The following is a 72,089-nucleotide window of genomic DNA, read 5'->3' as shown; positions in this document are numbered from 1 at the left end:
TTCGTTGCAGTTTTCATATAGCGCCAACTCGACCCGAAGGTGTCAGAGGGCTTTACATGAGCACTAGTTGCATTGCAGGCAAACACATTCATTTTTAGGCACTAGTAGATTAAGGGCCAGATGTAGGAGCCATTTACCGACCGGTAACGGCCGATTTCGGCCGTTACCGACCGGTAAATGGGTTTTCGGTATGTAGGGGCACATTTTTACAGAATGGGTAAATTTACTGATTCGGTAAATTTACCGATTCTGTAAAATACCGAATCGGTATTTTTACCGATTCGGTAAATCTAAGATGTAGGTGGGACTCTTCAGAGTCCCAAAGGCCCTACAAATTCGGTATTTTACCACCCAATCCAATTGGGTGTTAAAATACCGAATTCAGGTGTGCATACACATGTGTGCATGCACACCTATGCCATGTGACAGACAGACATGCCCTTAGGGCATGTCTGTGTGCCACATGGCGCACATGTCAATTTCTGGGGTGCCAGAGGGTGTCAAAGTGACACCCCCTGCACCCTTGCAGAATTCGGTATTTACCGATTCGGTAATTACCGAATCGGTATTTCCCATAGATTCCTATGGGCTGTGAAGCCCATAGGAATCAATAGGAAATGCCGATTCGGTATTTACCGAATCGGTAAATACCGAATATTACCGATTCGGTAATTCCACATCTGGAATTACCTACATCTCCTGCCTCTATTTTACCACTTCTTAAATACCGAATCGGTAAAATTCGGTATTTAAAAAGTGGTAAAATAGATTTACCTACATCTAGCCCTAAGTGATTTGACCAGAATCACAGGATTTGTAAGCCTCCTGCCAGACTCCAACCTGGTTCCCCAGCTTTAAAGTCGGCTGCGCTAGCCGTTAAGCCTCACCCTCTCTTCCCTGCTTCACCTCTGACTTTTTACACTCAAGGATTCTTATCACGGACCTTGTATGCCACATGCATCTGGATCAGTGCTCTCAATCATCTTTTTCGTGCAATTTTCAATCATTTTTTCGTGCAATTTGGAACACACACACATTCAAGCCTTGATAAAGTCCCATTCAAGGGATGAAACGTGTTTGCTGGGTGTAGTTTTCCTGCAGTTCAAGTAAACAGTTTTACAAAGGTACTGATGGTTAAGAGAACAGGGAGATAATACCAACTACCATATTGGACAACAAAGACTAAGGGGCCCATTAAGATGTTGGGCGGATTGCCTCCGCCAGGCTGGCGGTAGCCACCGCCGGCCTGTTGGAGGCAATCCGCCCGACATCCACACTAGTTTTCCCCCGCCATATTAGTATGGCGGGGGGGACCTCGGCGGACGGAAAGACCGTCCACCGCTTTTCCGCCCCGGTCGCCTTGCGGCCGGGGCGGAAAAGGAATAATATGGTGGCGGTGTCTGTCAGACACCGCCAGCCATATTATGATGGTTGTATTTAGGTGCCTTTCCGCGGCGGCGATGCCGCCATGGAAAGGCATGCGGTCTTCACTCTGGGGGTCCCATGTGGGCCCCCAGAGTGAAGGAGAGGTGAGGGGTGCACACGGGGGTACCTGTGGTACCCCCCTTCATTTGCATTTACAAAGCGGCAGGCACCGCGCTGTGCCTGCCGCTTTGTAAAAGCAAATGCTGAAATGCATTTTCAGCATTGTGGCGGGCGGTGCAGAGAGCACCGCCCGCCACAATGCTAACAATACAGGATGTGCCCGCCACTGTGGCGGGCACATCCTAATACGCACCACTGGACCCCCGCCCTTATGGCGGGCGGTCCCTATTACCACGAGGATGGCGGGCGGGCAAAGTCCACCCGCCATCCTAATGACCCCCAAAATGTTAAGAAACTAACAAAGAAACATACCTTTTGACCCATTGATTCTGGACATTTAACTTCTTGAATGTGCGGCGTTGACTAGTTATTCTGTGCCAGGTAGTCCATGTGAAGTCTCCCCTGCCTCATAATCTTTGGAATCTTTTTCGTGTCCAGATTTTTCAACAGTATTAACTACATTTCTGGGCCAATGTACAAACAATGCTTATATTTACTCCAGAATAGTATGATTGGATTAAACCATCGTAGAATAGTTGAATACGACATTATTGTATGCTAGAGAATCCAGAATCACAAAACTATATGGAACAGCCCATGCTGACATTTGGAGATCATAAAAATAGTGCTGCTAATGGCAAACACCGATCTATGATGTTAGCAGTTTGTTATTGGAAATAGTGAGTAGCAAATGGGTGCGTCCATGACAACACAACAACTAATAATAGATTGACAAGAGGACTTAGACTTGATGCATGAACAACAAGCATACCACAAATAGCACAGCAACTGATTTGAAGCAACAGTGGCAACAGCTGGTAATGAGCAGGAGCTAGAGATTAGCAGGGCTCACAGGCAGACACTGACACACAACAATATAGCAGACAGTATTCATCTATTGAGCCAGAGCTAGACATCTTGGTGGGGTTGGGCAAGGGTGTAATACACATTATTTCTCTCAGTGCCAAAATATATGTCTGGGTTCACAAAGAAAGACATTTGTTCACATATCAAAAGATATGAACATTTCCTAGGTGCACAACTCAGTAAGTGGTCTGTAAAAAGAGGTACATCGTTTGTCAAGAGGCAGATGAGAGATTCAGTGAAGAGAATATCAAGATATCTGCAAGAACTGAGGGAGTCAACAGAGGGCACACACCACGTGACTTGCTAATTGATAGCCTGTTGCCTCCCGAAGCTCTAGCAGGTTTTGAAAGACACCTTTGTACCTGAGGGTACTTACAAAGAAAGAGCATGGAAGGGAGTGCTTAATCTTTGTGTTTGTTATAAAGTGCCACAAACCTACAAAACGTGATAGGTTGCAGGTTTCAGGGCAGAGTAACAGTGTAACAGTGGTATATAGTGAAGGGCGGTTCACATGGTATTTAGATAGATAGACAGATAGATAGATAGATAGATAGATAGATAGATAGATAGATAGATAGATAGATAGATAGATAGATAGATAGATACTAGTGGTAAGACACATCATTTATGCAATTAGGGTAAAACCTAGAAGTCTGAAATAATGACAGAGTATGTCAATGTCATAAATCACATAGCTGTCTGCAGTGTTATGACCACGCTAATGAACGGAGCCATGGGCCATAATCAAAACACGTGTTCGTGAAAAATAAGGGCAGAGGATGGGTCAACTACAGTCCAGAATACCAATGTATACAATAAAAAAATTATAGTTAACGCAGGCCTGGAAAAATCATAACAATGGTACGAGACCTACAGGTTTGGTGATTTAAATATTCTGCACGACCTAACTGTAATGTACTTGTCCGGTAGACTGGTCTCAAATTGTGTAATCCTAAACTAATTTACAGAGTCCTTAAAATCCAGCATTTCTGCTGCACAAAAAACTCTTTTGTTGGGTTTAATGGACTAAACTTTATCTCCATGTCTGCCCCACATATAGGGTACACATCACCCCTGACTTACATCTTAGTTCACTGATAGCATTGTCATCAGGGTGGAGGCAGGAATGTTTCTCATTTCATGTTTAAAAACTCACTTTTAATTAATATATTACTAAAGCATGATGTAGAAGTGCACTGCTCTTTACAGAAATGGCCACAAACAGTCCAACTAAGATGCAGTTTAACTGATAAAACTATATCATGTGTAAACAATAATCTGGGTAAATTTCAGCAAACATATTTAACATTTCCACATCACCAAGTAAAGTGTGCTGATTTGTTTTCATCCTACTAAAATGTATAACAGAGTATTACAAAAATGTGCTTTCCTATCTACTGAAATATATTCTGAAATATCTGTACAGCTTGTTTACAAGCTATTTAAATGGTGTGTTAGAAAAAAAACACCTGACATCCTACAGCTTTTCATTTCCCGCTCTATGTACAGCACAATTGTCAGACAGATCACTTTACAAAATCGTCTAACTTTCCAGTCAGAGAAAGAAAAGTAAACACCCACCTCCAGGATAAAAGCAGCAAATTGTAAGAAGACATAAGCTGATATCTGACCTCTGTCTTTGAATGCAGAGTAAATGTGACAAAATAAAAACAGGATTTAAAGGCATATTTATTGCTCATTCACTTTCTGAGTGAGCAGACCACCTGTTCCGCACAAGGGGTCAGTAGGCCTTAAAAATAGCTTGGCCTGATAAAATCTGAGTCGCCGTGGAGAGTGGGCAAGTAGATTTCTCATGGCCTGGTTAATGACTTACTGGATTAAACCATTTGGGGGGGCAGAGTTACCCAATCATGTATGTGAATGAATCTGAAAAACAGTTGGCAATTACACGGAAAAGCGGGGTTCATTATACTTTAATATGCAATGGATGTTCACACAAAGGACTAACCTGAAAAAACTGGAATGATGGAGAGAACAACAGTTAATAAATGTTACTCTTTTTCTAGGTAAAAATGACTGTGGCGGAATGTTTGTGTCAAAAAAAGGTTACCTAGAGGTTGGGCGAAATACGCTATGGTTGGCAGGTATAGTAAAAAACTTCTAGAATATTCAAAACACTGCATGCTGGGTTGGTCAGTCAACAATCTAAAAACCTCCGATCATTTAAAATCTGTATTGTGGAGCTTAGATTGGGTGAAGCTCACACGCTTCATTTCAGGACCGCTGAGATCTGAATTCTGCGCTCTGTAGATAATACATATGGACAAATATCAAGGGTAAGTACATCCTAACAGGTCTATCTGTGGTTAGAACGTGTGCAAATCAAGGGAAGCACTCACCTAGCTTGATACTACAAACTGATCATCAGCAGTTGCTAAGGTGGCCATTTAACGCAGGGTCGAAAAAGAGAATGGTGCTTGGAATGGGGAAATCACAATTAGAATGGCAGCTTCCAGCCACAACACACAAACAATGAGGCACCTAAGCTAAAGTAGCAGGAGATTCATAGCAAGTACCAATAATAGATCGTCATTTGGATGGAATTTGAATATTAGGAAGGAAAGTGGGCCAAAACATTTTTGCATAGAAATGAAAAACAGACTAGATAAAAGAAAAAAGACTACTGCTTCCTGTTCAGCCAGGTCCTATGCTGATGACAGCACTAGGCTATTTTAACAAACCAGAAACCATTACTAGCAACCTACTGTTATATGATTTGGTCCAAACATTTATGATTTGTCAAAAAGATATGATTTGGTAAAATAAATATGTGCAGATAGACCAACTGGAATACTTCTATGCATAATCAGTAATGCAAACAAGACACTCCACAGGCTTTTTCTAGAACCTCTATTCAGGAGCATACAAATAGCCAACCATCAACTTCACCAGAAGGCAACAACAGCAGCTCTAGGAATCCTCCACCCACCACCCTTCCATCGGATGCATCCCTTCCATAACATTCTATTATAACACATCACATGCCCTTTTCCACAATAACAAAATGAAATACAATAACTGATATACATTAGAAAAACAAAGTAACAAACATTTTAATACATAAAATGGGATCACTGACATAATATCGATTACACTAATATAGAATTACAGAAATATCGAGGATAAAATATTAAATACATAAATATCGAATTCCTATCTACAAACAGGTAAGTACAAAAATATCGAATCACAAATATAGTTAAAAAATATATAGTTAGTCAACATATCGAAGTTTTTTAAATTTCTTTAAAATAATTTAAAATTAATGAAATATTAAAAATAATTAGCTAAAATATACTTGAATAACCTTAAAATTATTAAATAATTAATTTAAGTTATAAAAAAACATACAATTTTATTTTTCAAAACATATACATATATTAACATAATTTTAATAAAAAAATATACAATATTTTTACCGTAGGATAGCGGGAGGGTACAATGTACTATTACCACTCCAGTGAGTACAACAGTAGGGAAAGCGTTGGATAGCGGGAGGGTAAAATGTATTATTACCACTCCAGTGAGTACAACAGTAGGGAAAGCGTTGGATAGCGTAGGGGTAAACATTACTATTCCCACTCCAGGGAGTGCAACAGTAGGGAAAGCGTTGGATAGCGTCGGGGTAAAAATTACTATTCCCACTCCAGAGAGTGCAAAAGTAGGGAAAGCGCTGGATAGCGTAAGGGAAAAATTACTATTCCCACTCCAGTGAGTGCAACAGTAGGGAAAGCGTTGGATAGCGTAGGGGTAAAATTTACTAATCCCACTCCAGAGAGTGCAACAGTAGGGAAAGCGTTGGATAGCGTAGGGGTAAGAATTACTATTCCCACTCCAGAGAGTGCAACAGTAGTGAAAGCGTTGGATAGCGTAGGGGTAAACATTACTATTCCCACTCCAGGGAGTGCAACAGTAGGGAAAGCGTTGGATAGCGCAGGGGCAACAATTACTATTCCCACTCCAGTGAGTGCAACAGTAGGGAAAGCGTTGGATAGCATAGGGGTAAAAATGACTATTCCCTCTCCAGTGAGTGCAACAGTAGGGAAAGCGTTGGATAGCGTAGGGGTAAAATTTACTAATCCCACTCCAGAGAGTGCAACAGTAGGGAAAGCGTTGGATAGCGTAGGGGTAAGAATTACTATTCCCACTCCAGAGAGTGCAACAGTAGTGAAAGCGTTGGATAGCGTAGGGGTAAAAATTACTATTCCCACTCCAGTGAGTGCAACAGTAGGGAAAGCATTGGATAGCAGAGGGGTAAAAATTACTATTCCCACTCCAGTGAGTGCAACAGCAGGGAAAGCGTTGGATAGCGGAGGGGTAAAAATTACTATTCCCACTACAGTGAGTGCAACAGTAGGGAAAGCGTTGAATAACGTAGGGGTAAAAATTACTATTCCCACTCCAGAGAGTGCAACAGTAGGGAAAGCGTTGGATAGCGTAGGGGTAAAAATTACTAATCCCACTCCAGAGAGTGCAACCGTAGGGAAAGCGTTGGATAGCGTAGGGGTAAAAATCACTATTCCCACTCCAGAGAGGGCAACAGTAGGGAAAGCGTTAGATAGCATAGAGGTAAAAATTACTATTCCCACTGCAGAGAGTGCAACAGTAGGGAAAGCGTTGGATAGCTTAGGGGTAAAAATTACTATTCCCACTCCAGTGAGTGCAACAGTAGGGAAAATAAATACTTCATATACTAATAAAAATAAATTAAATATTAATACCAATAAAGAATTATTTAAAAGTAATTACCAATTTAATATAATATAATAATTAATCAATTAAAAATACAAATTAATTATTAAAATTCATTACCTATTAATACAAATTAATGACCAATTAACAATGAATTAATTAGCAATTGAAAATTAATTAACAATTAATTCAAAATATATACCAATAAATAAATTAAAATATTTAATTAATTACAATTAAATTATTTCCCACCCTATTCCCCTATAAACCCACAACCCGCTACGGGAAATAAATTTATAAAATTAACATAATTATCAATTAATCAATGAATAAAAATAAATTGCTGATTAACATTTAATTAACAAATTATTCAAGATAAATACCAATAAATAAATTAAAATATTTAATTAATTATAGTTAAATTACTTCCCACCCTATTCCCCTATAAACCCACAACCCGCTACGTAAAATAAATTAATAAAATTAACATAATTATCAATTGATCAATTAAGTAAAATTAATTGACAATTAAAATGTAATTAATTACCAATTAAAAATTAATTAACAATTCAAAATAAATACCAATAAATACATTTAAATATTTTATTAATTATAATTAAATTACTTCCTAGCCTATTCCCATATAAACCCACAAACCGCTACAGAATTAAATTACGCAAAAATGAAATAACATAAAATTCATTACTTAAAATAAATTATAAAATAAATATACACTTTTCACACATATACTAACATACAAAACACCTAAAAAAAATCGATATTATTAAAAATTCGATATATTTAATACCTATATTATATACTTCGATATTTTTACCTTCTATATTTATGAAAATCGATATTAACCCCTTCCTTGCTGCTGTCGGCCATTAGCCGACGGCAGCACTACCTCCCCAGTGCTGCCGTCGGCCAATGGCCGCCGCGACCCCGCCCGTTTTGCGGAAGTGCCGCACTGAGGGAAAATCGCGGCCGCAGGAAACGGGTTAAATTACTTACCTTAAATTCGATTTTTTTGTTGACTATATTCTGTCCATTCGATATTTTGTCCATTCTATATTTTGACTTCGATATTAGTGCAATTCTATATTTTTGATTCGATATTTTGTCTGTATACCCATAAAATGATATGACCCAATCACCAAAATGATCAAACATTCACCTCAATGTTTGAATCCTTGTGGGGAATAAACAGTGTTACATTGCACACATCCCAAACACCATGATATTCAGATATCACTGTATTCCCCTAAACCAGTACAATTCTTACGTTTCGACCACTTGAACTCCTGTTTGCCACGTGTGCCCAATTTGGTTCTTACCCATTCATTAATTTTGAAACTACTCAATTGACATCCATTTCTTTCCTTGTGTCTAAACTATATAATGTTGATGTACACTTTCCTTTCTATTATACAGATATAGTTCTTTCTGGTTCTTCTTGATCATCCATCTGGGGCACTCTTTCGAGCATGGCATTCTTCCATGCAACATAACAAATGGCGATAATCTTGTGGCACTGTATGGTGTTGTCCTGTAACTCCCCAAAATTTTGCAAACCCCATCCTCATCGCCACTAATGCAAACAAGATACTCTACTCCAGATGTAATTTCCTGAATGTGTTTATTCAGGAGCATACAAATAATTGACCAAAGCCTTCCCTGAATAGCAGCAATTGGCGCTTTCGGTAGCCTCCACCTATCACCATTCCACCAGATGGATCCCATCATATTTCATTATAACACAACATATTGAAACTAAAGTGAGATAGACTAGAAAGTGGTTACATTATGACAAAGCACATGTCCCAGTCTTATATGGTACTGTGTTTCTGGCAGCAGTGCAGCATTGGAAAAGGGTACGAATGAAAAAGTTCAAATATCCAATCAATAGGAGGTCTACCTCCGAAACGCGTCGAGTGTGACCTGTCTGTGAATAAACAACATGCTGGAAAGGATTAAGGGGCTCAGACATCGTTTTTTGGAAAATTGCATTTACGATTTGTTTGGAGATATATATATATATATATATATATATATATATATATACATATACAACACCAGAAAAGACCCGTTTTTCACGAAGTCCGTGGCCCATTAACAAATGGCGAGTCCAACCGAGCGGGACACTCGGTAATTTATCCACCACCAAAACTCTATACATAGAGAGAAGGACTCGCACTAGGGATAACCAGGGTTTATTCCAGGCCTGGAATAAACCCTGGTTATCCCTAGTGCGAGTCCTTCTCTCTATGTATAGAGTTTTGGTGGTGGATATATATATATATATATATATATATATATATATATATATATATATATATATATATATATATACAACACCGTGGACAATTCATATAAAGCATTTAGTAGCTTCCTCCTATCACCCCATATCGTTTTTAGGGCTCGGGCCTGCGCCTCCACGGAGGCGGAGCTTGCGAGCTCTTATGTGTTCAATGCAGAAAGGGGTCCAGGCTGGCACATTCCTTAGTTTTTTATGGCATCTGCCTAGTGATTCGTCTTCGCTGTGCTGTGTATTTAGTAGCGTTGACGTGATAGGCTATAAGTAATTTACGCGTGCCCGATGTGGCATATTCTGTGCGAGAACGAGCATGGCAGAGTGATTAATCTTAATTAGGAGCTGTCAGAGTGGCCATGTAATGCAATCCAGATGGTGCGAGCACTGCATAAAGTGTTCGGAAACGCGCAGAAGAATACATAAATCCTCAATTACCAGCTGTCCGAGGTGCCGGTAATTGAAGGCAGATGGTGGTGGGAGCGTGTGCACTGCTGTGTTTTTTTTCCCTTCAGCTCTGGGCACGCGCATGAACAGCCGGGCAGCAATGTAGAGAATCACATGCATCAGATCTGGTGCGTAGTGCAGAGGCGTAGTGCAGAGGCGTAGTGCGAAGTGCAGAGGCATAGTGCATAGTGCAGAGGCGTAGTGCGTAGTGCAGAGGCGTAGTGCGTAGTGCAGAGGCGTAGTGCGTAGTGCAGAGGCGTAGTGCGTAGTGCAGAGGTGTAGTGCGTAGTGCAGAGTGCAGAGGCGTAGTGTAGAGGCGTAGTGCGTAGTGCAGAGGCGTAGTGCGTAGTGCAGAGGCGTAGTGCAGAGGCGTAGTGCGTAGTGCAGAGGCGTAGTGCAGAGTGCAGAGGCGTAGTGCAGAGTGCAGAGGCGTAGTGCAGAGTGCAGAGGCGTAGTGCAGAGTGCAGAGGCGTAGTGCAGAGGCGTAGTGCGTAGTGCAGAGGCGTAGTGCAGAGTGCAGAGGCGTAGTGCGTAGTGCAGAGGCGTAGTGCGTAGTGTGTAGGGCAGAGTTGTAGTGCGTAGTGCAGAGGCGTAGTGCGTAGTGCAGAGGCGTAGTGCGTAGTGCAGAGGCGTAGTGCGTTGTGCAGAGGCGTAGTGCGTAGTGCAGAGGCGTAGTGTGTAGTGCAGAGGCATAGTGCGTAGTGCAGAGGCGTAGTGCGTAGTGCAGAGGCATGGTGCGTAGTGCAGAGGCGTAGTGCAGAGGCGTAGTGCGTAGGGCAGAGGCGTAGTGCGTAGTGCAGAGGCGTAGTGCAGAGGCGTAGTGCGTAGTGCAGAGGCGTAGTGCAGAGGCGTAGTGCAGAGGCGTAGTGCGTAGTGCAGAGGCGTAGTGCAGAGTGCAGAGGCGTAGTGCAGAGTGCAGAGGCATAGTGCGTAGTGCAGAGGCGTAGTGTGTAGTGCAGAGGCGTAGTGCGTAGTGCAGAGGCGTAGTGCAGAGGCGTAGTGCGTAGTGCAGAGGCGTAGTGCGTAGTGCAGAGGCATAGTGCAGAGGCGTAGTGCGTAGTGCAGAGATGTAGTGCGTAGTGCAGAGGCGTAGTGCATAGTGCAGAGGCGTAGTGCGTAGTGCAGAGGCGTAGTGCGTAGTGCGTAGTGCAGAGGCGTAGTGCGCAGTGCAGAGGCGTAGTGCGTAGTGCAGAGGCGTAGTGCGTAGTGCAGAGGCGTAGTGCATAGTGCAGAGGCGTAGTGCGTAGTGCAGAGGCATAGTGCAGAGGCGTAGTGCGTAGTGCAGAGGCGTAGTGCGTAGTGCAGAGGCGTAGTGCGTAGTGCAGAGGCGTGGTGCGTAGTGCAGAGGCGTAGTGCAGAGGCGTAGTGCGTAGTGCAGAGGCGTAGTGCAGAGGCAGAGGCGTAGTGCAGAGTGCGTAGTGCAGAGTGCGTAGTGCAGAGGCGTAGTGCGTAGTGCAGAGGCGTAGTGCAGAGGCGTAGTGCAGAGGCGTAGTGCAGAGGCGTAGTGCAGAGGCGTAGTGCGTAGTGCAGAGTGCAGAGGCTTAGTGCAGAGGCGAAGTGCGTAGTGCAGAGGCGTAGTGCGTAGTGCAGAGGCGTAGTGCGTAGTGCAGAGGCGTAGTGCGTAGTGCAGAGGCGTAGTGCGTAGTGCAGAGGTGTAGTGCGTAGTGCAGAGGCGTAGTGCAGAGGCGTAGGGCGTAGTGCGTAGTGTAGAGGCGTAGTGCATAGTGCAGAGGCGTAGTGCGTAGTGCAGAGGCGTAGTGCATAGTGCAGAGGCGTAGTGCGTAGTGCAGAGGCGTAGTGAGTAGTGCAGAGGCGTAGTGCGTAGTGCAGAGGCGTGGTGCATAGTGCAGAGGCGTGGTGCGTAGTGCAGAGGCGTAGTGCAGAGTGCAGAGGCGTAGTGCGTAGTGCAGAGGCGTAGTGCGTAGTGCAGAGGCGTAGTGCGTAGTGCAGAGGCGTAGTGCGTAGTGCAGAGGCGTAGTGCGTAGTGCAGAGGCTTTGTGCGTAGTGCAGAGGCATAGTGCGTAGTGCAGAGGCGTAGTGCGTAGTGCAGAGGCATGGTGTGTAGTGCAGAGGCGTAGTGCAGAGGCGTAGTGCGTAGTGCAGAGTGCGTAGTGCAGAGGCATAGTGCAGAGGCGTAGTGCGTAGTGCAGAGGCGTAGTGCGTAGTGCAGAGGCGTAGTGCAGAGGCGTAGTGCAGAGTGCAGAGGCGTAGTGTGTAGTGCAGAGGCATAGTGCAGAGGCGTAGTGCGTAGTGCAGAGGCTTAGTGCGTAGTGCAGAGGCGTAGTGCAGAGGTGTAGTGCAGAGGCGTAGTGCGTAGTGCAGAGGCGTAGTGCGTAGTGCAGAGTGCAGAGGCGTAGTGCAGAGGCGTAGTGCGTAGTGCAGAGTGCAGAGGCGTAGTGCAGAGGCGTAGTGCGTAGTGCAGAGGCGTAGTGCGTAGTGCAGAGGCGTAGTGCATAGTGCAGAGGCGTAGTGCGTAGTGCAGAGGCATAGTGCAGAGGCGTAGTGCGTAGTGCAGAGGCGTAGTGCATAGTGCAGAGGCGTAGTGCGTAGTGCAGCGGCGTAGTGCAGAGGCGTGGTGCGTAGTGCAGAGGCGTAGTGCAGAGGCGTAGTGCGTAGTGCAGAGGCGTAGTGCAGAGGCGTAGTGCAGAGTGCGTAGTGCAGAGGCATAGTGCGTAGTGCAGAGGCGTAGTGCAGAGGCGTAGTGCGTAGTGCAGAGGCGTAGTGCAGAGGCGTAGTGCAGAGTGCAGAGGCATAGTGTGTAGTGCAGAGGCGTAGTGCAGAGGCGTAGTGCGTAGTGCAGAGGCGTAGTGCGTAGTGCAGAGGCGTAGTGCGTAGTGCAGAGGCGTAGTGCAGAGGCGTAGTGCGTAGTGCAGAGGCGTAGTGTGTAGTGCAGAGGCGTAGTGCAGAGTGCAGAGGCGTAGTGCAGAGTGCAGAGGCATAGTGCGTAGAGCAGAGGCGTAGTGCAGAGGCGTAGTGCGTAGTGCAGAGGCGTAGTGCAGAGGCGTAGTGCGTAGTGCAGAGACGTAGTACATAGTGCAGAGGCATAGTGCGTAGTGCAGAGGCGTAGTGCGTAGTGCAGAGTGCAGAGGCGTAGTGCGTAGTGCAGAGGCGTAGTGCGTAGTGCAGAGTGCAGAGGCGTAGTGCGTAGTGCAGAGGCGTAGTGCGTAGTGCAGAGGCGTAGTGTCTAGTTCGTAGTGCAGAGGCGTAGTGTCTAGTGCGTAGTGCAGAGGCGTAGTGCAGAGTGCAGAGGCGTAGTGCGTAGTGCAGAGGTGTAGTGCGTAGTGCAGAGGCGTAGTGCGTAGTGCAGAGTGCGTAGTGCAGAGGCGTAGTGCGTAGTGCAGAGGCGTAGTGCGTAGTGCAGAGGCGTAGTGCGTAGTGCAGAGGCGTAGTGCAGAGGCGTAGTGCAGAGTGCAGAGGCGTAGTGTGTAGTGCAGAGGCGTAGTGCGTAGTGCAGAGGCGTAGTACGTAGTGCAGAGGCGTAGTGCGTAGTGCAGAGGCGTAGTGCGTAGTGCAGAGGCGTAGTGCGTAGTGCAGAGGCGTAGTGCGTAGTGCAGAGGCGTAGTGCAGAGGCGTAGTGCGTAGTGCAGAGTGCAGAGGCGTAGTGCGTAGTGCAGAGGCGTAGTGCAGAGGCGTAGTGCAGAGTGCAGAGGCGTAGTGCGTAGTGCAGAGGCGTGGTGCGTAGTGCAGAGGCGTAGTGCAGAGGCGTAGTGCAGAGGCGTAGTGCGTAGTGCAGAGGCGTAGTGCAGAGGCGTAGTGCAGAGTGCGTAGTGCAGAGTGCGTAGTGCAGAGTGCGTAGTGCGTAGTGCAGAGGTGTAGTGCGTAGTGCAGAGGCGTAGTGCGTAGTGCAGAGTGCGTAGTGCAGAGTGCAGAGGCGTAGTGCAGAGTGCAGAGGCGTAGTGCAGAGTGCAGAAGCGTAGTGCAGAATGCAGAGGCGTAGTGCAGAGGCGTAGTGCGTAGTGCAGAGGCGTAGTGCGTAGTGCAGAGTGCAGAGGCGTAGTGCAGAGTGCGGAGGTGTAGTGCGTAGTGCAGAGGCGTAGTGCAGAGTGCAGAGGCGTAGTGCGTAGTGCAGAGTGCAGAGGCGTAGTGCGTAGTGCAGAGGCGTAGTGCGTAGTGCAGAGGCGTAGTGCGTAGTGCAGAGGCGTAGTGCGTAGTGCAGAGGCGTAGTGCGTAGTGCAGAGCCGTAGTGCAGAGGCGTAGTGCAGAGGCGTAGTGCGTAGTGCAGAGGCGTAGTGTCTAGTGCGTAGTGCAGAGCCGTAGTGTCTAGTGCGTAGTGCAGAGGCGTAGTGCAGAGTGCAGAGGCGTAGTGCGTAGTGCAGAGGTGTAGTGCGTAGTGCAGAGGTGTAGTGCGTAGTGCAGAGTGCGTAGTGCAGAGGCGTAGTGCGTAGTGCAGAGGCGTAGTGCGTAGTGCAGAGGCGTAGTGCGTAGTGCAGAGGCGTAGTGCGTAGTGCAGAGGCGTAGTGCAGAGGCGTAGTGCAGAGTGCAGAGGCGTAGTGTGTAGTGCAGAGGCGTAGTGCGTAGTGCAGAGGCGTAGTGCGTAGTGCAGAGGCGTAGTGCGTAGTGCAGAGGCGTAGTGCGTAGTGCAGAGGCGTAGTGCGTAGTGCAGAGGCGTAGTGCGTAGTGCAGAGGCGTAGTGCAGAGGCGTAGTGCGTAGTGCAGAGTGCAGAGGCGTAGTGCAGAGGCGTAGTGCAGAGGCGTAGTGCAGAGGTGTAGTGCAGAGTGCAGAGGCGTAGTCCGTAGTGCAGAGGCGTGGTGCGTAGTGCAGAGGCGTAGTGCAGAGGCGTAGTGCAGAGGCGTAGTGCGTAGTGCAGAGGCGTAGTGCAGAGGCGTAGTGCAGAGTGCGTAGTGCAGAGTGCGTAGTGCAGAGTGCGTAGTGCGTAGTGCAGAGGTGTAGTGCGTAGTGCAGAGGCGTAGTGCGTAGTGCAGAGTGCGTAGTGCAGAGTGCAGAGGCGTAGTGCAGAGTGCAGAGGCGTAGTGCAGAGTGCAGAAGCGTAGTGCAGAATGCAGAGGCGTAGTGCAGAGGCGTAGTGCGTAGTGCAGAGGCGTAGTGCAGAGGCGTAGTGCAGAGGCGTAGTGCAGAGTGCAGAGGCATAGTGCGTAGTGCAGAGGCGTAGTGCAGAGGCGTAGTGCGTAGTGCAGAGGCGTAGTGCGTAGTGCAGAGGCGTAGTGCGTAGTGCAGAGGCATAGTGCGTAGTGCAGAGGCGTAGTGCAGAGGCGTAGTGCGTAGTGCAGAGGCGTAGTGCGTAGTGCAGAGGCGTAGTGCAGAGTGCAGAGGCGTAGTGCAGAGTGCAGAGGCATAGTGCGTAGAGCAGAGGCGTAGTGCAGAGGCGTAGTGCAGAGGCGTAGTGCGTAGTGCAGAGGCGTAGTGCAGAGGCTTTGTGCGTAGTGCAGAGGCGTAGTGCGTAGTGCAGAGGCGTAGTGCGTAGTGCAGAGGCATGGTGTGTAGTGCAGAGGCGTAGTGCAGAGGCGTAGTGCGTAGTGCAGAGTGCGTAGTGCAGAGGCATAGTGCAGAGGCGTAGTGCGTAGTGCAGAGGCGTAGTGCGTAGTGCAGAGGCGTAGTGCAGAGGCGTAGTGCAGAGTGCAGAGGCGTAGTGTGTAGTGCAGAGGCATAGTGCAGAGGCGTAGTGCGTAGTGCAGAGGCTTAGTGCGTAGTGCAGAGGCGTAGTGCAGAGGTGTAGTGCAGAGGCGTAGTGCGTAGTGCAGAGGCGTAGTGCGTAGTGCAGAGTGCAGAGGCGTAGTGCAGAGGCGTAGTGCGTAGTGCAGAGTGCAGAGGCGTAGTGCAGAGGCGTAGTGCGTAGTGCAGAGGCGTAGTGCGTAGTGCAGAGGCGTAGTGCATAGTGCAGAGGCGTAGTGCGTAGTGCAGAGGCATAGTGCAGAGGCGTAGTGCGTAGTGCAGAGGCGTAGTGCATAGTGCAGAGGCGTAGTGCGTAGTGCAGCGGCGTAGTGCAGAGGCGTGGTGCGTAGTGCAGAGGCGTAGTGCAGAGGCATAGTGCGTAGTGCAGAGGCGTAGTGCAGAGTGCGTAGTGCAGAGGCATAGTGCGTAGTGCAGAGGCGTAGTGCAGAGGCGTAGTGCGTAGTGCAGAGGCGTAGTGCAGAGGCGTAGTGCAGAGGCGTAGTGCAGAGTGCAGAGGCATAGTGCGTAGTGCAGAGGCGTAGTGCAGAGGCGTAGTGCGTAGTGCAGAGGCGTAGTGCGTAGTGCAGAGGCGTAGTGCGTAGTGCAGAGGCGTAGTGCAGAGGCGTAGTGCGTAGTGCAGAGGCGTAGTGCGTAGTGCAGAGGCGTAGTGCAGAGTGCAGAGGCGTAGTGCAGAGTGCAGAGGCATAGTGCGTAGAGCAGAGGCGTAGTGCAGAGGCGTAGTGCAGAGGCGTAGTGCGTAGTGCAGAGGCGTAGTGCAGAGGCGTAGTGCGTAGTGCAGAGACGTAGTACATAGTGCAGAGGCATAGTGCGTAGTGCAGAGGCGTAGTGCGTAGTGCAGAGTGCAGAGGCGTAGTGCGTAGTGCAGAGGCGTAGTGCGTAGTGCAGAGTGCAGAGGCGTAGTGCGTAGTGCAGAGGCGTAGTGCGTAGTGCAGAGGCGTAGTGCGTAGTGCAGAGCCGTAGTGCAGAGGCGTAGTGCAGAGGCGTAGTGCGTAGTGCAGAGGCGTAGTGTCTAGTTCGTAGTGCAGAGGCGTAGTGTCTAGTGCGTAGTGCAGAGGCGTAGTGCAGAGTGCAGAGGCGTAGTGCGTAGTGCAGAGGTGTAGTGCGTAGTGCAGAGGCGTAGTGCGTAGTGCAGAGTGCGTAGTGCAGAGGCGTAGTGCGTAGTGCAGAGGCGTAGTGCGTAGTGCAGAGGCGTAGTGCGTAGTGCAGAGGCGTAGTGCAGAGGCGTAGTGCAGAGTGCAGAGGCGTAGTGTGTAGTGCAGAGGCGTAGTGCGTAGTGCAGAGGCGTAGTGCGTAGTGCAGAGGCGTAGTGCGTAGTGCAGAGGCGTAGTGCGTAGTGCAGAGGCGTAGTGCGTAGTGCAGAGGCGTAGTGCGTAGTGCAGAGGCGTAGTGCAGAGGCGTAGTGCAGAGTGCAGAGTGCAGAGGCGTAGTGCGTAGTGCAGAGGCGTAGTGCAGAGGCGTAGTGCAGAGGCGTAGTGCAGAGTGCAGAGGCGTAGTGCGTAGTGCAGAGGCGTGGTGCGTAGTGCAGAGGCGTAGTGCAGAGGCGTAGTGCAGAGGCGTAGTGCGTAGTGCAGAGGCGTAGTGCAGAGGCGTAGTGCAGAGTGCGTAGTGCAGAGTGCGTAGTGCAGAGTGCGTAGTGCGTAGTGCAGAGGTGTAGTGCGTAGTGCAGAGGCGTAGTGCGTAGTGCAGAGTGCGTAGTGCAGAGTGCAGAGGCGTAGTGCAGAGTGCAGAGGCGTAGTGCAGAGTGCAGAAGCGTAGTGCAGAATGCAGAGGCGTAGTGCAGAGGCGTAGTGCGTAGTGCAGAGTGCAGAGGCGTAGTGCAGAGTGCGGAGGTGTAGTGCGTAGTGCAGAGGCGTAGTGCAGAGTGCAGAGGCGTAGTGCGTAGTGCAGAGTGCAGAGGCGTAGTGCGTAGTGCAGAGGCGTAGTGCGTAGTGCAGAGTGCAGAGGCGTAGTGCGTAGTGCAGAGGCGTAGTGCGTAGTGCAGAGGCGTAGTGCGTAGTGCAGAGCCGTAGTGCAGAGGCGTAGTGCAGAGGCGTAGTGCGTAGTGCAGAGGCGTAGTGTCTAGTGCGTAGTGCAGAGGCGTAGTGTCTAGTGCGTAGTGCAGAGGCGTAGTGCAGAGTGCAGAGGCGTAGTGCGTAGTGCAGAGGTGTAGTGCGTAGTGCAGAGGCGTAGTGCGTAGTGCAGAGTGCGTAGTGCAGAGGCGTAGTGCATAGTGCAGAGGCGTAGTGCGTAGTGCAGAGGCGTAGTGCGTAGTGCAGAGGCGTAGTGCGTAGTGCAGAGGCGTAGTGCAGAGGCGTAGTGCAGAGTGCAGAGGCGTAGTGTGTAGTGCAGAGGCGTAGTGCGTAGTGCAGAGGCGTAGTGCGTAGTGCAGAGGCGTAGTGCGTAGTGCAGAGGCGTAGTGCGTAGTGCAGAGGCGTAGTGCGTAGTGCAGAGGCGTAGTGCAGAGGCGTAGTGCAGAGTGCAGAGTGCAGAGGCGTAGTGCGTAGTGCAGAGGCGTAGTGCAGAGGCGTAGTGCAGAGGCGTAGTGCAGAGTGCAGAGGCGTAGTCCGTAGTGCAGAGGCGTGGTGCGTAGTGCAGAGGCGTAGTGCAGAGGCGTAGTGCAGAGGCGTAGTGCGTAGTGCAGAGGCGTAGTGCAGAGGCGTAGTGCAGAGTGCGTAGTGCAGAGTGCGTAGTGCAGAGTGCGTAGTGCAGAGGTGTAGTGCGTAGTGCAGAGGCGTAGTGCGTAGTGCAGAGTGCGTAGTGCAGAGTGCAGAGGCGTAGTGCAGAGTGCAGAGGCGTAGTGCAGAGTGCAGAAGCGTAGTGCAGAATGCAGAGGCGTAGTGCAGAGGCGTAGTGCGTAGTGCAGAGGCGTAGTGCGTAGTGCAGAGTGCAGAGGCGTAGTGCAGAGTGCGGAGGTGTAGTGCGTAGTGCAGAGGCGTAGTGCAGAGTGCAGAGGCGTAGTGCAGAGTGCAGAGGCGTAGTACGTAGTGCAGAGGCGTAGTGCGTAGTGCAGAGTGCGTAGTGCAGAGGCGTAGTGCAGAGGCGTAGTGCGTAGTGCAGAGGCGTAGTGCAGAGGCGTAGTGCGTAGTGCAGAGGCGTAGTGCGTAGTGCAGAGGCGTAGTGCGTAGTACGTAGTGCAGAGGCGTAGTGCGTAGTGCAGGGGCGTAGTGCGTAGTGCAGGGGTGTAGTGCAGAGGTGTAGTGCGTAGTGCGTAGTGCAGAGGCGTAGTGCATAGTGCAGAGGCGTAGTGCGTAGTGCAGAGGCGTAGTGCGTAGTGCAGAGGCGTAGTGCATAGTGCAGAGGCGTAGTGCGTAGTGCAGAGGCGTAGTGCAGAGGCGTAGGGCGTAGTGCGTAGTGCAGAGGCGTAGTGCGTAGTGCAGAGGCGTAGTGCGTAGTGCAGAGGTGTAGTGCGTAGTGCAGAGGCTTAGTGCGTAGTGCAGAGGCGTAGTGCGTAGTGCAGAGGCGTAGTGCGTAGTGCAGAGGCATAGTGCGTAGTGCAGAGGCATAGTGCGTAGTGCAGAGGCATAGTGCGTAGTGCAGAGGCATAGTGCGTAGTGCAGAGGCGTGGTGCGTAGTGCAGAGGCGTAGTGCAGAGGCATAGTGCGTAGTGCAGAGGCGTAGTGCGTAGTGCAGAGTGCGTAGTGCAGAGGCGTAGTGCATAGTGCAGAGGCGTAGTGCAGAGGCATAGTGCGTAGTGCAGAGGCATAGTGCGTAGTGCAGAGGCGTAGTGTGTAGTGCAGAGGTGTAGTGCAGAGGCATAGTGCGTAGTGCAGAGGCGTAGTGCAGAGTGCAGAGGTGTAGTGCGTAGTGCAGAGTGCAGAGGCGTAGTGCGTAGTGCAGAGTGCAGAGGCATAGTGCGTAGTGCAGAGGCGTAGTGCAGAGTGCAGAGGCGTAGTGCAGAGTGCAGAGTGCAGAGGCGTAGTGCAGAGTGCAGAGGTGTAGTGCGTAGTGCAGAGGCGTAGTGCATAGTGCAGAGGCATAGTGCGTAGTGCAGAGGCGTAGTGCGTAGTGCAGAGGCGTAGTGCGTAGTGCAGAGGCGTAGTGCAGAGGCGTAGTGCAGAGGCGTAGTGCAGAGGCGTAGTGCGTAGTGCAGAGGCGTAGTGTCTAGTGCATAGTGCAGAGGCGTAGTGTCTAGTGCGTAGTGCAGAGGTGTAGTGCATAGTGCAGAGGCGTAGTGCAGAGGCGTAGTGCGTAGTGCAGAGGCGTAGTGCGTAGTGCAGAGTGGTAGTGCGTAGTGCAGAGGCGTAGTGCGTAGTGCAGAGTGGTAGTGCAGAGGCGTAGTGCAGAGTGGTAGTGCGTAGTGCAGAGGCGTAGTGCGGAGTGGTAGTGCAGAGGCGTAGTGCAGAGGCGTAGTGCGTAGTGCAGAGGCGCAGTGCGTAGTGCAGAGGCGCAGTGCGTAGTGCAGAGGCGCAGTGCGTAGTGCAGAGGCGCAGTGCGTAGTGCAGAGGCGTAGTGCGTAGTGCAGAGGCGTAGTGCGTAGTGCAGAGGCGTAGTGCGTAGTGCAGAGGCGTAGTGCGTAGTGCAGAGGCGTAGTGCGTAGTGCAGAGGCGTAGTGCGTAGTGCAGAGGCGTAGTGCAGAGGCTTAGTGCATAGTGCAGAGGCGTGGGGCGTAGTGCAGAGGCATGGTGCGTGGTGCAGAGGTGTAGTGCAGAGGCGTAGTGCGTAGTGCAGAGGCGTAGTGCAGAGGCGTAGTGCGTAGTGCAGAGGCGTAGTGCGTAGTGCAGAGTGCGTAGTGCAGAGGCGTAGTGCAGAGGCGTAGTGTGTAGTGCAGAGGCGTAGTGCGTAGTGCAGAGGCGTAGTGCGTAGTGCGGAGGCGTAGTGCGTAGTGCAGAGGCGTAGTGCAGAGGCGTAGTGCAGAGTGGTAGTGCGTAGTGCAGAGTGGCAGTGCAGAGTGCAGAGTGGGAGTGCAGAGTGCAGAGTGGCAGTGCGTAGTGCAGAGTGGCAGTGCAGAGTGGCAGTGCGTAGTGCAGAGTGGCAGTGCCAATGCATATCTACAGGCTAGCGATAACAGTGCATATCTACAGGCTAGCGATGACAGTGCATATCTACATGCTAGCGATGACAGAGCATATCTACAGGCTAGCGATGACAGTGCATATCTACAGGCTAGCGATGATAATGCATATCTACAGGCTAGCGATGACAGTGCATATCTACAGGCTAGCGATGACAGAGCATATCTACAGGCTAGTGATGACAGCGCATATCTACAGGCTAGCGATGACAGTGCATAACTACAGGCTAGTGAAGCAAATGCATATCTACAGGTTAGCGATGACAGTGCATATCTACAGGCTAGCGATGACGGTGCATATCTACAGGCTAGTGAAGCCAATGCATATCTACAGGCTAGCGATGACAGTGCATATCTACATGCTAGCGATGACAGAGCATATCTACAGGCTAACGATGACAGTGCATATCTACAGGCTAGCGATGATAATGCATATCTACAGGATAGCAATGACAGCGCATATCTACAGGCTAGCGATGACAGTGCATATCTACAGGCTAGCGATGACGGTGCATACCTACAGGCTAGTGACGCCAATGCATATCTACAGGCTAGCGATGACAGTGCATATCTACAGGCTAGCGATGACAGTGCATACACTCACAAGGAGACCACAGGCAGCTGAGGTGCAATCTTCTCCCACTCACAAGAACGACATCACAGGCAGCAGCAGTGCAAGCTTCTTACACTCACAAGGAGACCACAGGCAGCAGAGGTGCAAGCTTCTCACACTCACAAGAAGGACATCACAGGCAAGTGGTGCAATATTCGCACACTCACAAGGAGATCACTGGCAGTACACACCACATGAACACACTCCATAACACATAGCAACAATTCATTGGCATTTACAATGCCATTAGCTCAAACTCAAATAAATCCGAGCCCGATTGCATTTCTAATGCTTGTTGAATATAGATGTCAAATTCCTTAGTAATATACTAGTGGCACACCTGCTCCCTCATCTTCCAACCCTAAGTCACCCAGACCAGTCGGGATTTATTCCTCGATGCAGTACCCTCCATAATCTAGGGTGACTTTTGCTGGTGTTCCATGCCTCACAGTTGCGACAAGACTCCAGTGTTGTAGCTCCCTAGGATATCAGACAAGCACTTGATTCATTAGAATCAAATACTTGTGGCAGGTGCTCTGGAAGATGGGCATGGGCCCTAAATAACCAGGGGGTCCAATTATTCTACACGGCCCCTCGCGCCATAGTGAGACACAGAAGGGAAGCCTTTTCGCTACATAGAGGAACGAGGCAGGAGTGTCCGTTGTCCCCGATCCTATTCTCACTGGTAATGAAGCACATGGCGGAGGGGCTGCGCAGGACTCTACACCCCTGGTGGATCACGACGGGAGTGGCCACCCATGTGGTTTATCTGTATACTGATGATGTTCTGGTTTACTTGAAGCAACCAGAATACTCTGTCCTGATACTTTTAAATGTGATGCAGGAATCTGGTGAATTGTCAGGCATCCGTGTTCATCCGACAAAATCCACTCTGTTTCCATTGGGAGTCATGACGGATATCCAATTGGAGGTTGTTCATAGGACAGGACTCCCCTATGAGTCTGGGGGTGTGTAATACTTGGCGATTAAACTAGCACATACTGCTCAAACCTTTCCTAGATCTCAACCTCAGGAGGGTAATTGAAGAACTATGGTCCTCAATTCGTTTTTGAAAGAACTTTCCCTTTCTTTAATAGGTAGGATGGCGATCTCCAAAATGATTCTCCTCCAGGGAACCCTCTGCCCGATTCCCCGGCATTACTTTATAACCCTAGACAGCCTATTGGTGGAGCTATTATGGGCCAACAAACGGAAACGTGTTTGCTTCTCAACTCTTAAATGAACCTGGGGGAGGGGAGCGGGGCTTGAGGTCCCCCAGATGGAACCGTATTATATGGCTGCACACTTGCAGCATGCATTCTACTGGTTGGACCCAGACGATAGTTGGGTGAAAAAACTCCTCCTTGGCACACACAGGGACAACACTCTCCCGTCCTATTGATGGGAGGTACGAAAGTGCCACTAGACACACCTTACCTGCTATGCTTGGTCTGCAAGGTATGGGAGCGCGCAGTCGTGCGAGTATTGCATAGAGCACCGTATGCCCCGGACATGTCATTGTGGTCCAGCCAACCCTTTTTAAAAATAGTGAATCCCAAATCCATCTAGAAATGGAAGGACCAGGGTTGTAACTCTTTAGGAGATCTTTATCCCACTGGACGATTTATCACATGGAATGATGCTATGGACTCTTTCGCACTAGGAACCGGACAATACCTGCAATACGCATGATCTCGGCAACTGCTCGTGACCTGTAGCCATCATTCCCAGATGCATCATGTCCCTTTGACACCCTAGTGACGCCATTGAAGATGGCAGGGGGCCCAGATCGATTTCTAACATTTACAAGGCCCTGCCTGCTGACATCCCAAATCAGACACTTCAAATTCAAACCAAATCGGAGGAAGCGCTGAATGACCCCAATGACTATGAAAGATTGGACGAAAGTGCATGAGGGTGTGAAGATGGTTAGTTGCAATAATAGATTTAAAGTAGTGTAATACATACATCAAACATACCTTTCCCTCAAGACACTACAATCCATTTAAACTACCCGTAGTGATAGTTGCCCACGTTACTTGAGAACAGAGGCCAATTTTATACACAAGGTATGATCCTGCAGGTAAACAGTGGCGAGAGACGTCAGTAGGGCCACTAGGTGAAAAATTCAGCTCATGATGAAATAGATACTACTAGGACTGATCCCTTCTCCCTCCCTGAAGGAACTTAACAGAAAGTTCATCTTACTCTGTCTATTGTTGGCAAAATGCCACATAGCTATTATGTGGTTAAGTTCTGATTCCCCGAAGCACTTGGACTGGCTCAGAGATGATACTGAATGAAACACGTCTGCAGGGATGACATACTAGAAGATGACCTAAGGGAGGTGAACAACACACACAACGCAACTTTTACATCGCAGAGCCTTTACAACGCAACCATTACAACGCAAACTATTACAACGCATTGCTCTGGGGGGCGCTCTAGGATAGGGAATAGGTTAATTTACTATCCAATAATCTTCCCTAGTGTCCACGGGGACTGGAGTTGGAATAGTAAATTAAACTATTCACTATCCAGCACCCCAAAGCACGATGTGTTGTAATGGACTGCGTTGTAATACTTACGTTGTAAAGGCATGCGATGTAAATGCATGCGTTGTAATGTCATACATCCCCTAAGGGAATGAGGGGTATGCTATCTGATTTGAAATAACCCCCAGGCGATGCCCTGCAGGGAAGTTAGCGGGGTGATGTTTCCTGGGACCTCACTAGAGCCACGGCAGGGAGCGATGACCTTGTGGCCAGTTGGTTTTTTCCCTAATACAACCTCACAATCCATCCTCTAACGATCATCCCTTATTGCTTATTATGTGACCTAATTCTAGAGCAGTGGGGGAGGGGGAAGGGGGGATTTGTTGGGGAATTGCAGATTAGTTGATATTGAAAACAACATTCTGCTGGTGGTTTGTACCTTATTGTTGGTTATACTGACATATTCTATCCTAAGACATCTCAATAAAGATCATAGAGTAAAAAACAAAAATGCTCAGAATGTGGGTGAGCAAGGAAATAATTACTTGTCAGCTGAACAAGAGTATTTACATGTGTTGTATCAGACTGTGTTGTCAAGCATTTATAAGCTAAAATATAATTGTCAAATTTAGATGCAATCGGAATCTCATTTATCAATGGCTTTGAGGCCATGTTTAATGGAATCAAGGCTCTCTTACTTTTGTGTGCATTTGAGATTTCATTTTGGTTACAACCTCTTATTCAGGGCTGTATGACACAACCACGCTTTCCTTTCCCGCGCGTTCCTTAACAACTCGGGTGGACCAACTAATGCGTCTGACCACTTATTCCCTTTTCAACACAAGTTGTGACAACGTAACGACTTGCCTTACGGGGGTGCTGGACTTTGGAATAGTATCTTTTACTATTCCAACTCCAGTCCCCACAACAGTAGAGAAAGCGTTGGACTTTAAAGCCAACGCCACTTTACCTAACCCATGTCATTGGAACGACTTAAATTGTAAATGGAATGCATGGTTCAGACGCATTTGTTGTTTCCCCCGCATTGCAAAGGCAAGTCGTTGTTCGGCAGTCATGGTATTTGCTATTTCCTCCTATTCTGATTGTGTGGGTCTCCATGACTTGCTACCTGTGCTATTTGTTTGAATCAGCCCACATAAGTAAAATCACAAAAACATCAAATTGCATATATGCCTCTACCGGTGATTAAATTCATGTGCCTTTTTGAATGACTGGCACATTGTTGTGTTCATACAGAACTCACAGAAAGCACAATGTTGCTGTTGCTGCATTTACATTGCTAGGAACTGGCTGCTGCTGTCAACAGCTTCCAATAGTCTGAGCAGCGTTGGTGGTTGGATATGCTTATAGTTTTTTCTAATCTCTTGAACACAACCATAGGTTTGTCAAAAACACCATCTTTAGTGGAGAGCACATGGCAATGCTGTCTTATGTATTTTCTAACCTTCTTTTTGCTGGCTAAGACTAAAACACAAATTGTTCTTACATTCACATTAGTTTTGGGAATTAAATGTGAGGAGGGGCTGCTTAATGGCTATGGCATGGGTCTGTTTCAAAGAGAGCAAGGTCAGTCGTTATTCTTTTACATTAAACTGAGGGTAAGCATTTGAGTGTTTTGAGTAAATTGAGTAAATTAAGTGGTTTTAATTTAGAAAAAAAGGGCAAGAAGATGTCTGTCTCGTAAGGTGATCTCTCCTCAAAGTGTAAAGACTGTGGCGAATAAGCATCATTCTCAAATAAGGGTCGCAAGTGGCGGTATCTACTACTGCTGGCATGCCATTTGGTAACCCTGGCACTGCCCTATGTACAGCTAGGCTCAGGGGTCATGAAGACAACAACTGGAACAGAAATCGAAAAGAGGTCTGGGAGCTAGATTTCTTTTTAGCGGTCTCCATTCCCAGCCCTTTTCTTAACAGTAGGCAGGGAATTGGATGTATGTGAGTGGCTGAGGGTGGGGCTAGGAGCCACCTTCTGTTGCAGATGGGTGTCAAGGGGTCCTTGATGATGCTTCTGCTAATCCTGGCATTTTGGTGAGTCAATGTTCAAGCCTGGCAGGAGATAATGCTATGTCTTTTCTGCGGTCAGATAGGCCAGCACAGGTTTTCTTTTAATAGGGCTGGGTGACAGAGGAAGAGGAATGTATCATAAGATTATGTCTACATGGGCAAAGTTACGGTCGTTGTGTATAATCACAGAAACCTGGATGGGCGGACGTGTATTTTACACTATTAAGCAATTCTGTGACTGTTTCCAACCAGATGATAAAAAAGAGTCTGGTTGAGTCTCAGCTGACTGCTTGGGAGAAGCAAAGGCTTAGTGGTAAATGGAACAGCTTGCAAGTTATCAATCACTGCCAGGTCACCCCCTTTCTTGGAAACCTTGTTGCAGACTAATTTAGAACATTTACTGCATAGTTGCGGGGAAGGGTTACATTCTTCCATGCACTGAATTGCGCAACAGGTTCTTCTACTATTGCGAAGAGACCTGGGGGTTTCTTTTTACTAGACATGATCTGGTAGGCGAGGAATCCTTGCTCTGTCGCGTGACTTCCTACTTTTTGGCGATGGGCTCCTTATTGGCTGTTCAGCGGCCACTTTGAACGGTGAAAAAAGTGGTCCATAGTTTCTTAGGTTGAGTAGTTAAATTAGTGCCAAGAAGCTAAAATGCCTTGAACATGTAGGAACTGAGAAGGTTCTTGCTAGGGTAAAGAAAGAGAGCTCGAGGTAAGGCAATTGTGTTTTAGAAGATAGTATTACTATGTGTTGCGTGCCTGCAAAAAATAATGCCTCTTACTTCTGGGTGCTGCTCTTTAGTAAGCACCTCTGATGTGCTGGAGTGTTTATCGGAAAAGGGAAATTGACAAAAAATATGTCTATGTCAAAGCAGGTCTTGGTTGACAGGAGGTCCAGGCCTGACAGGACTGGTGTGATGAGTCGCTCCTCTTATAAATATCCGTGCAGGATACAGGAAAATGAGATGTTTTTTCTACAATTATCGCCATCTCAATTTCTAATGAAATTTAGTTGGTAAGTCAGTTATTCATTCAAATAGCATGTTTAGCCACGTCACCTGTTTTGTAGAGCAGCTGATTTGCTCTGGATAAAGATATTAAGTCCAGCTTTGTTGAGTGTTTCCTGCACAGCTCATTCTACTATTCCCTATGTTAGCCTCACTGTGTACGTTGTAGACCTAATTTTCCTTTGGACACGTTACTATATAAACACGCTTGTCTTTGTGCCACATTGTACATTCTCATGGAACCTCCATGTGTTTCTGTGTTCTCTTCTGTTTTAGGGATTTAGTCTGAACACCATAGACAAGGTCAAACAACAATGTTCCTTGTTATTCTTTCTGGTCGGGCACTAGCACCTAAACATAACACAAGAATGCAGCTGTTGTTTATGTGTACACATGTCCTTTTATATAGATGAGTCTATGAGCCAAAAAAAACACACATGGAAAGAGAGTTCTGAGGCAAGGGCACTGCGTCTGCTGAGATGTAGAATGTCCATCTGTAAGTGCTAAGGTACGCTGTCTGCCAGTAATCCCAGAGATCCTTGATATATGATGATTTAGCTTCAGTAGCAAGGGAGGGGGGTTTAGGTACCTCCATCCTATAAAATGATCGGGCTTTTAATGGTTTATGGATTATTAACCATGCTAACAGTATTTTTTGTATGCATTTGTTTTCTAATTATGGCACGTATACTGCATTTCAGAGCATAATAGTTCAAATAAATATTCGAAACTTCCTATATGTCTCCTGGTTATTTTATTGTGGAGTACAGGCGAGAGAGCGAAAGAGTCTGTCCTGTTACTGCGATCCTTGAGAGGGTCGAGAGGATTGTGTTCTGGGATGCCAATTTACTTGTTTCTCTGGCAAGGTTAGGAGGGCAAGTGTGGCACTATAGCTAGTCGGACTTGCACTCATTGATACTGAGGTGGTATGTGACTCAGGGCCAGATGTACGATGTGCAAAATAGCGCCTCGCAAATTACGACTTGCAATTTGCGAGGCACTATTTGGCATGTACAACAGTGTGTTTAACACTGTTTGTGATTCCCAATGGGGTGGCAAATTGCGAGGCTCATGAATATTAATGAGCCTCTCTCAATTTGCGAACCCATTGGGAATGACAGGACCTACCAGGGATGGTGACCTGCTGGGCTCAGCAGACCACCATGTCTGGGACTGCTTTTAAATGAAGCAGAGTTTTTTTTAAATGCAGCCCAAAAATGAAACGTTTTAGCTTCATTTTTTAAGGGCAGGTAGTGGTCCCTGGGACCACTGCCTTCCCTTAAATTTTTTTTTACAGCCAGTCACAAAGTGGAAGGGGTCCTCTGGGGACCCCTTCCAAATTGCAACTGCATTACCACCCTCTTGAAGAGGGTGGTAATTTGCGAGTGTTTTGCGACCGCAATTGCAGTCGCAAAACATTCACACATGGGGTTATGGTTGCTATTAGGAAGGGAATGCCCCTTCCTAATAGCGACTCGCAATTCCTAAATAGCGAGTCGCAAATAAATGGTGACTCGCTATTTAGGAATTCTACATAGCCCTTTCAAATTTTGCATGCACAAACGGCTCACAAACCCGTTTGCGCATGCAAAATAGGGTCGTCCATCCGGCCCTCAGCCCCTACATACTGATGTTCTATGATTCTAAGCATAGTTCTGTTGTAGAGCAGAATCCCTGCAACAGCTTGACAGTTCTCTCTCGCTTCATGCAATTGGCAGTTAGGTGTATTATTCTGCCTACTGTGAAGGGCTTGTAATGAATGGGGCACTATTTTACATCTCAAACTTTCATTGACACATGTAACTCATTATCCCATAGATGCATTGTATTCAGAAAGCAATCATTTGTTGTTTTATTTTTTTTCACCGCAGCTAGTGTTTTTAAAATATTATACCCAGGGTTAAAAATGCAAAACAGGCCATTGCTTGTTTTTTTAGATTGGAGTGGTAATACATTAAGGGGTCGATTCCGATCCTGGAAAAAAAACGTCTGTACGATTCGTATCCGGAGTCCTCTCCGTACGAATCGTAAACATGCCGTACGACCAGACGACTAGGATCCGGCCCTGGGTATGAGGACGCGATTCATACGGTCCACGTCAGGTAAGGGCAATTCGTACGGAAAAGCACACAATCACATACACACCAAACGGTCCATACACCCCATGATCGCAGGGGTACGGTGTGTACCCCTGCGATCATGGGGTGTACGCACTGTACCCCGCGATCACAGGGTGTACGCACCGTACACCCAGCGAACATGGGTACGGTGCGTACACCCCATGATCGCAGGGGTACGGTGCATACACCCCATGATCACAGGGGTACGCACCGTAACCCTGCGATCCTGGGGTATACGAACCGTACCCGGGGGGGCCGTTCCGTACCTGTTTCGAGGCGAACTCTGCTTCTCCGGATGTTTTCGGCTCCCGTAGAAAAAGCGTTGTATGGTGCGTACCCGACACAAATCGTACTTGCTGGGTCGGAAAAACCAGATGCGAACCGTACGGATGTCGCGTACAGCGGGTTCCGAGGGAGATTCGTACGGGGATTTGATTCGTACGGTCTCTGTACGATTCGTACGGAGTTCAGCTCCTGGTACGAATCGTACTTCGTTGTACGTACGGGGGACGTTGCACGGTACGATTCGTTTGGGAAAAACACTCCGTACGGCTATTCGGAGCAGTTTTTCCCGAATCGGAATCGACCCCTAAATGAATAAATAAGCATTTTCAACAGCAGCTTGCAAGTAAGCACACCATTTTAACGAATTGCCACATAAAATTCAATAACATTGAAATATTCAAAATCAACTATATTATTCTACTTATTTGACGATGTAGAGCCTAATTCACAACGGTTTTTCTGTGAGGAGGAGTGACTTCATTTTGTAAAACAACTAGAATACAAGTGAATTCCACACTTCTGGAAATCACTAGTATGCCAGGAGGACTGTAAGAGTAAGTCAAAGCAAAGTCTTAATGAATTGATGAATTGTGACCTTCCTGATTTATTCAGCCTCAATGAGTCTGGTTTTGGCCCGGGCAAAAAAAACTTGTGCATTTGGATAATTCTGTACTTTATTGAGTATTATTTTATCATGAATAAAGCAAACATGATATGTGGAATATCCATAGTTATTTTGAAAGAGCTTATTATCCCTGTTGATGTGAAAGAGTTCCTTATAGATATCCTGTTGAGATGATTTAGGGTGTCCTGATTTAGGCTGAAAGATGTAAAAAACGACATGACCTTTTGAAGTTACATTGAGAGAAGTGGTTTATTGCCTTAAATGGAACTATGAAATCCCTTATATGGCACTCATTTAGATGTTGTCAGGAATGCATGAAACGTATGGATAATGTGCGATCAGCGGTTACCATACATTCAACAGGGCTTTTCTCATTGGAAGCAAAGTGGTATTACTGTTGTGGTAATATCACATTACAGAACGAGAAAGCTGTGTCTGTTACCATTAGCAACCACTAATGCCAACTTTACATTTCATTTGTGGATATTCACCCAGAAACACTGTTCCCGCATGTTATTCCCATATAAAGCTTAATTTGCAGTGCTGCCATGAATGTGGGGCATTAGTGCTATCACCATTTTGTGGTATTACTGCAAATTTCAAGACCACTCACAATGAGGCCCTTAATTATAATCAGGGACACTATTGGCCAAAATTGAGGAACTAAGCAGGGATGCAACCCCTTCATGCACAAATCAGAGACCCTGCTGCGCCTAGACCATGGGTACTCATAAACTTTCTCTCGGGGGCCAAATTTACAGTGTGGTTTGTGGCTGAGGGCCACAACCGTGGAGGCGCGGTCAGTGGGGGAGGGGGAAGGGGCTAGAGAAAAAAGAGCATGAGATTGAACACAGACCCCTGCAGCGGACGCCTTTGTCCTCTGAGCCACCAGACCCGGCATACACACACATCTCTCTCTCTCTCTCTCTCTCTCTCTCTCTCTCTCTCTCTCTCTCTCTCTCTCTATCTCTCCCTCCCTCTGTCTGTCTCCCTCCCTCTGTCTGTCTCCCTCCCTCTGTCTGTCACCCTCTGTCTCCCTCTCTCTCCTTCCATCTGTCTCCCTCCCTCTGTCCCTCTCTGTCTCCCTCTCTGTCTGCCTCTGTCTGTCAACCTCTGTCTCCTTCTCTCTGTCTCCCTCTGTCTCCCTCTCTCTCTCCCTCTATCTGTCTCCCTTTCTCTGTCTCCCTTTCTTTGTCTCCCTCCCTCTATCTCCCTCCCTCCCTCTATCTCCCTCTCTCCCTCTATCTCCCTCCCTCCCTCTATCTCTCTCTCCCTCCCTCTATCTCTCTCCTTCCCTCTATCTCCCTCCCTTCCTCTATCTCCCTCCCTCTGTCTCACTTCCCTCGGTCTCCCTCCCTCTATCTCCCTCCCTCTATAAGTCTCCCTCCCTCTGTCGGTCTCCCTCCCTCCAACTCCCTCTCTCTCCTTCCATCTGTCTCCCTCCCTCTGTCCCTCTCTGTCTCCCTCTCTGTTTCCCTCTGTCTGACTCTGTCTGTCAACCTCTGTCTCCCTCGCTTTGCCTCCCTCTGTCTCCGTCCCCCCCTCTCTCTCTCTGTCTGTCTCCCTTTCTCTGTCTCCCTTTATTTGTCTCCCTCCCTCTGTCTCCCTCCCTCTATCTCCCTCCCTCTGTCTCCCTCCCTCTATCTGCCTCCCTCCCTCTGTCTGTCTCCCTCCCTCCAACTCCCTCTCTCCCCCTCTGTCTTTTCCTGACTTGCTGCCTCTGCCTCCCTCCCTCCAACTCCCTCTGTCTCCCTCCCTCTGTTTTCCTCTTTCTGTCTCCCTCCCTCTATCTCCTTCCCTCCCTCTGTCTCCCTCCCTCTATCTCCTTCCCTCCCTCTGTCTCCCTCTCAGTCTCCCTCTCCGTCTCCCTCTCCGTCTCCCTCTCTCTGCCATTGCCTGTCTCGGTCTTTCTCTGCCACTATCTGTCTCTGTCTGTCCGTTTCTCTGTCTGTCTCTGTCTCTACCTCTCTTTGTCTCTATCTCTGTCTGTCTCTGAGTCTATCTGTCTCTGTCTGTCTCTGTCTCAAGCTGTCCCTGCCTCTATCTCTGTGCCTCTCTCTCTGTCTCTCTCTCTGTCTCTATCGCTGTCTGTCTCTACCTCTATCTGTCTCTGTCTGTCCCTGTCTCTGACCCTATCAAGCTCTGTCTGTCCCTGTCTCTATCTGTCTCTGCCTCTGTCTCGTTCTCAATATGTCTTTATCTGTCTCTATCTCTATCTGTCTCACCTCACCCGACTCTCACTCCCTGCTGCCCTCTTTCACCTCACCCGACTCTCACTCCCTGCTGCCCTCTTTCACCTCACCCGACTCTCACTCCCTGCTGCCCTCTTTCACCTCACCCGACTCTCACTCCCTGCTGCCCTCTTTCACCTCACCCGACTCTCACTCCCTGCTGCCCTCCCATCTCACCGGGCTCACTCCCATCTCACCGGGCTCACTCCCTACTGCCCTCCCACCTCACCCGACTCTCACTCCCTGCTGCCCTCTTTCACCTCACCCGACTCTCACTCCCTGCTGCCCTCCCATCTCACCGGGCTCACTCCCATCTCACCGGGCTCACTCCCTGCTGCCCTCCCACCTCACCGGGCTGTCACTCCCTACTGCCCTCCCACCTCACCCGGCTCTCACTCCCTGCTGCCCTCCCACCTCACCCGGCTCTCACTCCCTGCTGCCCTCCCACCTCACCGGGCTGTCACTCCCTACTGCCCTCCCACCTCACCCGGCTCTCACTCCCTGCTGCCCTCCCACCTCACCCGGCTCTCACTCCCTGCTGCCCTCCCACCTCACCCGGCTCTCACTCCCTGCTGCCCTCCCACCTTACCCGGCTCTCACTCCCTGCTGCCCTCCCACCTCACCGGGCTCTCATTCCCTGCTGCCCTCCCACCTCACCCGGCTCTCACTCCCTGCTGCCCTTCCACCTCACCCGGCTCTCACTCCCTGCTGCCCTCCCACCTTACCCGGCTCTCACTCCCTGCTGCCCTCCCATCTCACCGGGCTCACTCCCATCTCACCGGGCTCACTCCCTGCTGCCCTCCCACCTCACCGGGCTGTCACTCCCTACTGCCCTCCCACCTCACCCGGCTCTCACTCCCTGCTGCCCTCCCACCTCACCCGGCTCTCACTCCCTGCTGCCCTCCCACCTCACCCGGCTCTCATTCCCTGCTGCCCTCCCACCTTACCCGGCTCTCACTCCCTGCTGCCCTCCCACCTCACCGGGCTCTCATTCCCTGCTGCCCTCCCACCTCACCCGGCTCTCACTCCCTGCTGCCCTTCCACCTCACCCGGCTCTCACTCCCTGCTGCCCTCCCACCTTACCCGGCTCTCACTCCCTGCTGCCCTCCCACCTCACCCGGGCTCATTGGGCAGAGTCCACAGAAGTGAGGCTATGGTCGTGTAATTCATTCTAGGTAAAGTAGTACAGAGTGATGAGCAACACTGTTAGGTCTGAGAATTGGGAACAGCTGAAGTGAGCAGGAGAGGACACTTATTGTATGTGTGCACACATGGTGGACGTGTGCACACATGATGGAAAGTGTCTGGTGTCGGTGTGCAGTGTCCATCTTTCCATGTTGGACCTGTGCAGAGGGTAGTGTTCGTGTGCAGGCTACCGCTCTGTATGCACAAGTGCAGGGCGGTATACAAAGTCTGGATGACGGTTTGTGGAAAGTATTACAACCTGGGTGTACATGGTTCTAACTGCCGAGCATAGACAGCTGTGATATTGTTGGGGTGACTAGTGTTTAGTGTGCAATTAGTCTGGAAATCAGCATGACATATCAGGTATGCGCACACACAGAGTGCAAGCCCTCACCTACTTCGCAGAATCAGTTGCAGGCGCCTCTCGTTAGAATTTTATTATGCACATATACACATCATGTGCGAAATTCTTAAAGTGTGCAGGGAGTGAATGGGTGATACATGCTGCTGGAGTTGGTGTCCCTCGTGCAGGAGGTTAGTGTGTACCATGGCATGTCATATGTGCACACGTGGCGCGCAGCCCCTCACCTAGCTCGCAGGACTTGTCGCAGAGGTGCAGAGGGCGGCTGAGGTGGTGCATGCCACTGGTGTTAGTGCTCCGTGTGCAGGAGGTTAGTGTGCAGGAAGCCACGTGTGCACACGCCGCACGCAGCCCCTTATTCAGCTCGCATGACTTGTTGCAGAGTGTGCAGTGGGCGGCTGGGGTGGTGCATGCCGCTGGTGTAAGTGCCACGTGTGCAGGAGGCAGTGTGGGGCACACAACACGTGCTGCCCCTTACCTAGGTCGCAGAGCCAGCTGAGGTGGTGCGGATCCCCCAGAATAATTTAGCAGTTACAGTGCTCATTTGATTTCAGTGTTGTAATTCAAAGTTTTTCATCATCAGCTAATAGGCCGCAATAATCAAAACATTTGAGCACATGGCAATGCCTGCTATATCATGGCTTACTTAGAGTTATAGGACTGCTTTATAGATTCTACATTTAAATGCTCAATTTCAGATGAAAACAACATTTTTTAAAGAAAAGGTGTAAAGAAAAAGAACATGCATTTAAGTAGTTCTTACTTGTGTTTCAAACGTTAAAGAACCTAGAAGAGATTGAGTTTGAAGACCAGAAACATAAATGTACTCCATCCTTTCATTTTTGTATAATAATGGTTTACGCATGCAAGCTCTTCTAATCTTCAGAATTCGCTACTTCCTGGAACTAGCTGCCTATTGAATGCAGACACTCTATAAAGGTTTGAGGCCAAGCTCTCACTCCCTGCTGCCCTCCTCCATCCTCCCTCCCCCCCCCCCCTTCCAGATTACCAGGCACACACACAGTCACCCCAGTACTTCACAGGTCTTTAAAAGACCATTTAATGTTAATGATGTTTTCTTCACCTCTTCTTAGCGCCCCTGCAGCTCCACTCTGTGGCTGGAATCGCCCGGACCCAAGCTCTGTGGGTCCACGCTCTGTGGGTACCGGCAGTGTTTGCTGACACGAGAAAAAAAAAAAAAAAAAGAACACAGGTACGTCTGTAAGGTCCGTGGGCCGCCAAGGAAGGCATGCCGGGCCGCTGCCGGCCCGTGGGCCGTACTTTGAGTACCCGTGGCCTAGACCAAGAGGTCAATTTGGACCCTTGCGCAGACAGTAATAATGAGGAAATACCTGGGTAAATCTCATGTTAGTACATGTGCAGACAAAGGACCTCATTTACAAAAGGATTATGCAGCGGAGCGCCGCCAGCCATAATGCTGCGCTGAGCTGCAGCATTTTAAAAGCACAGGGATGCGTCATATTAACAACAATACAACGCATTCCTGTGCTTTCCCCTGCGCTGGCACACGATTGGCTGTCAGCGCAGGCACCCTTGCGTCATGTTGCAAGGGTGCCTACATTGCGGGGATGTTTGTTTTTGGGCACAAAAACAATAATTGATGGCATTTTCCTCTTTCTATGCATGCTACAGAATGCAGCACACATTGAAAGAGAAAAAAATGAGGAGAAATAAAAGTCAAAGAAAAGGGGTCACGGAGAGCACAATCCTGGGGCACGTGTGAATAGAGACTAGTAAGTCATGTAGTGTCCACAATATCTGAACTATGTATATCATACAATTTACATTTCAGGACAAAATAGAGGAGCAGATAAAGTTCATGTTCATATTTTCAATGTTCTTTATTTGAAGATCCCAAATTTTTTTCCACAGTTGATAAAACCAGCCTAAAAATAAAAGTATTTCTCCTCGTTGCGCCACTCCTACGCCTCCCCTGGTGAGGTGTAGGATTCTGACACATTCCCAGCTTTACAAAAATGTGTACATCTGGGAATGTGTCAGGTTCCATGGATGTTGCGTGGGAACACCCACAGCAACACCTATGGAATGTACCTTTCATGAAGAGTAATGCGTTAAAGGGGCCCATATTTGCAAGGCTATGAGAAGTCACGCAGTGTGACTTTACGTGGTCATCAATACATCTAAATAAAGTGACACGCTGGCAGCACAATAGCCTTGTAAATGAGGCCATGAATATTTGGTTGAAAACACTAGTTTTCCATATTTTTAACAGAGTACAATTACTCAAACAAGGCAAAAACCACCCCCATTTTCACTTGGCAATTGGGCGGGGAAAATAAGGAAAAATATTTAGTATCTCTGGTTTCACCCATTATGTTAATTTTTTCTCAGCAAAACCAAACCCGGTGGTAAATCCTTACACAAATGCAAATTCTGCCGCAGTTTTACCCCTGCTTTAGCATGGCCGGCGGGACCAGGCATTCTGAATTTGTTGGGGCAATCCTGGTTCTTCACCATTGTGCAGCAGATTTTGAGTAAATTTGGCACAAGTTCCATATTTCAGAGAAAGTCAGTTGAACCAGAAGGCAGGTTTTCATGTGTTCCAGTGCATAATTAATTAGGAACCAATTCAGTGCTTAATTTGAGCCGGTGGTTTCGGGTGCTCGGCACCAGCACTTAATTATCAACACCAGCGCATGTAACTGTCTGCCACAAAGTGGCGCTGCTTGGCTAGTTTAGAGATGACCACAACAGTTCATTATTAATTCAATACACATTAGAAATAACTATTACCTGTCGCCAAAGCCATTCTTATAGCTTTGGGGCCTGAACTTGTAGGAGTGTGATGGTTAGTATTTGTGCTATTACTATCATTAAACAACACAGAAAGAGAAGACCAGGTCCAAAGTGGTGTGCTGTCCTAAGTGGTGAACAAGGATCACACGGACACATGTGTGGAAAAATATATAGAGTCTCACTGGGCTTCAGAAAATCCCATCAAACCACCCTCGTGGCGGCATATCATCATGTGGGAATAGACAGTCGCTCCATGCACCGTCCATACCATCGAGTGACGGTGCGGAAATGAGGAGCGGCGCATTCAGCCACAGTCGTGCTCAAAGTATATTACAAAAGGGGTGCAGTGCTATAGAAAATGTGCTTGCTAAAATTGACTACCCAGACTAAAGAAATTGCTAATAGAGATTAGTGTAGGTGCCAAAATTAAAAACACACCTGGTAGTGGGTAAATGAGACTACAGTCATGGCGCTGTGCAGAGTGGTCAACTAGTTTCAGCTAGATGGAGTATTACTCCAGCTTTCGTCAGGACCTTAAAGATAATCGGCTACTGCAACACGGTGTAAAGGGTGTACAGATGTAAAAGAACATTTGTTACATCAATATCATACAATATACTTAAGGGAGTCATATATCTCCCCGGAACTTGGAACCCCAATGTCCACTGAAGACAGGAAAGGAATCTTCTTCCTGTCAAAAACAGAAAATTAAATTTAGGGGCATGAGTTGACAGGTCGATAAATTATTTCCCCTCTTGACCCTCCGCACATTTGTTTTTTAAGTATTTAGAGCAACTTCTTGTTGCGGGTCTATATTCCCAAGATGTAAACAGATCTGTTGGTTACATCATTAAGCTCACCCAATTTAATTGTGTGTGACTGCTACTGCCTGCCTGCCCCCCCCCCGTTACCATCATTTGTTTTGTCCTTATTGTTGGACTTTCTTTGGCCGGGCACTTGGACAATCTTGCAGTGCCGCGGCTCCTCTTAAATGCCCGTTTTTTGCACTCATACAGCATTCTTGTTATGAGCATCATTGTGCTACAGAGACCAGATGCTTTCTACATTCACAATGATTAATGTTTTGCGCGTCTCCAAACAGCTCGGTGCATGCGCGAGGGTATAGTGCTGCTTTAATTTCAGCCCTAAGCACTACTGCGCATGCGCGTCGGGTTCAGAACCAGGCTTGCAAGACCTGGCTTCCCCGGGTTTGTTATTGCTCGTTCCCTGATAATGCCGGTGAGCATACTGATATATTTTGACTCGCAATTAAATGGCCACAGTGGATGCCGTCATTGGCTGATCAGTCAGGAAGCCCCGATATTTAAACGGAGTAGTTAAATCCGTCGGTGCCTCCCCTTCCGCTCGGCTTTGAGCGACGGGCACCGACGGACAGGTTAGTTTGGAGAGGTTGCATAGACCGTCTTGTAGTAATCTTTATGTGTGTGGGCAGTGCTGTAAATTGATAGTCTCCACATTATTTGTGGTAATGCTTTGCGACTGCTTTCCTGTGCTGCTACCTACCACGGTATTTGTAGTGCTACTCAGGGCAACGCCTTCAGACTGGGGTCTTTTTCCGGTCTGCAGCACTCTTTTGCTGCTATATAACATAGTACTCAAAGTGCTATTCACAGCATCATCTACAGGGAAACATATGGTTGCTACTGGCATTGTCATCACCTTAGTTGTTCCAGGGTTATTGATTTATCTCCAGCGACCTGTGCTGGCCTATTGGGGGGTTCAGTCCTCGGCAGGGCAGTTGGTAGTCTATCACAGGTCCATTGGGTTATTTGTGTATAGCGATTGGGCTGGACACAGAGTAATTGTGCGCTAACTGTGTCCTTTTTTCTACACATCAGAGCGGGGCCTCAATTTCCCGAGCGGTTGCCGGGCGAGGTGAGGTTTTCACCCACACAAAGCTGGGTGAGTATCACTAGAAGGAAATGCCTCTCTGTGATGAAGCTTATATGCTTATTTGTTATGCGGAACGCAAATTGTTCTCGCAGGTGTGTTCTGTCTTGATGGTGTCTGTGGGGTTATTTGGACTCTTGTGTGTAAATGAATATATGTTATTTTCTGTTTTTTGACAGGAAGAAGATTCCTTTCCTGTCTTCAGTGGACATTGGGGTTCCAAGTTCCGGGGAGATATATGACTCCCTTAAGTATATTGTATGATATTGATGTAACTAATGTTCTTTTACATCTGTACACCCTTTACACTGTGTTGCAGTAGTCGATTATCTTTAAGGTCCTGACGAAAGCTGGAGTAATACTCCATCTAGCTGAAACTAGTTGACCACTCTGCACAGCGCCATGACTGTAGTCTCATTTACCCACTACCAGGCGTGTTTTTAATTTTGGCACCTACACTAATCTCTATTAGCAATTTCTTTAGTCTGGGTAGTCAATTTTAGCAAGCACATTTTCTATAGCACTGCACCCCTTTTGTAATATACTTTGAGCACGACTGTGGCTGAATGCGCCGCTCCTCATTTCCGCACCGTCACTCGATGGTATGGACGGTGCATGGAGCGACTGTTTATTCCCACATGATGATATGCCGCCATGAGGGTGGTTTGATGGGATTTTCTGAAGCCCAGTGAGACTCTATATATTTTTCCACACATGTGTCCGTGTGATCCTTGTTCACCACTTAGGACAGCACACCACTTTGGACCTGGTCTTCTCTTTCTGTGTTGTTTATCTTAAATTTAGGGGCATGAGTTGACAGGTCGATAAATTATTTCCCCTCTTGACCCTCCGCACATTTTTTTTTTCACTATTACTATCATTGCCAGCATGGCATGGCTGTCGTCAGGCAGCCACTGCATCTTGCACCACACATTGACCATGTGTGGCACAAGCTGCAGTGGCCTCCTGAAGCGAGCCCTAGCACTCATTTCTTTTTTTGCTTTTTTTGTTTACAAATTAAGCATCGGAAACCATTTTAAAAATGTGATGGAATTAACAGATGATACTGCATGTAAACGTTGCATCTAAGTACCCTTAGTGCCTCACTGTATGTTTTCTATGTTTATGAACGTTTTTAATTAAGTCGATTTAGGCACCTCGATCGATGCAGAATTACAAACCCACTTCTATGTTTGTGTTTTCAAAATCTGGACACCCAAAGCATGGATGACCTATTGATCTTTTAAAAAACAGCAGATACCAGTCATAAAAACTTGCACAAGATTAAAGATACGAATCCAGCATGTCCCAGCTTCTCCAACTCTGTGTTATTATCACAGTGCTGTAGCAGGAATATACGGATGTGTATGGAGGTGGGTAATTCTACAGCCCTGGTAAGAAGTGGTCCAGAGGCCTTCTGAAACAAGAGAATGGGCCCGGATATGTTAACGAAATAGATAGTGTACAGTGGCAACGGGAAAATATTACTTCCTGATTCGTCCACCTTTAAACATGGCCGCTATGTACTTCCAAATAGTTCTGGCACTACCCTCCAATAGCATTGGGTGGTGATGTGGTGCAAAGTAATGCTGCCTTTAAGGCGCTCAAAAAGGATGGTAAAACACCCCGGAAGTAGTCTCTAAGCCCACAGCCACATGATCAATGTGTACGTTAATTTGGCTGAGAGGTCCTTTTAACCCGGAATCAAAATCGAAAGGCTTTTCCACTGTGCAAATGAAAGAGAAGGCGCATGTATGGATGGATTCATACTGAATAACTCCCAGGGCGCATTAGTGAAAAAACTGGCCGCCTTCTTAGGTGTTTACGTATAAAAGTTACCGATAGTAAATTTTAGGCACGCGCCTGGATTAATGCCAGAGATCTAAGTCAGGTGGGCCAGTGTTTTCAGACACATAGGGACACGCGTCACGTGCTCCCTAGAGAAGCTTCACAAAGCAAACCTTGTGCCATTTTAAAATCTGTTTATAAGGCCCAGACCAATGGGAAAACATTCCACTTCCTGTCTGGGCGGAACTAGCCACTTAATAACGAGTCCTATGCCTAAGCCCCTGTATTCGCTCCACGCTCTCCCCTCTGCGGTGTCTGCTCATTCACTGGGACGTTTGTAAAACATAAGCCAGGACTTTATCATGGACACCAGGCTGTGGTGCTGGCCAAAATAACTAGACTGAAATCAAGCGAGCAGGTGGCCAGGCAGCCGCAGACAGGTAAGCACTGGTCAGCCTCTCAAACAGGAGGGCCTAATAAATAGGACAAGCCCCCTTCTCATAGGCAGTGGGTGTCCTTGAAACCACTTGCTTCAGGTAACCCTTTAGTTAAGGGGTGGCTGTTCCTAAAGAAAAACAGACTACAAGAGATGTATACTCCGCATATTACCATGTTCCTGTTAAATTTCTGAGACTGTGGGCCCGATTCACTGAACTAACTTAAGACAAAATCCTAAACTTACTACTTTTGGTATTCACAGAACGTACTTACTACTTTTGGTATTCACAGAATGCACTTACTACTTTTGGTATTCACAGAATGGATTTACGACTACTAACTTTACGTCCGCACTCGGGCCGGAGATTCCGGCCCGGTTGTGGAAATTTAAATCTCCACAACCGGGCCGGAATCTCCACCTCGGGGCCAGAATCTCCGGCCCAAGTGCGGGCGTAAAGTTAGTAGTCGTAAATCCATTCTGTGAATACCAAAAGTAGTGAGTGCATTCTGTGAATACCAAAAGTAGTAAGTTTAGGATTTTGTCTTAAGTTAGTTCTGTGAATCGGGCCCTGTAACTTTATTTTTATTGCACTCTCTTTGGTCACTGTGGCCAAAAGAGGAAGGAGGGTGCTGGGGAAGAGCGATGCAATTGGCCAATCTGTTTAAGTGTGCATACCCTTGCTGTGCATCTTTCCGTCTAAAGCTTACTTGCAGTGTGACTTCACTGCTACTCCTGGTGACCTTACATTGTCGTTGCATCCAATGAACTGCTCCATTACCGGCAAACTAGGAAGGGGCTCACCATCGAACTCTCCCCTCAAGCCTAGATCTTATACATCCTCTACACTGCCTCCACACCTCCTAGTAGGCCTTACTGTAGGGCGCACTCAAACTTAAAGCTTGATCTCGTAGTCTATTACTGGCATTCCTGTCATTACATAGCACTATGGAAACCTTCAAGAAGCATTTATTCATTTCCAGTGACTGGCAATGGTGTCATCATATAAAGTAGAATAAAATTATGTAAAGGTTTAACGCACCATTAGAAATCAATATTGTCTCGTCCTACAGCGAAGCGACGAAGCGAAGAAGCGACGAAGACACCTTGCCAGTCTCGCCCACATCGTACCTCCATGACGCGAGATCTCCCACCTAATTAACCTGTTCTGCGCCGCCCAACTTTCGTTCTCCCACTTCATCCCCTCTGACAGAAGGCTCAAATGGTCAGTCACAGTTCGTTTTCCTCCTCAACTCTCATCCCTTTAGTATTGCATATCAGTCCAGCAACCTACTGTCACTTGCTGATCCCATCAAGACTCCACCTGGCCTCGCTTTTCCTGCAAGAGTTCCATACAGATCCCTTTAGTTCTTATTCCACTCTTCCTTTCGCCCTCCATTGGCTAACGACTATCTTCCTCCTGTTTCCCACCAAGCTATTATTATTCACCTCTAGTAAGCCCTAGCATCCCCTGCTCCTATGGTTAATTTCTTTGAATTCATCTCCGCCTCCTTCTGACATGTGCAGACGTCATCTTTAACAACAGAAGTCATCTCCCTGAGTTTTGGCTTGTCCAGTTGACCACATCCTACCAATACTAATTCCTTGTCCACCACATCCACTTCTCTATCTCCATATACCACACATAGGCACTGTGAGAAGCTTGCAGTGCCTTCTCCCTGTCAGTGGGCCATAGACCACTTGCACATCCAATCCTTGGCCTCTTTGCACAGTGCACAGAGGAACGGTCTGCTATGTTCTAATGGTAATTGTGGGAAAGTGTCAGCTATGCAGATAAAAGTTTTCAGAAAGATGTGGGTAGAAAATGGAAGTAAATGTCTAAGTGATAGACTGCAGAAGAAATTGATGTAAAGGGGGGAACCAAAGTGTCTGAGCAGCGGTAGCTCCTCCGCCGAGGCAGAGGAGTGTCACCCCACTGCTCTTTGAGCAGTGGAAAAATTAAAAATAAAATGATAATAAAGCAACATTATTATATTTTTCCTTACTGAGGGAGGTTTGCAGGGCGTGGCAGGACTGGGCTGAGCTGTAGTTACAGCCAGTTGGGGAAGTGCTTGGGGCATTAAAGCACGAATGACGGTTTGGGCCAAACAGTCACGCACACTTTGCATGTTATCCACTGGCTGTATTGTACAGCCACTTGTGGAGAACATGCACAGGCTCATAGTCCCTGTCTGATCTCTGACCCACGGCGCTGCTGTCATGGTGATTGTCCTGTGTGTGCTTCCTGCTTCCAGAAGGAACAGAAGACGACGGAGCTCGATGGAGGCGGCAGCCGGCAGCCAGATAAGTATTTCTATTTATTTTTCTACTCACCATGCCTTTGCCCCACCCGTACTTTGCAGTGGCCGCCGCCACTATGTCTGCGACTCTCTTATGGCCGCTACCCCTTTCACAGACCTAATTATTGTTTAATATACAGTCTCATATTTTCATACTAGAACCATTGTTAATTCTAATTATTCACAACAATATAATTGGTGCTATTTATTTACCTGATACAGCTAACAAGCACTGGGAAAGCCCACATGTCTGGCTTGTTTCAGGTATAAGTGTCTGCTGTTTGATATGTTTGGATGCAATAACAGAAAACTCACAGGCCTCTAAATACTGGTTAGGTGGCATGCTGTGTGAAGCACGGGATGTTAGTTTATATGTTTTAAGCCACGCCCTTAATTCTATTATCCATGCCTCTTGGTAAGGATTCCTAGTTAAGCTTCTCTGGTCACACTTCTATTGGAGATCTCTCACCCCACCCATTTTTCATCCCAGTTAAACCCAGCCTGAATTGTACCATGCCTGTCAGACTGTGCCCTAGTTAGTCCCGCTGCACCCACCCAAATCGGCTGATGCAAGCTTGACTGACTTTGCCTTTGCTTGCAGATTTGCCAGCACCTTGCTTTGTATTCCATGACATTTTATAAAGCGCAAGGCTACCTCCGAAGAGGTGTCCTGGAGCAGTTCACTCCCACCTATTGGCTGTTAAAGGCCCCTTCTCCTGCAACATCTACCCTGTCCAACCACATTTGTACTTGTTGGATGGCTCTCGATTGGATGGATTGCATACATGCCAACAGCATCAATTCAGGCAGAAGACTGCCGATTGTTTACCTGTCTCCCACCTGAAATAGCCTCTGATTCAATGCATGTCAATAGGGAAAATGCATTCACCCGATTACATTTTCAGAATCTTTCACTTCCCACTTGAAAAATGTTGGCATGTATGGGACTGAGCTTCTAACACTTACCTCCATCCTCAGTGTCACACCATTAAATCTCCCCATCTGACGGAATAACCAAAGAAACCAAAACCTATTATTGACCTCTTGGTAGTTTTTACTGACTGCTTGTATCTGTGATTTCAGAGTTAAAACGGTCTTTTATAGCTGCCTTCCAGAAAGTTCTGGCTCAAATGACAAGCATCTGATCCTTTTTACTGCCTCTTTGGAAGGTCACATGTCCTGCAGTTTTAGAGTTTAACTTTTTGTATTCAGTTTTCTGTGTTTTCAAAATTGGCCTCAATTTGTTCCTTAGAACCAAGTGTTCTCAGAACGTGGACACTTAAGGTCCAATTGCATGAAATTGAGTCAGATGTGAAAACTCAATAAGGCAAAATAATTTTCGTCACTACAAATCACTAGTCAAAAACACAGCTATATCAAGATGAAGAAGTGCAAGCAGTGACATCCAGCGCACAAAAAAAGCGCCAGTAATCGCAGTATCAAAATGCACCCACCAACCTTCCCTATGGATATATTAATGAACAGTACGTCAGTTCACACAACACTAGCAATGGGCGTCAGCTCAGAAACATAATGACTTTCAATGACAACTAGAATATAACTACACAAGAATTACAACTTGCAAAACACAAAGCCCAGCAAACACACCAAAATACGGAACGTTCAAACTACTGAATTGAAAACAGTTCTAGCGCAGTCATCCACAGTGGATCAAACAAACACCAATTGTACATTGCACCAGGGCAAAACAGTTCCGTGTACCTGGGCAGGCCGAACACAACAGAGTACAAGTATAAATGTGAGCAGTAGAAATGGAAGGAAACGGTCAGCCACAGGCTTCTGTACTGAGGTGGGGGTCAGGGGGAAGGGGGTGAGGCATAAAAAAAAAGACTGTCTCCTCTGTCCTCGCTCTCCGCCACCTGAAGCACCCAGGATCCCGAATTCTGCCAGCCAATCACGACGCTTCAGGAACAACGTTGTGATTGGTCTGAGCGGCCTGTTTGTCTGATGATACCCTGTTATCAGAAGTGAACTAAAGAACAATGATGGATCCAAACCAGATCTGTGACTGTGGGTGAGTGTCTGAAAAGTTTCCGCACTCCATCCATCATCTCTTTGTGTTTGCTTTGTTCACCCTAAGTTGGCAGGATATGCCCAGACGTGGGTCCCTTGCTCACTTTGACACTGGATTCAAGCTAGCCTGGCTGATGAGGGGTGTTTCCCAGAAATCGGTCTTAGGATGCTTGTTTCCAGTCCAGGGAGGACTTGGCCTGGCAGTTCGAGCTGGACTGTTCCCATGAGGCACAGTGTCAAGACTGATTTGCATATGGCAGGTTCCAAACTGGGGTGGTGAATTGAATTACAGAATGATGATGGATTCAAACCAGACTTGTGACTGGAGGTGAGTGTCTGAAAAGTTTCAGCACTCCGTCCATCATCTCCTTGTGTTTGCTTTGTTTGCCCTAAGTTAGCAGTGTATGCCCAGACGTGAGTCCCTTGCTCACTTTGCCACTGGATTCAAGCTAGCCTGGCTGATGAGGGGTGTTATCCCAAAACCGGTCTCAGGATGCTTGTTTCCGGTCCAGGGAGAACCTGGTCTGGCAGTTTGGGCTGAACTGTTCCCATGAGGCACAAGGTCAAGACTGCTTTGCATATGGCTGGGTGACGGTCCAAACTGGGGTGGCGTATTGAACTAAAGAACGATGATGGATTCAACCCAGATCTGTGACTGGGGGTGAGTGTCTGAAAAGTGTAAGCACTCCGTCCATGATCTCCTCTTCAGCTAATAAGCCCTCATCCTCCCACGTTTCAATCAGACAATGGTAAATCGTTGATACCGCGGGACAGGTGGAAGAAATTCTTTGACTCTTATCTCTTGGCCTTATGGAGAGAGAGGTTTTCATATGCAAGGAAAGAGGCAGTCCTGTTCCACAACTCTGGGGTGGAAGGGCATAACATCTACGACAGTCTTGACGTTATTCAACAAGGAAACGCAGAAGATGAACTGAGAAATGACTATCAGATGTCCACATTAACGTTAGAAAAACATTTTGAAACAAAAAATAATGTGGAGTTACAATGACACAAATTTAACTCAAGAATACAAGAAAGAACATAGAGTGTAGGAAACTATGTGCCTTATCTGCGGACCTTGACACGTACTTGTGAATTTGACCTTTAAATAATTTTCTTATTAGAGATCAGTTAGTGCGCGGCACTAATAATGTCAGGGTCCAGGAAAAACTGTTAGCGAAGAATCCCAAACTTAGAGAGGCTATTGCTATTGGGGAGAGTGTGGAAAACATGAACACTTGGGTGCGGGAAATGCAAATCACACCTCCTGCACAGTGTGACTCCAGAAATGGGGGAGCCAGTGAGACTATTGAGGAGGTGGTATGCAAGGTCAAAACAGAAGGAAACAGAGCATGGGCAAAGGAAACAAAGTATGGTAAAAAGAAGTGCTATCTTTGTGACAATCCTGGACATATTGTAAAAAGTGTTCAGTGCTATGCCAAGAATTCCATTTGCAGGAAATGTGGGAGGAAGGGCCATTATGCCAGAGTAAGGAGAAGAAAAATCAAACAGTCCACAGTGTGTGTAAAGATGTAACAAGGATGGGTTAAATTATTAAGCTGAGCCCTAGTTTGATGTTGGTCCCCTGGTGATGCCTGAGTGCTATATCAACATTTATGACAAGAAAAATGTAATACTAGTCAATTCGGGTTCACCATGCACCATGGTCGGTAAAGGGAATTGGGAGAAAGAGCTTGAGCAGATCCCTCTTCTCATGCACGATAAAAAAGAAACGTGTGAGTTATGGGAAGTCCCAAACTGATATTTTAGGATATGCAGTATTAAGAAGTACTTACATGAACAAAGAAACAGTGGGAAAGGTGTATGTGGCCAAAATGGGGGATAATATTCTGGCTGGCGTCACCAGCATGACATGGGGATCATGTTAAATCCTAATGCGGAATGACCTCTCATGTCTGTGTCACCTGAGAAGGGTCATGAAGATATAGTCTCACAATTCTTCGAAGAATTCAGTGGTAAGTTCGGGCTTCTCAAGAGTTTCGAACTCAAGATAATCTTGAAGAAAAGTGCTATTCTTTTTGTTCACAGGGTTAGAAAAGTACATCTTCTTATGATGGAACCCTTACAGAAGGAAATCAACAGGTTGAAGGAGGATGGAATAATGGATGAGATTGAATCCTCCAAGTGGCTCGTTCCCATTGTGTTGTCACCCAAAGAGGGTGACAGGGAGATCAGTATGTGTGTGAATCCCAGGGGGTTTAAACAAACATATTTGGGTAGATCACCAGCCACTTCCCAACATTTATGAGGACTGTCACTTAACCTTGCTTGGTGGTGCCAAGATGTTCACTATTGTGGGTCTTTCATCTGCATACCATCACATCAAATAAATGATGAGTCCCGACATCCGACAGCTTTTGTTACGCCGTTGGGAGCATACTGGCTTGTAAGGATGTCCTTTGCACTAGCACCCGCAGCTGAATGTTCCAAAGGATTGTGAAAAAGGTTTTGGAAGGAATAGCAGGAGAACTATTCTTCTACGATGATATCCTGCTTTATGGGGAAATTGTTGAAGTATGTGAGAAAGAACTTGTGCGAGTGTTGGAGAAATTGGCAGAGGCTGGGTAGATGCTCAGGGAGGAGAAGTGTAAGTTCCAAGTTGGAGCTGTCTTCTATTTGGGTCATATCATTTCTGCAGAAGAAATCAAACCCAAATTTGAATTGGTTGACTTGCTTCTTAAAGTGCCAGCACTAAATGAGAACCTTTCTTGGAATGGTGGAGCAGTGCCCCAAGTTTATTACGTTACGTGTCTTTTCATGGCATTATAAATATGTTCCCCTTTCATGCAGAAAACTGCATGAAAGGGGCGTTCCATGGGTGTTTGCTGGGGGAGTTCCCAGCAACAACCATGGCTTTTTAGGTTTCGACCTGGCGAGGGGCACGAAGTGCCACTCCCAGATCGAAAACTATTGTCTACAGTAGGGATGTTGGCACCGCCTCTGCCTCTCATTGGCTAGCTCCATAAATGGAGGCTAGCCATTGGGAGGCAGAGGCTGTCAATCGCGCTTTCTCTTGAAAACGCGATTCGGGGGCGTTTCTGGTGCTTTTTTAAGCCCCGCCCCTTTGTCCCGGGCCGCGCTGCGATTGGCTGCCGGCCCGGGACACCCCCGTGACGTCATTCCCGGGCCGCGCTGTGATTGGCTGCCGGCCCGGGACACCCCCGTGACGTCAGCCAATCACAGCGCGGCCCGGGACCCGACTTGTTTTTTATGTCCTCCCTAAACTAAGACGAAACTGACATACTGCATTCAAAGATGGCCTCTTAGGTTTTCAGGTTACAGAGAAGAAAGGGACGCGGCGAAGAGTTCATGTCTTATTCAGTAGTGAATAGTATAAATGAAGCAGTTATGTATGACTTTCTGTTTTTCGAGCGAAAAGTTATGAAAGCTCTATATAATTGTTTTTTTTATCACACCAAAATTGTTGTGCGTTGAAATATGCCTTAGAACGTTCTCGGCGTATTGGTTTTGAAACAAAAGATTTTAACAATCAAGATAGAAAATTTTAAACGTACGAATCGAGTATCTCTTTTAATAATTTGTAGTACAACTTATAGACCCTACCTCTGTAAGATGGCCGCTTCCGTGCAGGAAAGACAGTCTACAGTTTATCGTCCGTCTTTTTGGTTTCTTCCGAGGGCGGGAGGCTCGAGCAGCTACTCTGCAGTTGACATCTGCGGGTGACTGTGGAGCCGTACAACAGGAGGTAAGAAAGGATACCAAGTGACATGAACCCGAGTTGGCGCATCCTACAAGGATGCACAGGACAGCTGGCAGGGAATTCTCACCCATGGCATCTTCAGTGATATATGTTTTGGCAGTAACTCGTTTCCATGTTATCACGTAGCGCCCCTCCCATCATGCTTAATGCTCTGATGAGAAGTGAAGAAGATGAGAAGACAGCTCATTAAGTCTAGTGGCTGGAAGTTGCGTAAATCCGAACACTTAATTTTAGCCTTATTGCCTAACCTAGTTACTGCCACACAGTTTACCCTAGCAAAATTGCAGCTCATATTTATTGTAACACTGATGCGTTGATGTACTGCATATGTCCATTAGGTTGAATACCACGGGGAAACGTATTTTTCAAATGTATTTATTTTGGTATCCAGGTGCCAACTTATGAAAATAAAATGTTTGTAAAAAATGGGCTAACCCGAGAAGAAACATTGAGTTCAATGACATATGAACAACTGTAAAAGGTGCCGTAATTGCATTCTTAATAAGGGTTCTTGTGTATTTCTGCTTTTTTCCTATCTCAGACTGCCGATCTGAATGTTCTGCGATGTATCCTGAAAGTCTGTTTGTCCTCTATGAGGATGATTCGGTAGAAGTGCAGTATTCGGATGGTTCTCACTTGCAGCTGTCGCCGTGTGGTTGTGAATTTTTGTTTGAAAAATCTCTTCCTGCTTCAGCACATCCCTTACAGCAGCCTGAAAGAATTCGTCAAAGGACACAGTTTGCCGTTAGCAGTTACAGGGTATGTGGAAAAAGTAGATTCCAAAGTAATTTGTAGCGTGTGAATAGAGCAAAGTTCCTTCCTGTTTGCGTGTGCAGTAGATCTAGATTTTTAGAGCGCTTGGCTACTTTTTTGCACACTGAAGTATGGAAAAATGTGATGAATGGAAAGCTTGAATAAATCTCAGCCACTGGTAATTACTCGGGGCTGCATCCCAGTCCATTGTTATGTCGTATGGTTCATACTTTCTCAGTATTTCTCATGCCTGTCAAATGCCGGCAGGTTTGGATTATATTATACATATGTGTGCAGATCCAATGCCCCCGTGCACTCTGCTACTTAGATACTCTGTTATTATTATTACAATGTATAATGTCTACTCCTTGCAAATATATGTAGGGGCGGGTGTTAATTACAAATATGTGTCTGCATAGAAGTGTAGCCTGCTCCATCTGTACTTTAATTAAACCGCATCTATTGTGTTGGGTTTTAAAGGGCCTGGGGCATCTCTTCCATTAGAAGCAGCGTGTAAACCTTCCCTTGCACCCGAGCATGCACTCAGGCTGTGGCTTTCGAGACAATGGAGGGAGGACGGTGGCTCCTGGCCCCCTCGGGTACTGCTCCGCATTTTATGCAAAGCTTAATCTGGTAAAACTATAAACGCAGGGGCCCGGAGCCGTTCCCAGGAGCCTGCTGCTAGTTCTGCTGAATGTCCGCATCCACCAACACTGAGACAACCTCGTCTTAATCCCATCTCGGGGCTCTTTTTTTCACCTGCTCTTCCTCTCTCTCTATCTTACTCGCTGCTGGTTCTTATTCATACCTGCTTTCTCCCTTTCTCCAATATTTCTCTTCCTCCTCTCCCCCCCCCCCTCTTTGCTTCCTTTCTCATTCTTGTTCTGGGTCAAAATCTGAGGGTTAAAAATAAGTGCGGATCACCAAACGTCAGAGCATGCACCTAACCACCGGCACAAATTAAGCAGTGTTTGTATGAATGGAAAGCCCAATTCATGCAGTTTCTCACAGCACTTTAATTAAAGGGCATGCGACGTAAGTGATCTGATTGGCTGCTGTGACCCACCATCCATTCCCCGCCCGTTCCAGCATCTGCAAAATGATGAATGCCCCCTTTCTTGTATAGCGCTGCTGGCTCGGCGCTTTATACCGCCGTTATCGAAGTAGTACAAACGTGCATACCCGAGCGAGCTGTCCTGAGTGCCCTCAACAAAATCCGGCAGAATAATAAAAAAAAATTATAATCGGTATAACCATGGTAATAATGATGACAACGATAACAATGATGGCAATCATAATTGCGATTTAGATAAGAGGTTTTTTTTTTCACTCACACACTCAAGGTGCCTCGCCCTGCAATGAGTATGATTGAGTAGCCACTCGAGGTGCCAGATCGCAGCCACTGCCCCTCATTGCAGGGGAGCGGCTGCATCTCTGTTAACATGGTTACTGTGCAAGCATCTCCTGAGTGGTTCTCTGTACAGTGCGCTGACACCTTCCTGGCAGAGTTATGATTAATAAAACTGGCAAAATAAATTCGCTGGTTGTAGTGTCAACACAGTTCTGACACATAGGTACCATTGACTATTTCCGAACAATGCTTGTTTATTTCTGCCGTCCCCATAGTACTGCATCGCAGTTAGGGGCACAGAGAGGTCAGGTTTTTACGTTGAAGTTAGTAAAATTAGCATCTTTAAAACTTCTAACATTATCACGCTAACTACACTACTTAGAAATAACATTAGTGCGTTATGAAGCGCTATTTGAAAACATATTGATGCTTTCAGCAGAACACGGTGGCAGCGTTGCTAAGTAAGGCCTCGTTTCCCTCCAGGCTGGCCTTCATCTCCCGCAGCAGTGCACACCCCCTTTCCCTCTGAGCTGTAGCTGATGCTCACGGTCCCCCCTCCTATCCCCGGATTGTAGCGTTATTCTTTCAGCATAAGGGAAGCAATTCATTATCCTTCTTATAGTCGTGATTGTGATGACCACGACAGACTATAGACAGTGGACACTAGGACCCTATGGGTCACAGGGTGGTGACCAGGTCACCGGACACCACTTCCTGTCCAGGGACAGGAAAGGACAGAGTATAGTAGGAAGAGGACGAGGACAGACGTGCCCTGACGGACTGCTCAGCAAAGATAAATAAAGAAGTACCTCTATAACATCACCAGCGTCCTGAGTGATTATTGCCTGCCGCAAGTAAGACTACACGACATCTGGCGACGAGGATCCGATCCCTGCGTGCAGGAGGCTTTGAGGCAATACCCCAAACCCTCCATTTGGATATTGGTTCATTGCATTTTGTTTCAGCCCTTGCGGGAAGCTGGCGAGGGGCGTCCTGCGGGTTTGTACACTGCTGTCCACCTTCTTTGAACCCCTCACAGGGTGCTTAGTGCTTCTTCGAGTATCCTGAACGAGCACCAGGGGGATGGGAGAAGTCGCTGGTGTCCCCAGCTGACAGTGTCTCTTTGTCGTTCTCACACTGGGGGCCAGTGTTTCTTAAAAATGATACGAGCCTAGAATATCATTGGGGCGCTGTAGAGACCCTTTTAGTAAGAGGGCGGACTGTCTGGTCACCATGAGATGGATCCACGTGAAGCCTTCATCTCGCGCGTTGGAATCCAGCTCTTAGCTCAGCCTTTCATCCTTCCGAGGTCGGTAATATAAGTACCGTTTATTTAGGTACTGAAAGAACAAAGTAGTGGCAGAAAGCTCCATATAAGAGTGTCCACTGTTGATGTTCTTGTTTTCCTTCCCCTCTAATAGTGGCATTCTTACTACTACTGTTGGAAAGTCTATACACTTACGCTGCCTTCTGGCCGCTCTCGGTGCTAGCTCTGTGTGTGCGTGTGAGGCTCTGCCTTTCACAAGAGAGCGCTCAGTCCGAGTCTTCTCTATCAGAGGCTGTCAACTAAGCTGTCTGATTTCTCCTGTCTTCACAAACCTAGCTTGCTTGGAAGTTAAACTGCTGAAAGAAACAATATATAAAATCAGGGTCCTTAACTCTTTCCACGCAGACATAATCGGTGTAGGACCTGTCCTGCTTATTTTATTGTGAATTGCACCTGCCTATCCTATTATGGTCACGCCCCCAGGCCAAGTCTGGTGGGTTGCAAGTGACGGAAGGACACAATTGCTTCTAGAGTCATGCTGACAATCATGAGAAGCCCAATAAACACTAATTTTTTCACATATTCCAATGCACTTTTCTGTTTGTTAACTATTCTATATCGATTACGTGTTGAGTGCAGTGCATGCATGTATAGAAAATCGGCCTCTGTAATTGATTGTTGTGATTGTTGTTCCAGTGCAGGTATTAGCATCTGAAACCATAACCCCGCAGATAATGAACAGCCAGTAGCTGCCATTTGCTGGGCACCAGTAGAGCCTTTATCCCTGCTGCAAACATCCCGTGTGGTCATTAATACAAGTCGCCTCTTGCGTTCGGCTTGTCCTACATGAGCAAGACCAGGAGAGAAAAGAGGCACTAAACATTATTTTCTAAGCCAGTCCTTTTGTTAGGATCGGATATGGAGCCAAGGAGGGAGTAAGCCAACTGGGCATGTTGTTTAACTACAAATTATTAGGTTTATAATTGCATCGTAATTCTGTTTTTGGCATGAGCAGTGCCCAGCCTCCCTGAACAAGGTGGTTAGTGGAGCTGCCCCTGTACATTGGATGTTGGCATAAAATAGCCCTCCTGTTGCTTTCAAGTGATACCCAAATATTGCCGACCCTGCAGGCCTTGCTGTCCGTACATTTGAATAGTGTTTGGTACAGAAAACTAATGAGTTTCAGGGCCTTGTCGGAGAAAGAAGCACTATATATTGGTGTAGCGAGATACCCATCTGCTAATGAGCTTCACCGCTTTGTCAGGGTAATGAAGTGTTGTCACAATATTGCACGAGACAGCTGCCTGACACACACTTCTTCACCCCCTTTGGTAGGTGGTGCACGCCGACGTAACTTTAGGCGATGCCCATTGTCTCTGGAGAATAACTCTGTCCAAAGTAGCTGATACCTGTGAGAGCTTCAGCAGTCTACATAGACCTGCATTTTGTACATTACTGGGCTGTTGAGCACCATGTTTAATATTCAATATTCACTGAACATCGAAGAGTCAGTGAGGTTTCAGGAGACAACTGGTTGTTTTCCATAATTAGGTAGTCTCCCTTCAACAACACAAAACTAAAAAAAACAGTTATGATTTTACTCCCATGTTTCTTTCATTTCTTTCCCTTTCATCGCTATAACGTGGGTAATTAAGGCATCAAAGATAGAAAATAGCTAATTATCGGCAGGACGGCGTTTGATTTCAATTTGTAAAACGTAAACCTCTGAACCAGAGTGCTATTTGAGCAGCAGCCCCTTTTCGGCGCTTCTGTGTCTTAAAATGTATAGAAACACATTCAAAAGAGCACATGAAATGGTGTCGAACTTCCTTTCAATGCTCATTCGAAGTCAAATATTGGTGTACACCTAGAAATACCACTCTCATGGAAAAAGAAAATTTTGTTTTTTAACACAAAAAGTGCCTGAACAGGTGTGTGTGGCTCTGAGTGTGTGTGTGTGTCTCTGAGTGTGTGTGTGTGTCTCTGAGTGTGTGTGTGTGGCTCTGAGTGTGTGTGGCTCTGAGTGTGTGTGGCTCTGTGTATGTGTGGCTCTGTGTATGTGTGGCTCTGTGTATGTGTGGCTCAGTGTGTGTGCGTGGCTCTGTGTGTGTGTGTGTGTGGCTCTGTGTGTGTGTGTGTGTGTGCAAATGCAATAGATCTCGCATTTGCGAGAGAATAAGCTATTGGCATTTTAAATGACAATGCCATTTATTTATCTGTTTTCAAAACCAACACATAAATAAAAATGTTGTCATTAACAATGCCAATAGCTCTAACTTTTGCAAAGGCGAAACCGTTGCATTGTAAATGCTTGTTGACACTGCTCCAGATTTACAAGAAATTCTGAGGCAGTGCCAAAATCTTAAGCCTCCCTAGGGGAGATGTAAGGGAGGTACAACGAGGAGAAATATCTTGATTTCTACTCGTTTTTCCTCTTTCCATGTGTGCTGCATTCTGCAGCTTACATAGAAAGAGGTAAAGCCTCTTGTGATTGTTTTGTGCAGGAAGGTTTCCCTTCCTGCACAAAAATAATCATTCCCGCAATGCAGCACTTTTGCACCATAGTGCAAAGGTACCTGCGTTGGCACACGACAGCCCATAGTGTGCCGGCACAGGAAAAAAGTACAGGAATGAACCGTATCTTATAGATATGGTGCATTCCTGCCCTTTTCTTTTGTGGTAGGGCAGCGCAGCAGCAAGGCCTACTGTTCTGCCCTGCGGCAAAAAAAAACATAAATGAGGGCAGTGTTGTCTACAGATGCTGTGGTTGTCAGTTGAGTATGTGAGAGTGCCTTACATGAAGAAGAATGGGAGACACCCAGAGAAAAAAGTGAGGAAATCAGGGAGCTCAAAGAGCTCTCGGTGAAAAGGTAGCCAGAGTTCAGAGCACTCTCAGAGGAGATGAAAAATTAATGGAATGTACAGGATGAGTTCAGTTGTAATGGGAATGAATTGTTCAGAGGTCAGGGGTTGATTCACCCAGAGATGTGAGAGATAAAGTTGTGAATTTGGCATGTGAGGGTCATCTAGGGAGGAATCTCATTAAGGCCAGGGTGAGAAAGTTACACTGGTGTCCAGCACTGGATAGATATGTAGAAGGAATGGTTAAGGACAGTTTTTCTTGCACCAAAATTGACAGCAGAAAAATGATATCCAAGGCTCTATTGTCAATAGTGAAATTCCAAAGTAACCATGGAAGAAGTTGGGACTAGATTTTGCAGGTCTTTTTCATTTGTTACCTTTTAGGGAGAGGTATGTGATCCTGTTGGCTGGCTATGTCTAAATGGGTGGTGTTCAAGTGTGTTATTTCAATTAACATGGGGGTGGTGATCAAGTTTTTGAGAGAGGAGTTTGTCCGAGAAGGGGTTCCTCATGAACTTATTATGGCCAATGGTATCCAGTTGCCATCACAAGAAATGCATGAAGTTTTGGAGAGTTTGTTCGTCACTCTCCTGAGAACAGCATTGTATTCTCTGCAAGCAAATGGACTTGTGAAACACATGAACCGCATGGTGAAATCTTGTGTACCAAAGGCAGTTGAAAATAGAGTGCCTTTGCCTGATGTTTTGGATGAGGTATGGTGGGATCACCGAAATACTCCCAGTCAGGCAACATTCAAGTCGCCTTTCTTTTGGATCAGCGGGAGGGTTGGAAATACAAAGGTGAATCCAGCCTGGATGTGTGGCATGATGTGTGAGTTGGCAGACATGAGAGGGAAAGTAGATTTGGATGAGTTCAGATGGGAAGGCAAGTTGTTGAGGCATGGGTCAGTTTAAAATCAAGACTGTAATGAGAAATGTGTTTAGGCTGGCAATGGTGATGTGTGGAGCATGCCAAGGTTGGTGAAATGGAGGGATGCAGGTGTGAATGTTGTCGTTGATGAGCCCAGATCTAAATCTCATTCCGGAGTTGGAGCGTGCAATAAGCACCATGGGCATCGGGATTTGTGTGGTAATCGTGTTTGCACTAATGATGCTTCAAGGTGGAGTCCCAGAAGTACCTCAAGGCATACCTCCAGACCTAGTTGATGGAAAGAATATGTTGTGTCTTACTATTTTACAATGTCAAATGCATTGTACAGAATCATCAATAAGGAGCATGCTTCTACTTTGTTTTCCACTTTCTATTGATTTTACCGATGATGTTCTACTGTACATATATATTTATATATTTCTTTTTATTCTCTTTATTGTTGGAGTTTTTCCATTTCTGTTTCATTGTTGAAATGTTTCTTTTACTGTTAAGGGAGGAGATATGTGTTATGTATACTTGAAGGGTTTGTGTCCTCTGTTCAGACAGATGCCATATTAAGTATTCAATGCTGGAACCCGTCCTTCTGAGATGCACCGTGGGTTCCAGGACGACAGTTGAGACAAGGAGCTGGAGATGTAGAATGCTGTACACGGTTAGTGTACGCTGCAACTAATAAACACAAGTCAACGTACTTGAAGTATTTGTTTCCTGATTTATGAACACCGTAACACAGGGCCCGATTCACAGAACTAACTTAAGACTAAATCCTAAACTTACTACCATTTTGGTATTCACAGAAGGCACTTACTCATTTCCCTATTCACAGAAGTTAGGAGTCCTAACTTTAGGAATCCTTAATGCCTTCTGTGAATACCTAAAGTTAGGATTTTTCACAGTTTAGGAGTCCTAAAGTTAAGAGTCCTAACTTTACTACTCCTAAACTGAGAAAAATCCTAACTTTAAGACTTTCGGTATTCAAAGAAGGCATTTAGGAGTCCTTAAGTTAGGACTCCTAACTTCTGTGCATACGGAAATGAGTAAGTGCCTTCTGTGAATACTAAAATGAGTAAGTGCCTTCTGTGAATACCAAAATGGTAGTAAGTTTAGGATTTTGTCTTAAGTTAATTCTGTGAATCGGGCCCAATGAGTCTAGAAGAGTGGGAATGAATGATGCTAGGCTGATGCTAGGTTTCTCTAGCATGGTGATTGGTGCATGATTCCAAGCAAGTCTTGCCATGTCTGTTAGCTGTCACACGCCTGCCTTGTACAGTGATGGTGATAGCACAATTGTATGTTATTCTTGTAATATTGTCTAATTTCTCATTCCGAGTTATTCAGCAGAGCTGCTCAGAAGTACACTTTAGAAATGATGTTGGTTAGGACCCATCCCTTCCTCTTCTCCATTCCTTGTCTTGCACATGCAGACCTTTATCCAACAAACCTACCTATGTCCTCCAGTCAATCACTATGCAGGTTGCATTGAGTGTGAGTGGATCTAGTGACAGGTTTGTAGGTGCCAAGGTCAATGTAGGAGTTCATCCGTGTGGTTGTTTAAATGGAAGCAGTAGCAAAGATACTTCTTTGGGGTCCCACAACTCCCCACACTTTGAAAAGCAAGCCTAGGCACATCACCACTCCTTACCTTTTCATGTGTCAACATTTCACAAGAAGTGCTGCTCTTTTCAGGTATCAGTTACGTTCAGGATACTGGTGTTGTGGCTGATGGACCATCATTTGTTGGAGTAGTTGTGGCAGGGGGTTGTCTGTGGTCATCTAGGATTGGAGTTACTTGTTAATGGACAAGCTACTGCACGAGTGGACAGTACATTACAGATCCTATAATGTAGTCACAGGAAGCATTGTTTGAGTAAACCACTGGCTCTCTTGATGGGCATCATGTGTTACTTTCTGTGTGATATTGACCCTGTTGTTTTTTGTTGGTTGGGTTATGGCAGAGAGTCGTGAATAATCCTTGCCACCTGTAGGCGTGAGGATATGTGTGTATCTATGCAGATGTACAATGTACATTGTGCCATCACTTACCAATTGTGGGCTGCTGTATCCTTGCAGTTATGTACAAATACGCACTTCTGAGGCTTTGTGGTGGTGAGCTGTGTGCAGCAATTGTCTCTGTGTTCTATGCCCTTGTCACCAGGTTCCAGTGTGCATGTGTGAGTACAGGTACCAGTGGTTGAAGGCAGAAATAATTGTGAGTGCCAGTGCACTGTGTGTGCCATTGAGTGCTACTGCAGTGCAGGTTTCAGTAGGTGCAGTGCTGTATGACAGTCTGTGTAAGTAGAATACGCCAGTGTCCAGCCCCCTTATACTGGTTGTAGCGCCATCCACTACACCTGAATGTGTAGACACTCCCTACCAGTGTTGATCTTGACTACACATTGTACACAGTGAACATGGTCATTTGATCTGCCAGGGTACCATCTGAGAAGCATTGTACATATATGGAACCTTCCCTCTGTTCAGTCCTACTGGTCACTGACTCAGAATACCACATGGTTTTCAGACTTACCATATTGTTGGTTGTTATCAGAGTTAATAGGTTGGGTTGCCTGCAGTAGGACCTGATAGTGCCGGATCACTAAACCTCAACTCTGAGATACTGGGTGAAAGTTCTCCTTACATCTTGTGGGTTCTTGAGCAGATTTCTGAAGGTCACCATGGTGGAAAGCAAATAAGCAGGGTTAAGAGCCTTGCGTGCGCCCTTGAAGTGGGGTGATGGTAGCTTTCCGGGTTGGAACAGGGACTGGAGATATTAGCTTCTGGCCAGATATGGGGTTCCTGTTGATATGGGCCTGGGCAGAGGAGAAGAGCAGCTTATACCAGTGTGTTGTGGGAAGTGCCTTTTGATATTTTCACCCTCGATATTATATCTCTGATGTTAAGGTCACACAATATTCGCTACTCGATACTTAGGAGATATACCATTGAACAGTTTCAACTTAAAAAAAAGATCAAATATCTGCTCCGAATTCACTTTTGTGACCCAAACTCACTTCCAGATTTATTTTGAAGCCTAAACAATGGCAGGCGTTCGCTTTAGAAACAATATATATGCTCTAGTGACCATGTACAATAGTACTAGGTAGGAGTCCCTTTAAATCAAACACTGAGTAATGTTTGAGTAACCGTCTGACAGGTACCAGGAACTAGACACAGATAGGTACAAGAAACTGTGTGATGTAATGCTCGAAGTTCATAGTCAGTATACTCATAGCAATTGGTTTGGTTTATAATTTGACACAATTACGGATGTATTTCACTTTGGGTATAACAAGAGCATTATGGGGGTCGTGGTTCCTAGGCAGAATCAGGGCGTTAGGTGATCAATTAATACACACTTATGGGGGTGGAGCACAAGGGTTTAAATTTGAGAGTCTGTTGTGGGAGACAAAGAATTGTTTCAGGTGCGCGCTGTGCAGTAAAAAGATACTTCAGAATGAGCAGGTATGTGGAGAGTTGAGTGCCGTAATATACGAGGAATGAAGAAATGTCGAGATTTGGAAACATCAGGAATGTTAAGAAACAGTGGGAGGGGAGAAAGTAGTTTTAGAGAAACTTTGTATGTGGCAACGAAGAGAAGGATAGGAAGAAAGAGGAAGTTTGTACGAAAAGGAGAGTAGACTTGAGCTGCGGCGAGGTTTAAGCGCGCAATGATTTAATAGACGGGCGGTGGAAACAGGAGGGCGAGGGAGCGTATAATTTAGTTTGTTAACAGAGGGTACATGGAATCATATAAGGAGAATTTTCCGGTTTGGTTTTGAGGAAAAAGCACAATATGGAAGTTCTGTTTTGGGTTTAAATAGAAATTTAGACAAAGAATCACATTGGGTTGATATATATTAACGTGAAATACTGATAATAATGTAAATTAGAAGAGTATGGAGCATTAATGATTTTTTTCTAAATGTTAATTCACAGTTACCCCTGACGAAGGGCTGGAAATATGCCCAAAATGCATTGGGTTTCAATAAAGATATGCTGCTCGGAACTACTTTTTGCATTTCTTTGATCGTTTTCCCGAAGAGGCCCGGATGGGCACACGTGATAATGAGAAGCACTGAAAAATGCAATATGGGATATATGTGGACTAGTTAAACGGATTAAAAGAAGAAGAAACTTTGTCAAGGATTGTGTTTATAAAGAACATTTTTTGGTGAAATGGAAAAAGGATTTAAATGGATCCAGTACCCTACTTAGCAGTGCGACTGGGAGTGGAGCGCGGATTAAGCGCTCCCCACAGCATGGTTTAATAGAAGGTGCACCTAGGGCGATGCACGGCCCAGTCTTGCACGCAATTCGTAAAGTCGATAAAACATGGATTATATTGTGTAAACTACGGTGTGCATACCACCTCTCATGATGTTTAATATTTTTTCGCCCCCGTTGGTTTTGCACCCACACGAACTGTTAGTAATAAGCAGAACTTTCTTAACATCTAAGTATCCACAGACGGCGAACAGCAAGTTCCTAGCAACAGAAGCGAACATTCTCTTGATTAAGACAGTGAATATATGGACTCGAAAAAATTCGTTTTATAGCAAATTGTATACTCATAGCAATTGGTTTGGTTTATAATTTGACACAATTACGGATGTATTTCACTTTGGGTATGACAAGAGCATTATGGGGGTCGTGGTTCCTAGGCAGAATCAGGGCGTTAGGTGATCAATTAATACACACTTAGGGGGGGTGGAGCACAAGGGTTTAAATCTGAGAGTCTGTTTTGGGAGACAAAGAATTGTTTCAGGTGCGCGCTGTGCAGTAAAAAGATACTTCAGAATGAGCAGGTATGTGGAGAGTTGAGTGCCGTAATATACGAGGAATGAAGAAATGTCGAGATTTGGAAACATCAGGAATGTTAAGAAACAGTGGGAGGGGAGAAATCAGTTTTAGAGAAGCTTTGTATGTGGCAACGAATTGAAGGATAGGAAGAAAGAGGGAGTTTGTACGAAAAGGAGAGTAGACTTGAGCTGCGGCGAGATTTAAGCGCGCAATGATTTACTAGATGTGCGGTGGAAACAGGAGGGCGAGGGAGCGTATAATTTAGTTTGTTAACAGAGGGTACATGGAATCATATAAGGAGAATTTTCCGGTTTGGTTTTGAGGAAAAAGCACAATATGGAAGTTCTGTTTTGGGTTTAAATAGAAATTGAGACGAAGAATCACATTGGGTTGATATATATTCACGTGAAATACTGATAATAATGTAAATTAGAAGAGTATGGAGCATTAATGATTTTTTTCTAAATGTTAATTCACAGTTACCCCTGACGAAGGGCTGGAAATATGCCCAAAATGCATTGGGTTTCAATAAAGATATGCTGCTCGGAACTACTTTTTGCATTTCTTTGATCGTTTTCCCGAAGTGGCCCGGATGGGCACACGTGATAATGAGAAGCACTGAAAAATGCAATATGGGATATATGTGGACTAGTTAAACGGATTAAAAGAAGAAGAAACTTCGTCAAGGATTGTGTTTAAAAAGAAACATTTTTGGTGAAATGGAAAAAGGATTTAAATGGATCCAGTATCCTACTTAGCAGTGCGACTGGGAGTGGAGCGCGGATTAAGCGCTCCCCACAGCATGGTTTAATAGAAGGTGCACCTAGGGCGATGCACGGCCCAGTCTTGCACGCAATTCATAAAGTCGATAAAACTTGGATTATATTGTGTAAACTACGGTGTGCATACCACCTCTTATGATGTAAAAGTAAAGTGCGCCATACTGCGATTGCTACAATAGTTAATTGTGGCTGCGTTAACAATTGATGTGTGCACTGATGGCTGGTGGTGTGTGTGCCTGTAGAAATTGTGCACTGATGGCTGGTGGTGTGTATGCCTGGTGGAAGTGTGTACTGTCAGCTGGTGGTGTGTGTGCCTGGTGGAAGCGTGCACTGACGCTGGTGGTGTGTGTGCCTGGTGAAAGCGTGCACTGACGGCTGGTGGTGTGTGCCTGGTGAAAGCGTGCACTGATGGCTTGAGGTGTGTGTGTGCCTGGTGAAAGCGTGCACTGACGGATGGTGGAATATGTGGGCCTGGTGAAAGCGTGCACTGACGGCTGGTGGTGTGTGCCTGGTGAAAGCGTACACTGATGGCTTGTGGTGTGTGTGTGCCTGGTGAAAGCGTGCACTGACGGGTGGTGGAATATGTGGGCCTGGTGAAAGAGTGCACGGACGTCTGGTGGTGTGTGCCTGGTGGAAGCGTCTACTGACGCCTGGTGGTGTTTGTACTCGGTGAAAGCGTGCACTGACGACTGATGATGTCTGTGCCTGTTGAAAGTGTGCACTGACTGTGTGGCTGTGTGTGTGGTTGTGTGTGTGTGATTGTGTGTGTGGCTGTGAGTGTGGTAGTATGTGTGGTTGTGGTTGTGTGTGTGTGTGTGAGTGTGTGTGTGTGTGTTTGTGTGTGTGTGGTTGTGTGTGGTTGTGGTGGTGTGTGTGTGTGTGTGTGGTTGTGTGTGAGTGGTTGTGTGTGTTTGTGGTTGTGCGTTTGTGGTTGTGTGTGTAGTTTTGTGTGTATGGTTGTGTGTGCTGTTGTGTGTGTGGTTGTGTGTGTGGTTGTGGTTGTATGTGCGTGTGGTTGTGTGTGCTGGTGGTTGTGCGTATGGTTGTGGTTGTGTGTGTATGTGTGTGTGTGTGTGGTTGTGTGTGTGGTTGTGTGTGTTGTGTTTGTGTGTGTGGTTGTGTGTGTGGTGGTGTGTGTGTGTGGTTGTAGTTGTGTGTGTGTGTGTGGTTGTGGTTGTGTGTGTGTGTGGTAGTGTGTGTGGTTGTGTGTGAGTGGTTGTGTGTGGTTGTGGATGTGTGTGTGGTTATGGGTGTGTGTGGTTGTTTGTGGTTGTGTGTGTGGTTGTGGTTGTGTGTGGTTGGTTGTGTGTGGTTGTTTGTGGGGTTGTGTGTGTTGTATGTGCGGTTGTGTGTGTGGGTGTGTGTGTGGTTGTGTGTCTGTGGTTGTGTGTGTGGTTGTGTGTGTGGCTCTGTGTGGTGCAAGGGTGCCTGCATTGGTGCCAGGCAGCGCTAGGAGGCAGCAGAAATGCACAATATCTTTGTAGATGTGCCAACATTTCTCTGTTTCACGCAGCGCAACAACTTTGCTTGCGGCCCCGCGTTGCGTGAAATGTTAGTGAATATGCCCCAAAATATTAGATGTGTGCATGTAAGTTAGCAAAATGTTTACTACCTTTAAAATGTACGATTTTACTACAAATGTACGTAAGTGAGCTTTTGGGTGTCAGGGTTGCCCCTGTGTTTGTGCATAGGGTCTGTGCTCGAGAGGTTGAAACACAGCTGTCCATCCGTGTTGTGCGCTAGATTGCAGTATTCCCGAGGCGCTAGTGCACAAAGCTTTTGACGCCAACATGTCTAAATGAACTGAGTGCCGTATTTATGACATCACATCTATTAACCCGCAGTCGCTCCAATGAATAGAACATAGGGATCGTTTCTTCTTAGGGCACTATACAGAGGTTTTCATTTATCCACTATGCTTAGTGCCTGGAAACTTCCCTGGCACCGTGAGCTATATCGACGAGCAGATCTCGTCACGGCGAATGGAATGGTTCACTATGAGTCTGAACAATAATTTGTCTTTTATAGCGCTGCATACAGCGGTTCGGAGCGCTATTCCGTATGAGCTGCAAACAGCACGTCATTATTTCCATATTTAAAGGCTAGTCATTTACAGAAGTCGGCAGAGAGAGTGGGTGATACTGGCATTTGAACCCACGACAGTCAAGCCCATGATCGGAATACAACGGGGACAAGTGTAATTTTCTGAACCCTTTTGCCAACTGTAACACACTTCGTATTACGTTCTTGTTATGTAGGATTTGCATCTTCCAATAGGAGGCCGCTATTTACATCTAGTTGCGATTTCCACGGATTCTTTTGCAAACTAAACAACACACAATAGTGTTACACGGAAGCGCTAAGATTTCTGAGCGCTTTGGAAAACAAGCAAGGACAGTGCTGTTGATGATATGGTTGGGCTGAGTGATGTGGTAGTGTATTAGAGTGATGTGGTGGTGTATTAGAGTGATGTGGTGGTGTCCCAGAGTAATGTGGTGGTGTCCCAGAGTGATGTGGTGGTGTCCCAGAGTGATGTGGTGGTGTCCCAGAATCATGTGGTGGTGTTCCTGAGTGATGTGGTGGTGTTCCTGAGTGTGAGTGATGTGGTGGTGTATTAGAGTGATGTGGTGGTGTATTAGAGTGATGTGGTGGTGTCCCAGAGTGATGTGGTAGTGTCCCCGAGTGATGTGGTGGTGTCCCCGAGTGATGTGGTGGTGTCCCCGAGTGATGTGGTGGTGTTCCTGAGTGATGTGGTGGTGTTCCCGAGTGATGTGGTGGTGTTCCCGAGTGATGTGGTGGTGTCCCAGAGTGATGTGGTGGTGACCCCGAGTGATGTGGTGGTGTTCCCGAGTGATGTGGTGGTGTCCCCGAAAGATGTGGTGGTGTTCCTGAGTGATGTGGTGGTGTATTAGAGTGATGTGGTGGTGTATTAGAGTGATGTGGTGGTGTCCCAGAGTGATGTGGTTGTGTCCCCGAGTGATGTGGTTGTGTCCCCGAGTGATGTGGTGGTGTATTAGAGTGATGTGGTGGTGTTCCCGAGTGATGTGGTGGTGTTCCCGAGTGATGTGGTGGTGTATTAGAGTGATGTGGTGGTGTCCCAGAGTGATGTGGTGGTGTCCCCGAGTGATGTGGTGGTGTCCCCGAGTGATGTGGTGGTGTCCCCGAGTGATGTGGTGGTGTCCCAGAGTGATGTGGTGGTGTTCCCGAGTGATGTGGTGGTGTCCCCGAAAGATGTGGTGGTGTTCCCGAGTGATGTGGTGGTGTATTAGAGTGATGTGGTGGTGTATTAGAGTGACGTGGTGTTGTCCCAGAGTGATGTGGTTGTGTCCCCGAGTGATGTGGTGGTGTATTAGAGTGATGCGGTGGTGTTCCCGAGTGATGTGGTGGTGTATTAGAGTGATGTGGTGGTGTCCCAGAGTGATGTGGTGGTGTCCCCGAGTGATGTGGTGGTGTCCCCGAGTGATGTGGTGGTGTCCCCGAGTGATGTGGTGGTGCCCCTGAGTGATGTGGTGGTACCCCTGAGTGATGTGGTGGTGTCCCTGAGTGATGTGGTGGTGTTCCTGAGTGATGGAAGGTGAAGTTGGAGGGTGGAGTTGGAGGGTGGAGGGTGGAGTTGGAGGGTGGTGTTGGAGAGTGGAGTTGGAGGGTGAAGTTGGAGGGTGGAGTTGGAGGGTGGAGATGGAGTTGGAGTTGGAGTTGGAGGGTGGAGTTGGAGGGTGGAGATGGAGTTGGAGTTGGAGGGTGGAGTTGAAGGGTGGAGTTGAAGGGTGGAGTTGGAGAGTGGAGTTGGAGGGTGGAGTTGGAGTTGGAGTTGGAGGGTGGAGTTGGAGGGTGGAGTTGGATGGGGGAGTTGGAGTTGGATGGGGAGTTGGAGTTGGAGGGTGGAGTTGGAATGGAGGGTGGAGTTGGAGGGTGGAGTTGGAGAGTGGATTTTGAGTTGGAGGGTGGAGTTGGAGTTGGAGGGTGGAGTTGGAGTTGGAGGGTGGAGTTGGAAGGTGGAGTTGGAGTTGGAGGGTGGAGTTGGAGGGTGGAGTTGGAGTTGGAGGTTGGAGATGGAGTTGGAGGGTGGTGTTGGAGTTGGAGGGTGAAGTTGGAGGGTGAAGTTGGAGGGTGGAGTTGGAGGGTGGAGTTGGAGTTGGAGGGTGGAGTTGGAGGGTGGAGTTGGAGGGTGGAGTTGGAGGGTGGAGTTGGAGGGTGGAGTTGGAGGGTGGAGTTGGAGGGTGGTGTTGGAGGGTGGAGTTGGAGGGTGGAGTTGGAGGGTGGAGTTGGAGGGTGGAGTTGGAGTGTGGAGTTGGAGTTGGAGTTGGAGTTGGAGGGTGGAGATGGAGTTGGAGGGTGAAGTTGGAGTTGGAGGGTGTAGTTGGAGTTGGAGGGTGGATTTGGAGTTGGAGGGTGAAGTTGGAGGGTGGAGTTGGAGGGTGGAGTTGGAGGGTGAAGTTGGAGGGTGAAGTTGGAGGGTGGAGTTGGAGGGTGGAGTTGGAGGGTGGAGTTGGAGTTGGAGTTGGAATTGGAGGGTGGAGATGGAGTTGGAGGGTGAAGTTGGAGTTGGAGGGTGGAGTTGGAGTTGGAGGGTGGAGTTGGAGTTGGAGGGTGAAGTTGGAGGGTGAAGTTGGAGGGTGAAGTTGGAGGGTGAAGTTGGAGGGTGGAGTTGGATGGTGGAGTTGGATGGTGGAGTTGGATGGTGGAGTTGGAGGGTGGAGTTGGAGGGTGGAGTTGGAGGGTGGAGTTGGAGGGTGGAGTTGGAGGATGGAGTTGGAGGGTGGAGTTGGAGGGTGGAGTTGGAGGGTGGAGATGGAGTTGGAGGGTGGAGATGGAGTTGGAGGGTGAGGTTGGAGTTGGAGGGTGGAGTTGGAGTTGGAGGGTGAAGTTGGAGTTGGAGGGTGAAGTTGGAGGGTGAAGTTGGAGGGTGGAGTTGGATGGTGGAGTTGGATGGTGGAGTTGGATGGTGGAGTTGGAGGGTGGAGTTGGAGGGTGGAGTTGGAGGGTGGAGTTGGAGGGTGGAGTTGGAGGGTGGAGTTGGAGGGTGGAGTTGGAGGGTGGAGATGGAGTTGGAGGGTGGAGATGGAGTTGGAGGGTGAGGTTGGAGCTGGAGGGTGGAGTTGGAGTTGGAGGGTGGAGTTGGAGTGTGGAGTTGGAGCTAGAGGGTGGAGTTGGAGTTGGAGGGTGAAGTTGGAGGGTGGAGTTGGAGTTGGAGGGTGAAGTTGGAGGGTGGAGGGTGGAGTTGGAGGGTGGAGTCGGAGGGTGGAGTTGGAGGGTGGAGTTGGAGGGTGGAGTTGGAGTTGGAGGGTGGAGTTGGAGGGTGGATTTGGAGTTGGAGGGTGAAGTTGGAAGGTGGAGTTGGAGGGTGGAGTTGGAGTTGGAGTTGGAGGGTGGAGTTGGAGTTGGAGGGTGGAGTTGGAGTTGGAGTTGGAGGGTGGAGTTGGAGTTGGAGGGTGGAGTTGGAGTTGGAGGGTGAAGTTGGAGTTGGAGGGTGAAGTTGGAGGGTGAAGTTGGAGGGTGGAGTTGGAGGGTGGAGTTGGAGTTGGAGGGTGGAGTTGGAGTTGGAGTTGGAGGGTGGAGTTGGAGTTGGAGGGTGGAGTTGGAGTTGGAGTTGGAGGGTGGAGTTGGAGTTGGAGGGTGGAGTTGGAGTTGGAGGGTGAAGTTGGAGTTGGAGGGTGAAGTTGGAGGGTGAAGTTGGAGGGTGGAGTTGGAGGGTGGAGTTGGAGGGTGGAGTTGGAGGGTGGAGTTGGAGGGTGGAGTTGGAGGGTGGAGTTGGAGGGTGGAGTTGGAGTCGGAGGGTGGAGTTGGAGTCGGAGGGTGGAGTTGGAGTTGGAGGGTGAAGTTGGAGTTGGAGGGTGAAGTTGGAGTTGGAGGGTGAAGTTGGAGGGTGGAGTTGGAGGGTGGAGTCGGAGGGGGGAGTTGGAGTTGGAGGGTGAAGTTGGAGGCTGGAGGGTGGAGTTGGAGGGTGGAGGGTGGAGTTGGAGGGTGGAGTTGGAGGGTGGAGTTGGAGTTGGAGGGTGGAGTTGGAGTTGGAGGGTGGAGGGTGGAGTTGGAGGGTGGAGTTGGAGGGTGGAGTTGGAGTTGGAATTGGAGTTGGAGGGTGGAGGTGGAGTTGGAGGGTGGAGTTGGAGGGTGGAGTTGGAGGGTGGAGGTGGAGTTGGAGGTGGAGTTGGAGGGTGAAGTTGGAGGGTGGACTTGGAGGGAGAGCAAGAAGTAACAGAAAGAGCGTGGGTGCGAGAGCGAGAAAGAGACGTGAGGAGAGGAGCTTTTAGTGAGGGGCAAAAGGCCCACTGGTGAGCTTTAGCTAATGCATGGCGAGTGTAGGGTTAAAAGAACAAGATAGCGGGGAGTGCACTCCTTTCAAGTCTGATGCGTGAGGGAGTGGGGGGGCGGGGGAGTGGCATCCTTTGAAGTCTGTTGGGGGGGTTGGGGCGGGGGAGCAAATGGTGAGGCACATGCACTGGCCATAATCCGCATTCCAAAGCCCTCTGGCATCAAAGGAAGGGTGGGAGGGAACGAGCATATGGGATGTGAGCGATACCGAAAGTAAGAGGCGGAGCAGGAAGTGAGGCCAAGCGCGTGCTGGCGAAAGCAGTCCAGATGCCAGCTTCGCGCTTGAATGCCTCACATGCACTGGCCATAATCCGCATTCCAAAGTCCTCTTGTTAGGCTTTCCTGGAGCCCCTACATAATATCTCGCAGAAGCAATGCGCAAGCGCATTGGCTACAGTGAGACCTAAAAATGAAATAAGAAAACAGGGAACTGATAAAGGCCAGACCTATTGGTTTGCCAATGGTTGTTTTCCACACTGGCCTATGAAGTAGTTTATCAATTATGTCTCATAACTTTATAAAAATAACAACAGCAACACCAATCTTGCCAGCTCAACCTGTAAGCGGAGTCTGCCAGGTGGGGCGTAGTCTCATGACTGACCTGTGACCCCGTGACGTAGCCTATAGCAGGGCAGGTGACACCCCTGGTCTGTTGTTCCCACTCCGAGGGCTCACGCCTCGCTAGAGGAGTTCAGCGGCCATTGCACACAAATTTTGCCTGGGGAACTTTAAAGTATGGCGGCATGATTCGCGTAGTATCAGGAATTTCCTGTAACACTTCTTAAACAAATTGTCGCCATTAAGACCTTTACATAATTACACGCGATTTGTGGTAAAAATTTGGCGCAAGCGACTGTTTGCAGTGCTTCTGCATTTTTGCACTTTTTATTAAGCAAAATGAGTCCTGAGAGGATGCTTTTTAAGCTGTAATGTAGAGAGAAATTACAGATTTGCATTTCACATAATAACTTGTATTTTTTCAAAACTTTAGTCTAATTACGCAAACGCAAATCACAAATAGCAGATTTTGCACACTTGTAATCCAAATCACATCACATCCTTTATTTTGGGGCAGATTAAACATTTGCACCCAGTAGTGCAAATAGTTAGCATTTAGGAAAGACTCATAGCTCAAGAAACAAGCATGTATTTGATTGCATATTTAAAGGGATTCACAAACAAACTGTCCGAGCTGTAGAATATGTTCAGATCTGCCTATTTCATATGTGATTTGTCTTCGGGGTTGGTGTGCGCGGCATCAAAAAGTTTGCACCAAGGTGTTTCTTGAAAGCAGTATATGAGGTGAGAGTACGAACAATGGATTGGCTTTCACGTGCAACCTCAGGGAACACAGAAGCGAGCCAAACCGCTGTGCAAAGATGGTTCAATGTGCACAGCAACTGCTACTCCTGCCGTGGCAGGCACCGCACCGACATGAAGCAGGAATATGTTTGCGAGTAAGATGGCGTGACCCTCCTTTCTGTGGTCCGCTGACTGAGAGAGGGGAGGGGGAGGGTGTATGACAGCCGGAGCCCCGGGAATCACTCATGCAGGCGTCTGCAAAACAGAAATCCGCTCTAATCCCTCTCGGGCAGCGCTGTTCACTCGGTTTGCTTAACGATCCACAGGCGAGCAATGCATCATGAGCTGGCCGGGTGAGGTGGAAACTGCATTAACCCTTCACATGCGGGCAGCTTTTTATTTCATGCTTACACGAACAGCACATGCAACGAATGTATTCTAAGAAGGCGACACAGGTCCTGGCCACGCTCGACCTGGTCCTGCTATCCTCTTGGCTACGATGATGGGCACTTTTCACATTTGCAGCTAGCACCGATATATGGACATGGATCTCCGCTGTTGATTTAAATGTCCTCCGTGCCAACCTCATCTGATGTGTTCGTTTCTTCCAGCTGCGCCCGCACCCCGTGACCTCTTGAGCCACCCCTAAGCAGGTTCACATGCTAGCAACCCCTTTTAGCTTTTAAAGTTACTTTGGGGATAGGTTTCTTTCAGGTGCCGAATAAACTGCATTGTCTACAGGGCCCAGGTCTCACTTGTACCGTAATTATTTGTGAAGAGATACCCCATTCAGACTGAACTTTCCAAACACTGGACCAAAAAAAACAAGCTGGATAACATAATGAAGCTGAAATAAATCAAGTTTCAGAACGTCACATGACTTCTTTAAAAACGCTACCAAAACAAGACGTCAGCGTTTAGTTGCTTCGGCCCTGACATGGAACCCAAAAAAAAGAAAAGAAGCTTGTTAGTGGTGCCGCGCGCGTGCCACTGCGAGCATATGTCTTCAATTATGCCGGCCGAGTCTGGCCGCCATAATTGAAGACATATGGGCTTTGGTGCGCGTAACAGACACCAAAAGGCCATAGGCGGAGCTACGCGACCGCATATGGCCTATTGCGTGTTCTGTTATAAAACAGCACGCATGCAAAGCCCAATCAAAATGAACCTTGAAATGCACATGCACAAGCTATGTGGAATTTCAAGGTCCATTTTTGAAACGCTAGTAAAAGGGCTTTTCGCTCGCTTCGCTTGCAAGCCCTAAAAACGATCCCTGGCCGCGTAAGGCCTTTAATTGAGTGTGGGGATCTCCGCCACGAGTGTGGGTTTTCTGCACCTGTAAATCCCCCCAAAAAGGGGTGACAATGTGGGTATTCCTGGACGTTCCAAGACGTAGTTAGAATGGGCAGTATGACAATACCTACAAATACTAGCAATTGTGTGCAGTCACAATCTAATTTCCAGTCTGGAAAGAAGAGGATTTGCACTTTACCACTGTGCTAACGAAAATAAATACCCTTCTCACGATGGGGAATGAAACACTCCCAAATATAAAGAGGGTGTAGGGGAAGAAGTTTCTGCATGGGGTAAAAATATTTTCCCAGGGGAGAAAAAAGCCCCAAAATATGCATTTACACAGGGGATCCAATTCACCCCGTACGGAGTTTCCTGCTGCAGAGAACGCTGTACAACAGTTACGGGCGGCAGGGTTTCAGGTGGCCCGGGTCTAACCGGTGCTGAGCACCAGCAGTTTTTTAAAGGCCTAGAAACGGGTCTGTGTCAGCTCTGATTTGTTCCCTAACACGAGGCGGTCCGCGTTTTTTCTTGTTTGCAGTGACAGCAGGCACATCGATGTGCACGTGCTCACGCTGCTTACTTCTCACTAGTGAAGAAGTTAAGGCGTGACGTCATGCCAGATATGAGCGTTGTAGGGGAAGGGAAATCCTTTAAAGAGAGCCGTTTTCTCTCTAGATTTCCTTCTCTTTTTGAAACTCAGGAGCAGCAATATTGTCGTGGTGTCATCAGGGCTTTAAATGGAAGCTTTATCAAGATTATATACAAGCCATCAGTCGCGGCTCGTAGTGGGAGTGCTGCGGGCGGTGGGATGGGGGATGGGCAGGGTGGGGGTAGTAAACTCCGGCATATGGCCGACCAGAGTTAAGTGCATAAATAAAACAAATTACATTGTGCGTGCTGCAACGCAATGGCATTGCAGAGTGCCGAATGTAAATCGTTTAATTTTTTATTTGCCGGAGTTTACTACCCCCCACCCTGCCCCTCCCCCGCCCCACAGCACTCCCACTATGAGCCGCGACTGCAAGCCATAGTTGCTGCTTATTTAGCTTATGCAACAAACAACCATTGACAAAGCCAACAGTCCTGGCTTGTTGTAGGTATAATGTTACTTATTGTGTTACATATCTTGATGCAATGAAAGAAACAGCAAAATACAAGTCAGGCGGCACACTATGCTAAGCACAGATTTTTAGTTTTTTTGCTTTAAGCCACGCCCTTAATTACATTGGCCACGCCCTTTAAGAGCCCCCCCAGTTTTGTCATCCCACTTAAAGCCCTGAGTTACGAGATCCTGATTCGAAAAACCACATGACTTTCCTGGAATTCTCCTGGAAACCTGCACCTCTTGCAGATTTCTGTGCCGATTCTGGGCATTTTTATATACTTCAAAAGTAATAAATCTAAGTTCCAGCATAGATTAAATCTAGCAGTGTAAATGTAGTAAATTCTTTGTGAATTGGCCCCTAAAAGGCACCCTCGGCTAAAAAGATACAGAACAAATATGTTACCCGACGCAATTGTTCATATCAGCAATCCTGATATATCTTTGTAACTTCTGTTCACCATGTAAGGGACTGGACCTCAGAGGAAATGGTCTTCGACCAAAGAGGTTCCCCACAAATGTATCCTCCACCGCCCCTAGAAAAACAAACGTTTGCTGAGTCTGCCACCAATGTCCCTAGGTTTTTTCAAAACCTGTAATGGCCAAATGGACATCAGCCATTCAAAGCCTTCAAAGAGGAGTCTGAAACCCACCCAGTGCAGGGGTTTCCAGCTAACCTTCCCTTCCAGTGTGTGGTATCAATCCTTCACCTGGCGAGCTGGTGAAGGGAGCCGACATCATGCAACACAAAGTTGCACCATGCGAGTTGGCATATCTGAAGTTCTGTGAACTTTGTTTTGAAACGTTTTTTGTATCGATGGGCTTGGGTCTCTACTACTATGATGCCATGTCATATTTTACACTTTTTTGTACAGTGCATCATTTGTTAATTACATGGCCTATTGGGACCTTTGGGCAGCTTG

The sequence above is a fragment of the Lissotriton helveticus genome, chromosome 9 (assembly GCF_964261635.1).
Source record: "Lissotriton helveticus chromosome 9, aLisHel1.1, whole genome shotgun sequence".
NCBI classification, from domain to species: Eukaryota; Metazoa; Chordata; class Amphibia; order Caudata; family Salamandridae; genus Lissotriton; species Lissotriton helveticus.
The sequence above is the reverse complement of the archived record's forward strand: the minus strand, read 5'-3'. Positions refer to the sequence as shown.